General features: G+C 46.5%; 4 protein-coding genes across 4 annotated transcripts; all 4 read right to left on the bottom strand.

Annotated features, from left to right (window-relative positions):
• Positions 1-12,649: 12,649 nt before the first annotated feature.
• On the bottom strand, positions 12,650-14,707 carry LOC112637517. Its single transcript, XM_025407399.1, has 3 exons — positions 13,963-14,707; positions 13,506-13,848; positions 12,650-13,352 (listed from the first exon to the last, which is right to left on the bottom strand). Exons 1-3 carry the CDS (start codon positions 14,705-14,707, stop codon positions 12,650-12,652), a joined length of 1,791 nt encoding a protein of 596 aa, XP_025263184.1.
• Positions 14,708-15,642: 935 nt separating this feature from the next.
• Positions 15,643-16,716, bottom strand: LOC112637516. The gene has a single exon (XM_025407398.1). It carries the CDS (start codon positions 16,714-16,716, stop codon positions 15,643-15,645), a length of 1,074 nt encoding a protein of 357 aa, XP_025263183.1.
• A 23,332-nt stretch (positions 16,717-40,048) lies between these two features.
• LOC112637515 (matrix metalloproteinase-24-like) lies at positions 40,049-41,680 on the bottom strand. Its single transcript, XM_025407397.1, has 2 exons — positions 41,349-41,680; positions 40,049-41,192 (listed from the first exon to the last, which is right to left on the bottom strand). The coding sequence occupies exons 1-2, from the start codon at positions 41,678-41,680 to the stop codon at positions 40,049-40,051; spliced, it is 1,476 nt and encodes a 491-aa protein (XP_025263182.1).
• A 2,756-nt stretch (positions 41,681-44,436) lies between these two features.
• LOC112637514 lies at positions 44,437-45,399 on the bottom strand. Its single transcript, XM_025407396.1, has one exon. The coding sequence runs from the start codon at positions 45,397-45,399 to the stop codon at positions 44,437-44,439; it is 963 nt and encodes a 320-aa protein (XP_025263181.1).
• Between the last annotated feature and the right edge of the window lie 10,805 nt (positions 45,400-56,204).

Here is a 56,204-nt window from a genome sequence, read left to right as displayed (position 1 = left end):
CAAGATGACACAATAGGCGGTAGTATTCGCCGGTATATTTTCCCTGCACTCAAACTCTATTCTCACATCCACGGTAGCAGCACAGTATGTACAGTAACGCAACTCCCAGTCGGCACCTCTGAAGTTTGTGTAGCATAAAATGAAATGCGCATGCGCGAAGTCAGCGAGTATACCAGTACTCCCATTTGTACTTCCTTCTCGCTCTCTCCTTTGATTTTCGTTCTCTTTCTAACACATCATAATATGTAATATAAATTAAATTCAATGAAACTTGAATATACAGGGTGGCCCATTTTAATTTCCCCAGCCAAATATTTCGGAAAATAATGAAAAATCATAAAAATGTTTCAGACAAAAGTTGTATGGTTTCCAGGGGGACATAAGATGGTACCATTGGTTTGACCTTGAAGAGTTATTTGAAGGTCACATGAAGGTCACCTTCAATTTCTTAAATGGAACTTACATTTTCTCATTACATATTCTTGTAGCTTATCTCGAGAGCTTTCCAAAACACTATAATAAAATATTTCTTTATTGAGTACTTTTCGAGTTATGAGACTTGAAATCATTTCTTAATTTAACATAAACCGTAATATATCTAGTAAAATATTCATTTTTCGATTATCTTGCTTTAATACTTTTATATACAAAATAATGAGAGGAATCAATTGGTGTAAAGAAAACACATAGTTATTTTTAAGAAAAAATATGTAATTTGCAATTAACAATTACATATTTTTTCTTTAAAACAACTATGTGTTTTTTTTACACCAATTGATTTCTCTCATTATTTTGTACATAAAAGTATTAAAGCAAGATAATCGAAAAATGAATATTTTACTAGATATATTACGGTTTACGTTAAATTAAGAAATGATTTGAAGCTTCATAACTCGAAAAGTACTCAATAAAAAAATATTTTATTATAGTGTTTTTGAAAGCTCTCGAGATAAGCTACAAGAATATGTAATGAGAAAATGTAGGTTCCATTTAAGAAATTGAAGGTGACCTTCATGTGACCTTCAAATAACTCTTCAAGGTCAAACCAATGGTACCATCTTATGGCCCGCTCGAAACCATACAACTTTTGTCTGAAACGTTTTTTTGATTTTTCATTATTTTCCGAAATATTTGGCTGGGGAAATTAAAATGGGCCACCCTGTATACAGGGTGGGGAAAAAGTATGGAAGCAAACAATTATTTCCGAAACTATTCATTTTTCGACAAAATGTCTTAGACATAATTTTTATGGTATGAAAAGATGTATTATGTGGCATAGACGGCATGATCTTGAAATGACCCTTACGAGCTGCATACAAATAACGTAAAAAATTTCAAATGGAACTCGTCAGTTTTTGTTACAGATTCTTGTAGCTGATGTCGAAACGTTTACAAAACACTGCATATGAGCCCCATTCCCTTAAAAACACTCCCAGTTACGAAAAAAATTGTGATAATTCGTATTTCCTACTTTTGGCTTATCCTTTACGGAACCTGTTTCATTAAATCGTTGAATTGTCTTAGCAACGGTAGATCTTACTATGCTCGGTTGTCCGATTCGAAAAGTTTCATTAAACAAAACTGTAACTTCATCGTGAGTTCTTTCATTCTCACCCCAATCACGCATCATCAACAGCGATATTCGCTCTCGTTCTGTTAATCGGGCCATCGTGAAAATAACATTTGAAATTACAGAAATGAAAATCAGTAACAATTCCTATGATAGAAAACGACAAAAATAGCAAATTTTCAAAACACAATATCCGAAACTTGTATGCCAATTGACACTACTTTTTTAAGGATAAAATAAATGATAATAATAAATAAGGTAGCGATGATCAAGAAATCAAAAAAATTCTATGAATACTCATAGACAGTGTATCATATGACAACAGGTACAATTACATTATGTTATTAGTGGACGCAACTGAACGTCATGATGCGAAATCAGTAAGCAATGTCAATGTGCATACAAATTGTTTGTATCACAATTGTTTCGTAACTGGGAGTGTTTTTAAGGGAATGGGGCTCATATGCAGTGTTTTGTAAACGTTTCGACATCAGCTACAAGAATCTGTAACAAAAACTGACGAGTTCCATTTGAAATTTTTTACATTATTTGTATGCAGCTCGTAAGGGTCATTTCAAGGTCATGCCGTCTATGCCACATAATACATCTTTTCATACCATAAAAATGATGTCTAAGACATTTTGTCGAAAAATGAATAGTTTCGGAAATAATTGTTTGCTTCCATACTTTTTCCCCACCCTGTATCATAAAAAAATTTTGAAAAATATAATACAAAATATATAATGCAAATATATATAAAAAATAGTATATATGACATGATGTGAATATTAATTAACCATTTTATATATCATATATAACTGATAGCAGAAAATAATGAAAAGATATATACTCATAATACTCATATATAATTTATAATATACTTACATATTAATACTTACATATATAACTTTTAATATATTTATATATTAATTGTACATACATATATTGTATATAAGTAGTGAGACTAGGAGAGTTCTAACCCAGGACCTCTCAGGAGGGGTGAGGCGCGAGGGGAACCGCGGTGCGGGGGGGAGTGACGTCACGCGCGGGGAAGGAGGAACCGTGGCGCGCGGAGGGTGACGTCACCCGCGGGGAAAGGGGAACCGCGGCGCGAGCGATGGACGAGGGGGTCCGCGCAGTGAAGGGGGATCCACGGCGCGAGCCATGGACGAGGGGGTCCGCGCAGTGAAGGGGGATCCGCGGCGCGAGCGATGGGCGAGGGGGTCCGCGCGGTGAAGGGGGATGCGCGGCGCGACCAATGGACGGTGGTGTGAGAAGGACAGCGCTACGTATGGGAAAAGGACAGTGCAAAGTGTGAAGAGGACAGTGCTACGAGTGCGACAAGGATGGCGTTAACGTGGGACAAGGACGACGTATAGGTGGGAGAAGGACGACGCAAAGGTAAGTGAACAACGAGTATATATTCTAAGCGAAAGAGAGAGAACGATAATATCGAGAATAACAACGCTTGCGAGAGAGAAGGATAATACCGCGAGACTTACAATTAGCGCGCGCGAAAGAGAGAACGATAGCGCGAAGACTTACAACTAGCGCGTGCGAGAGAGAACGATAATGATTGAGATTAACGCATGAGAGATAACAATACTTATAACTACCGCGAAAGAGACATAGGGATGGGAACGCATGGAGAGGCGCGTAAATAATTAGTTTTTTTTTAAATTAAAATATATATAAAATTTATTTAAAAATGTGTGATTTTGTACATTTTGTGCGTGCGTGTGTGTGTGTGTGTATGTACTTAAAATTAAGATTATAATAATAAAATATAATAATAATAATAATATAAAAATAATAAAATATAAAATTAAAAATTAATAAAATATAAAATTAAAAATTAATAATATTGGGGGGGGGGATGCCAGGCTAAAGGGGAGGCCGCTTCTGAAACAGAAAAAAGATACACACTTCATTAGTTAATAATAATTTATTTAATATAAAAAATTATAAAACAGGGACACATACCTTAAAATCCTCGAGTCAAGGCATCCTGCCATTCCTCTTCTTCCTCCCAATCCCACTCATCGGTCATTTCCCAATTTTCTCTTTCCTCCTCGGCCATTTCCCAATTTTCTCTTTCCTCCAGCTCCTCTTCCTCATCCTCCCCGAAGAGCCGCCGCAGGTCAAAAATATCTTCGACCTGGCGACTCTCCTGTCACGCCATGTAGGAGAAGTGGCTCCTCCTTGCCCGGCGTATCGTCCGCACCCACGGCGGAGGCTTATATTTATAAAGCCGGGTATCCGAACTTCATCCTGGGACTATATAAAAATATTTATTATTACACATTCTTTTTTTCACAAATTTTTAACAATTTATCATGAAAATGATACTTACATTCCATAGAAAAATTATGTTTAATATAACATTGCATAATACGTCTATTAATTTTGTTCGCCATTCATTGATATAAAATACAATATGATCCATGTTTTATAACTATATGTGCACACACTATATGCTCACACACTGGTTAGAACTTTATAAAGCGGCAACGATGTCCCGGCACGAGGTTTTATAGTAGAGATGCCGCATTATCACCATGCCAAAAACGCATCGTAAGACAAAAGTACATCCGGTCCCATGCACATCAGTGCGGTATAATATAATATCAATATCATATCAATATCATATCATGACTTTGTGAGAAGACAAACTTCTCGATACGAAACTTTAGAATAGAGACGTATCATCATCGCTTTACCAAAAACGCATCGTAAGACAAAAGTATGCATCTTTCCCATGCAAATTAGCATGATATAATGTAATGCGTCAACTGATCAAACGGAAATGAACGATCATCGAACACCCGTTGAACGGTAATTGAACGGTCAGCAAACGGAAACAAACGGTAATTGAACGCTCTTCGAACGCTTTTCGAACGGTCATCGAACGGAAATGAACGACCGTCGAACGGTAATTGAACGCTCTTCGAACACTCTTCGAACGCTCGTCGAACAGTAATTGAACGGTCATCGAACGGAAATGAACGGTAATTGAACAGTTATCGAACGGAAACGAACGGTTGTCAAACGCCATCGAACGGAAATGAACGGTAATTGAACAGCCATCGAACGGAAACGAACACCCGTTGAATGGAAATCAAATTTAAAATTATATTCATTTATCGAACAAATATTTAAATGTATTACAATGTAGTATCCAAATACAATATATGTGGCAGCTGTGTCACATATGAAAACATGATACATACATAGATAGCGATGAGGAAAGAAAGGAGAGAATAAGAAAGACGATAAAAATATATCGCAACATCAATTTATTATAAGTATGGATTTGAAGAATCATCATCATGATGTTTCAACCACCAATTATAAATCTTAAATACATTTTGTAGAGCGCAATTTTTTACATGATTTTCACAACGCATAGTATTCTTAACATCTAACTTATTTAAAGAAGCTACATCCTCATAGTCCGCATCCAAAGTTTCGATAATGACATCGTTTCTCGCATCATCGTCCAGTATATCGGTCAGCCATTGCCGTTTTTCATGGCCTTTAACGTACACGAGAGGTGACGCATCATCCTCCTCCGTTGCACCCATCACCGCCGTCGTGATTAAACGTTTCGAATTCCAATATGAAACGTGTCCATCATTCCACGATAATCCATGGTGGTTTTTAATCAGCCATAAAACCTGACATCTCAGATTTTGTGAGCATGTACCATGGTACCGGACATGTAAAAATGTAATGAGAAAGTATGGATCCTTTTCTCAAAACCGCAGCTTCCTTCACGACAAAATTTTTCCCAACGATAAATCCTTGCAGATCCACAAACGTTAGCGCAGCCATGATGATAAGATCCGATCGCAGACTGATGTTGATCGTCAAACATCTCAATCTTTTATATTTTTCTTCATGTGCAATGGAGGGGATATTTGCTGACCTATGTAATTTTGCGGACTACATTAGTCAATGGATTATATTCGACAACCCGATCATGCAAGATGAGACAATAGGCGGTAGTATTCGCCGGTATATTTTCCCTGCACTCAAACTCTATTCTCACGTCCACGGTAGCAGTTTTGACAGACTCGTTTTGTCGCGAGCAATCAATGACTGCTAGAGGACCGCAATGTAGAAATTTTGGAATGGTTAATAGCGCGGCGCTATTATCGCATCCGTAATAAGATTTGCGAAAACGAGAGTACATGTCGAATAGGACGGCGAATCTATTTTTTTCAAAATCTAAATTTAAATCATCGTAGGGATAAAATTCCGAGTTTAAATAGAGTTTAACGTTGGTCAATTTGCAGTTATCGAACAATGTAACATCTTGTGACACCGAATTCTTTTTATCAGTTTGCAGTGCAAAGATCACGTATCGCGGTTTCTCTAGCTGGGAGGCAGCTTTCACGGTCCACGAATGTTTGGTCGTGCTATGTAACAGAGGAAATTCGTATAGATCCCAAGATCAGAAACTCATGTTCAAATATCGTCCGCTTTCCAACATTCGCAACATTGATAATTTATTAATCTCGTTCGATATTACATGAGACATACGCCACTGTATCTTGAGTAATTCAATCTCAGCTTCCGACGACGGATGTCCGAATAGACAATTATTATCGTTGCGCGAACGTATCAAAATCAATTCGTGACGAGCGTTAATCGCAACGCGTTTATAATCTTCGCAAAATCCCAGCAACATGTTGAGCGTCACGCAAAAGTTGAAATAATTTTTGTCACCGTTGTACGTCAAATCCCACGCAGCGTTCTTCAAGTTTATACTTTTCTGGTGCGTTAGAGAGACATAATTTTTGAGCGTCGATGTTATTCCAACATTTCTGTTGCGATCAATCTCTACTCCGTCGAGTTCGTATCGAAGCTCATCAAACATGAATGCGACGCAATTGTTTCCCAATACAATCTTCATTTCATCATTCGCTTTACGCACATTAAATCTTCTCTCGATGTAAAGAAAGCTTTCGCACGGTAACGTGTATAAATCCTGATGTTGTATAGGTATTCGTATCTCGTCGCTGTATCCAAGCGTCGTATTGGCGTACGGATTGTACGTATGAGTCTCAATGACGAGACGATGCGATCATCAAAGACTGGCTCACCTCCGATATTCAAAACATCAATCATTCTTTTCGTACGATGAATCCCAATGATTTCAAAAGTTCACGATTCAACGCGCTCAGCTTCTTTTTAACGACAATCTTATTATTGTCACCCGATACCGCTCGCCTTACTGCAATAGTATTGTCCCGCGTAAAAGTATTGTCTCTCGCGTGCTTCGTTTCGTTCAGTACAAGCATACTATGTTTGTCGCCGCCGTATATGCAATCTTATGGTAATTTCCTCTCCTCGAAAATCGAGCAATCGACCTCTTTGATCCACGTATCGTATACGTATCGTTAAATCCGTAATGCTCCGTACAACGATCGGCAGATAAATGATCTGTGTCGGCGTTTCCGATATCTTATATCCTGGCGGTACGCTCGGTGAAAATTCATGTATCGTGTGTACGCGCATACCGTTACTGTACGCACCAGTAGTCACGTTGCATTCTATAATAATATTTACGTTTATAATATTAACAGGTTCGTCCGATTCATACCACTTGCGAGGTTGCAATATACGATTCGACGAGAATCCAAGCAAGGATCCTACATTGTCGGGTTTAGTAAAGTTTATTCTGTAGGCGCATTTGATTTCGCTCTTTAGCGTACTGTGATTGGCGCGGAGCACTATTGTATTTATATACGATCTAAATTACACCAAGTATACACGATTCGCGAGACGAAAATTGCTCTGAGTCCGTACGACGACAAGCGGTATATCGTACCCGATACCACCGATACGCTACCGTGGGGACATTATCGGATACCGTTGTAAATGTTGTGACATGACGCTTTTTAAGCTCCGTCACGATTTTCCTGCCGAGGGAAAACAGCGTGCGCGGGGTCGTCTCTTGCGCCTGAGAGGAGACTATCGTTACTTATTATTCAATTGTTTAGACTTATTTTTAGCGAAATTTAAGACCTGCGATTCGAATACGGCTACTGTGCGTGCGTGCAAGATCGACAATTTGTAAAGGAAGCTACCGCAAGATACCGAAGATACCGCAAGAATAAGGTCAAGTAATAAGGTCCCGCGTCGCCGCTCTTAATAATGTAATTGGAGATTAAATCTGCATTATTTCAGATTGAAAAAGAAACGGCAGCGAATCCAGACGATGGTGCTGAAAGCAACTTTCCAGGCGGCCGACTGGAAAACGGAAATCTCGGAAGCAGACGCGGATACGGCCTGGCCAGCCGGTCACGTCCCCGAGAATCGGCATCATCACGAATTACCATCGCTTATGAATACTGGGCCCCTGCGTAAGGGCAACACCGTACAACATCGGCAACTTTCGAGGGGGCGGAGAATCAACCCCATTTTTCCCGAAATTGACAAAATGCGCGGACGATCGGCGCGGGATTCAAGGGCCTTGCGAGCACAGACGAAGATCGTCACTGTACGGTGAGCTAGTGTCCTGTGCACATCAGCAGAACCTTGGAAGAGACGACCCTGAGGGAGCCGCCACCTACACTAATTGTAAGCCATCGCACAGGTAGCCGATTAGTAATTTTCCTCCGGGATCAGCTGGTGTCATCGTGCCGAGATACCGTCGCAGGGCGGCTATCATACCGTAAAGATTACCGTAAAGTCTGATACTTGTACCGTAATTGTCGGACGCCAGCTGTCCCCGGGGTCGCGGATTTGTCCCTCTCAGGGGTGTTCGTGCCGACAGTCCGTATTATTGTGTATCGTTTCCGTACCGTTTAAAATTGTACTGCTCCTATTAACATTGCGTGTATCGATACTCCGAGCGTGACGCAGCAATTTTTGATCGAGTATATCGCATACCGGAAGGCGGGATTTGAGCGCGTAATTTCTTCGTGAGCGTGTGTTACCGAAATTAAGAGAACGGCTCTGCAAGAATATTACCCTACACGAAATCTCCGCCGAAAAGTATTACCGTATCACTTGTTTGAAATTTTCGTTACGCGAACGTCGAGCTATTGTTACCGAAACCAAAAGGTCGTGCGACGACCGTTACATCGGGTAAACAGTTTCCGTCTACACCTCCTTGACGATACCGTTAAATAAAGCTTTGTTTTTCATCAAAACTTTGTCGAAAGTCATCGTTAATTGCCGTAAGAAAAGGTTCGATTCGAGTTATATCGAACTTATATAAAATACGTATACCGTCTATTTTGGATTAGAATTCTGTTCATTTCTTAGTTGTCTATTGTTCTTTACCGTTAATTATTCTTGGTCGTAAACGTTACCGTCAAAATTGTATGAAGATTTAGGTTCGATTTATATCGATATTTAGCACGAGGCTCGCGCCTCCAGGAGTGTTCGTAAACCATCCGCGTATAATCGTCTGATCGTAAAACTCCTGTACTATCTGGTTACCGTTAATTACGTTGATTACCGCCATAAAACTAATTGATAATTATACCGAAATTTGTCAGCGAGACGAACGTCTCGACGTGCGAGCTGAAATCGGACGTAATTCGTTCCCAAGTTTTGTTAGATATTTCGCCGCTAATGTTCACTGCTTTCGGTTACCGTAATTATTGAGAGGCTAAAACTATTTCAATACCGTTTTTTTTATTGCCGACTCAGAGTCGATATTTCAAGTAGCATTTCTGAGATTATTGTATCTGACCTTCGCATCAGCCGTTATAACGTGGCTTTTGTTTCCGAAATTCATAATATAACCGTTATCTTTCGAAATTTATCTGCTTTCTGTTATTATTTTATTTGTGGTTTGCTTTCTTGTATAATTACCGATATATTTACCAATTTTATATCTATTATATTAAATTCGATTATACTGTTAATTGTGTGTGTATTTTAACTTTACAATATATGTAATTATTTGTGAACAAAATAACGAAGTATTAATCATTTCTCTCTCCTAAAGATTATCTAGCGCTCTCTCCCCCTTACTGTAAATAATTCACAAAGAACTCTGCCCCTCTGCCATAAACTGAGCTTACCGCTACCGTTTCGATATCGTGGCGCGGAAATACCGCGCCTGGCGCCCATATCCTATCTCCTTTTTTTTGGAGATCCTGATACCGTACGTTACGGCCATTTTGAGATACCGTTACCGCCATTTTAAGATCCCGATACCGTCAATTACTACACCTCGCCAAATTTGCACGCTACCTCCTCGGGAGCGGCGTTCCCGAGGCGGGCGACGGCGTAATATATAATATACATATATATATATATATATGCATTATTATAATTTATTCATTATTTATTTTATTTTTTAGAAAATAAACAAAACAAAAGAGGAGGCGGCCGGGCCCGAGCTCGTTGGTACGCACAATGGGGCAGAGGCAGCAGGAGCGGCTGGGGCGGCCGAAGAGACGGTCGCGGCCGAGGAGTCGGTCGAGCCCGCGGAGGCCGAAGAGGCGGATGCGGGGGCGACACGATTATCAAAAATTATTATTATTATTAAAAATTTTAAAAATTAATATTATTACTATTATTATTATTGCTATTATTAATAAGAAATAAAAAATATAATTAATAATTCGTAGAATATTTATTTATTTAATATTTTATCCTTTCCTTTTATCCTTTATTCCCAGATATTTTTTTCTCCTATATATGAATGTGGTATAATAGAGCTCCAGGCGAAGGTCCACATAAGAAAACCTAACGCGCCATTGGTGATACCTCGTGGGTGGTGTGGAAAATCGCCACACTCATTAAATTTTTTTATTTTATTATGTTCGCGAGTTAGCGCGGATTGCTGCGACAGCGCAAAGTTTTGAGAAAGCGGCAGACGGATGGCCACGAACAGAATATTTAACGCAACAAAAACTTAACACGACACGTAATTCTTTTTGGTTTTTTCAGTTTTTTTATTTTACACCACACAATTAATAAAGTTTACACAAATAAAAATGAACACCAATATTTCACGTACAGAAACCAGTTCCGAAGCCGAAATTGCGAAAGTCCGAGTGAGAAAAAAGCGGTCGTTGTAATAGTGGTTAGACAAAGCGGTTTTGCAAAGCGAAGCGGTTTTAAGAAATACTGCGAGCAGCGATAAGTGCGAGACTTAGCTGGTCCACGCGCGGTGCCCATTATAAAGCGAGCGGATTTTTGGGCCCACTTCGACGTGGACCAATTAATTCAATATATTAGCGGTGACATTATTGCGGCGTGTGTCATTGGTTATTGATGACGTCTCACGTCGGATATCATTTATTTTCCATGCGCGCAATCTTTTTAGATCAGCTGATTGGCGATCAGCTGATCATGACGCATGGGCGCGCATGCCCATAAGCGGCGTAAATTTCAACGGCGGTTGACAATAATATTGTCTGCGGTGATGATGAGCATTTTTTTCGGTGGCAAAAAAGCGAGATAACTCGAGCGTTCGAGTTTTTTCTAATAAATAGACATTTCGAGAAGATTCTCGACGCCCGTTAATTTTAAATTCTCGATTATTTATTAGCGAAAACATGCGAATTTCGCTATGCGATTTTTAAACTAGAATGATTATTTTAATTTTTGAACATCCCGCCCGCCTCGTCAGTACGTGACGAAATTTACGAGTGTGTGCGGTTACAAACAGGTGTCGCGAACTGTTCTATTGATGAGATGTGAAATGAGTGATGAATGGAATGTGAAGTGACGTAGTACGAGACACGTTGTTTAGATTAATCGAGTCCTTCGCGAGAATACGTAGTGCAGTGAAATGAGGCATATACTGGTGAATTGTGAATGATCTCGCGAATGTGGTGAAGCTCAAGTGCAAGTGTGTTAAACAATCGCAAGTGAAGTGCAGTGGTGAGTGAACGTGAATGCAGATTGTGACGCGAAGTTCGGAAAAAGTGAAAGAGAAGTTGAGTACGCGGTACGATTATCGGACAATGCACGGCTCCGGCCGAGATAAACATTTCAGTGAACGGACAAGTTAGTTATAAAAAAATAAATAAAATAAAATAAAACACGGTGCTCTTTTTCGCTCACGAGTCCGGGTGCATTGATGCTGCGGTGTCGGCTCCAGGCAGGAGGACGATTTTTGTGAGAGGCCGGATAAGCTCCGAAGATGCGGTGCGTATGGTGACCACGCGTGTCACGCCGTCGTCCCCAGGATGCAGCCGGGTGATCTGGGCGAGTGGCCATCGGGTCGGCGGTGTTGTGTCCGACTGCACGAGACACAGGGCGCCGACGGTAGGACTGGCTGAGTCCTTCAGCCATTTCGGTCGGGATGCCAAGGAGTTGACGTACTCTCGTGACCACCTCTCCCAAAAGTGGTCGCGCATCCGTTGGAGGAGTTTCCAGCGGGGCAGAAGACTGAAGCTGCCGTCCGCCAGTGAGGGCTCAGGCATTGCCAGCAGAGGAGCTCCGATCAGGAAGTGTCCTGGTGTGAGTGCCATTATGTCGTCGTGATCGTCCGATAGTGCTTGAAGAGGACGCGAGTTGAGGCACGCCTCCACTTGAGCGAGGAACGTCGACATCTCCTCGAAGGTGAGGGTCGTGTCTCCGAGGACCCTTCGCAGATGGTGTTTAGTCGACTTCACCGCCGCCTCCCAAAGCCCGCCGAAGTGAGGTGCTGCCGGTGGATTAAATCTCCACCGGATCCCGTCGGACGCTGCAATGTGAGCGATGCGTCGGCCGTCGGATGATGATGCCTGAAACAGGAGTCGCAGCTCTCGGTCCGCTCCGACGAAATTGGTGCCGCAGTCGGAGTAGACTTCTTTGCATAGGCCCCGACGAGAAGTGAAGCGCCGGAACGCAGCGAGGAATGCATCGGTGGAGTAGTCCGATGCGGCTTCCAGGTGAACGGCCTTGGTGGCGAAGCAGATGAAGACGACGATGAATCCCTCGTGCGACTTGTGACCTCTTCCCTTTCCGGTTCGGATGAGAATCGGCCCGGCATAATCAACACCGGTTCGCAGGAATGGACGTGCCGGTGCGACTCGTGCCGTCGGAAGGCTGCTCATCATGGGCTGTGGTACTGCGGCTTTCCATCTCACACATGTGACACATCGGTGGATGGTTCTTTTAACGATGGAGCGTCCTCGGGGAATCCAGTACCGCAGGCGAAGCAGTCCTAGGATGAGCTGAACCCCGCCGTGAAGCGTTCGTCTGTGGTGTGCCTTGACGAGGAGTTGCATCATCCACGACTCTGGAGGTAAGATGATCGGATGGCGTTCGTCTTCTGAGAGCACAGCGTGCTTCAGCCGGCCTCCGACTCCCATGGTCGTCGAGGAAGGGGGTTAATTTCGTTATTGGACCCTTGATTAACTTGTGATTTTGTTTCAGGGCAGTGATCTCCTTGGAGAAATGGAGAGCTTGCACCAAGCGGAGCCAGAGGAGCAAGGCTGCTTCTAGCTCATCAGGCGTGAGATTGAGGTGAGCCTTCGAACTCGGTGGGTTGCCTCGCCATCGGCAACACCAGGCGGTGACCCTCAGGAGGCGATGGAGATCGGAGAACCTGAGAAGCATCTCTGGTTCGGCTTTCTCCGTGGTCGTCAAGTGGGAGGCGATTGCTCTCGTCTCCGGCACCTCGACGTCGTGTGTGGCGTGGTCGTGCTGTGGCCAGAATGCTGGATCCTTGGCGAGCCATGGGGGTCCCGTCCACCAGAGGGAATGGTTGAGCAGGTCCCGGGGCTCAATCCCCCGAGAGGCGCAGTCAGCGGGGTTGTCTCGCCCTGGGACGTGTCGCCATCGTGCCTCTGGAAGTTTTGTCTGGATGTGGGACACCCTGTTGGCCACGAAAGTTTTCCACTTCGAGGCGTGTCCTTGTATCCATTGAAGCGTGACCCGGGAGTCCGATCATAGAGTAACTGGAGCTGAAATCAAGTCTAAGGCTTTGCGGAGATGAAAAGTCAGGTTAGTGACCAAGACTGCGGCGCACAATTCCAAGCGCGGTAGAGACACGGGCTTAATGGGCGCAACTTTGCTTTTTGCAGCAAGCAGGCTGGTCGTGGTTGAGGAGGAGCTCATCACGCGGAGGTAGACGACGGCTGCGTAACCTCGCTCCGACGCGTCAACAAACCCGTGGAGCTCGACGTGATTTGGTTGGTTATCGGCCCTCAGCCATCGTTCCAACCGGAGCTGTTCTAACAGCGGAAGATCTTCAAGCAGACGTCTCCACAACGTCTCATCTGATTGAGGCAGTGGGGAGTCCCAGTCTAAGTGCTTCATCCAAGCTGACTGGATGAGGATTTTGGCACGAGCGGTGACTGGAGCTAACCAGCCTAAGTCGAAGATTCGAGCCGTCTCCGACAGTGCCTGTCTTTTCGTCAGCGGGACGGTCGTGCGAGGCTAGAGGTGGAACGTAAAGGAGTCGCTGCGGGGGTGCCACCGTAGACCAAGCGTCGGATGCGCTTCGTCCTCCCAGTCGTGGTGTGGCTGCTGGAGTTGATGCTCCCTTGGTATCTCCTCGAGGATGCTCTGGTGATTTGAGGCCCACTTTCTCAAGGAAAACCCGCCCGCCGTGCAGAGTCGGCGTAACTGCCTCTGCGTTTCGACTGCCTCGGACAGGGTGCTGGCGCCTGTGACGACGTCGTCGACATAGCAATCGCGCCGCAAAGCGATTGCTCCCTTGGGATTTGCCGGTTCCTCATCGTAGGCTAATTGGCGGAGAGTCCTGATCGCCAGGAAAGGTGCACAGGCCAATCTGTATGTCACCATATTGAGTTGATATTCCTGGACGTCATCAGTGCGTTGTCGCCTCCAAAGGATCCGCTGCAGATCCCGATCGTCGGGATGTACTAGAATCTGCCGGTACATCTTCTCGATGTCAGCGATGAAGGCGAAGCGGTGCCAACGCCAACGAAGAAGGACGTCGGCGAGAGTTGGCAGAAGACTGGCTCCGACCAGTAAGGTGTTGTTGAGCGAGTCTCCGGCAGGCGTACATTGGGATCCGTTGAAGACAACTCTTAACTTGGTGGTCGTGCTGGAAGTCCGGAGCACACCGTGATGCGGTAAGTAGCACACGGAATTTTTGATAAGCGGTGTTTTGACCAAGATCATATATTTCAGGTCCGAGTACTCCTCCATGAAGTCGCAATAGAGCTGGTTGAAGATGGCGTCTCTGGAACGGCGTCGCTCCATTGCCGTGAGAAGTCGCTCGGCGGACTTTCACGTGTGATCTAGAGGTGGAAGAGGGCCAGCCAGCGGAAGACGCACCATGTATCTTCCGTCTGCGTGGCGCTCATGAGTGCGAGCGAAGATCTCCTCACATCGCTCTTCGTCCGGCGTAAGCACGACGGAAGCAGGCTGCTCCCGTTCTTGCTCCCAGAACCTCTGAACTAGAGCGTTCAAGTCATAGTCGATGGTGCACTGGAGGGAGCTGAGGGAGCCGTTGGCCGTTACGACTCCGCAATCTCCTGATAATATCCACCCGAACGTAGTCCTCTGCGCGATGGGTTGGTCCTTGCGACCCTTGCGGAGACCTTCGAGGAGAATCCCGGAGAAGGCATCGGCGCCGAGGAGAAGATGGATGGGGTCTCGCTGCAGATATTGCGGATCCGCCAGAGTGAGGCCGTGAATGTGCGGCCACGTGGTGGAGCCCTGAATTGCTGGCTCCTGGTAGGAAGACAGCCGTGGAAGGACAGCCGTAGGCGGCTACGGTGAGGGGGGCTCCAGTCACTCTTGACTTGAGAGTGAGCGTTACCCTTCCGCGTGTGGATCCTGAGCATGCTCCTCCGATTCCAATTATGGACATCGAGGAGCGGGTGCGTGCCAGACGGAGGCGCTGCGCCAAGTCCTCCGAGACGAGAGACACTTCGGATCCCTGGTCGAGCAGGACTCGTACATCCTGAGGTCGTCCCAGACGGTCGGTGAGTGTGACGCGCGCGGTGGCGAGAAGAGTCGCCCTTTTATCTTGTGAAGTGCGTGTCGTGGAGAAAGTGCTCGCTTCGTGTGATGTTGGTGTTGTGTACGCGTCGTGCAACAGCGTGTGGTGCCGCGACTTGCACGTGAAGCACGTTTTGATGGATTGACACTTTGCCATCATGTGGTTCCCGAGACAGTTAAAACAAAGTCCGCTAACCTCGACGAATGACTTTCTTTCGCTCGCGGACTTGGACTTGAACTCGGGGCACTGCATAAGTGTGTTTGCCCTTGCAAGCGGCGCATTTGAACGCGTCGGGCCCGTTTTTAGCGAAGTGAGACTTCGCAGTCCGAGAGGTTTCCCCAGCACTCTTCGTGGCGATCTTGGGTTTGGCGGCGTTCAAGGTAAAAATCCTTTTACTAATAAAATCAGTGAGTGCCTCGTGAGTCGGCGGATCGGGAGAATCGCTTGTGGAAGACTCCCACTCGAGGCGCGTTCGCGAGTCGAACAATTCGATCACCAAGTGATTGAGGAGATCCATCCCATGGGAATTGATGGGTTTTCCGATGCTTTCTTGCGCGTTGACGGTGGCCGTGACGGCGTGATGGACGCGGCTTAGTTCTTCGGCGGACTCGGACTTCATTTTCCCGACGGCAGTGAAGGTAGAGAAATTTGATCGCATGAGCTCTTTTTTATTCTCAAAGTGTTTTGCCAAGATCGCCCACGCGCGGTCGTAATTCTCGCTTGTAACCGTTAATGATCGGATTAATTTTTCCGCAGATCCCTTCACGCAGGAGCGAAGGTAATGGAACCGCTCAATGTTTGAGACCGACGGATTCTCTCCGACGAGGGATAAAAAGAGATCCCGGAAGGAAGGCCAGTCTTCGTAGGCGCCCGAGAACGGCGGCAATTTTATACGCGGCAACGCAGTTTTGGGAGAAGACTCCGACTTCGGTTCGATTCTGTGTGCGACAACTGACTCGGCCCTTAGCCTGTCAGCGTAGTCGCTCAACGTGCTCCGCTGAGAAACGTACGTACATTCCGCAGTATCGATGAAATCATTTTTGGCGTACTCACTCTCCAAGTATCTGTCTTTAAGCGTCGCTCGTATCAGCTCGTGTTGAGCCTCGAATTTCGCCCAGAGGTTGTCGAGGATGATGAGGCGAGCCTGGATGGCACCGGCGGTGATGTTAGTGACTCCCATCTTGCGGAGGTTATCCACGGAGCGAGACATTCGTCCGTGGATGTCGGTTTGAGCCTCTAACAAGGACTTCAGATCGGCACTCATTTTGATTTATCTGCTTGTCTGTCTGTTCAGGAGATTTGCAGCACTGCACAGCATTGAAAACGTCACTCACGAAATTGCGGATGCGGATATTATCCGGCTCGAAGGACCAGAAATGTTCGCGAGTTAGCGCGGATTGCTGCGACAGCGCAAAGTTTTGAGAAAGCCACGAACAGAATATGTAATTTGCAATTAACAATTCCATATTTTTTCTTAAAAACAACTGTATGTTTTCTTTACACCAATTGATTCCTCTCATTATTTTGTACATAAAAGTATGAAGGTAAGATAATCGAAAAATGAATGGTTTACTAGATATTTTATGGTTTATGTAAAATTAAGGAATTATTTTAAGCCTTATAACTCAAAAAGTACTTAATAAAAAGGTACTTAATTATAGTGTTTTGGAAAGCTCTCGAGATAAGCTACAAGAATATGCAATGAAAAATAGAAGGTTCCATTTAAGATTTCAAACTTGCCCCCCCTCGCCGCCCAGGGGGGGGGGCTGATTTTAATGTCATTGTACGTCCCCCTCGAAATGACGAAATTTTGATTTTAACCATTTTTTCATAGTGTGCTTATTTTTCGAGTTATTTGGCTGCCTAAGTTAAAATGGGTCACCCTGTATATAAGTAGTGAGACTAGGAGAGTTCTAACCCAGGACCTCTCAGGAGGAGTGAGGCGCGAGGGGAACCGCGGTGCGGGGGGGAGTGACATCACGCGTGGGAAAGGATGAACCGCGGCGCGCGGTGGGTGACGTCACCCGCGGGGAAAGGGGATCCGCGGCGCGAGCGATGGACGAGGGGGTCCGCGAGGTGAAGGGGGATCCGCGGAGCGAGCGATTGGCGAGGGGGTCCGCACAGTGAAGGGGGATCCGCGGCGCGAGCGATGGACGAGGGGGTCCGCGCAGTGAAGGGGGATCCGCGGCGCGAGCGATGGGCGAGGGGGTCCGCGCGGTGAAGAGGGATCCGCGGCGCGACCGATGGACGGTGGTGTGAGAAGAACAGTGCTACGTATGGGAAAAGGACAGTGCAAAGTGTGAGGATCTGAAGAGGACAGTGCTACGAGTGCGACAAGGATGGCGTTAACGTGGCACAAGGACGACGTAATAGGTGGGAGAAGGACGACGCAAAGGTAAGTGAACAACGAGTATATTCTAAGCGAAAGAGAGAGAACGATAATATCGAGAATAACAACGCGTGCGAGAGAGAACGATAATACCGCGAGACTTACAATTAGCGCGCGCGAAAGAGAGAACGATAGTGCGAAGACTTACAACTAGCGCGTGCGAGAAAGAACGATAATGATTGAGATTAATGCATGAGAGATAACAATACTTATAACTAGCGCGAAAGAGACATAGGGATGGGAACGCATGGAGAGGCGCGTAAATAATTAGTTTTTTTTAAATTAAAATATATATAAAATTTATTTAAAAATGTGTGATTTTGTACATTTTGTGCGTGCGTGTGTGTGTGTGTATGTACTTAAAATTAAGATTATAATAATAAAATATAATAATAATAATAATATAAAAATAATAAAATATAAAATTAAAAATTAATAAAATATAAAATTAAAAATTAATAATATTGGGGGGGGGGGGAATGCCAAGCTAAAGGGCAGGCCGCTTCTGAAACAGAAAAAAGATACACACTTCATTAGTTAATAATAATTTATTTAATATAAAAAATTATAAAACAGGGACACATACCTTAAAATCCTCGAGTCAAGGCATCCTGCCATTCCTCTTCTTCCTCCCAATCCCACTCATCGGTCATTTCCCAATTTTCTTTTTCCTCCTCGGCCATTTCCCAATTTTCTCTTTCCTCCAGCTCCTCTTCCTCATCCTCCCCGAAGAGCCGCCGCAGGTCAAAAATATCTTCGACCTGGCGACTCTCCGGAGTGTCACCCCATGTAGGAGAAGTGGCTCCTCCTTGCCCGGCGTATCGTCCGCACCCACGGCGGAGGCTTATATTTATAAAGCCGGGTATCCGAACTTCATCCTGGGACTATATAAAAATATTTATTATTACACATTCTTTTTTTCACAAATTTTTAACAATTTATCATGAAAATGATACTTACATTCCATAGAAAAATTATATTTAATGTAACATTGCATAATACGTCTATTAATTTTGTTCGCCATTCATTGATATAAAATACAATATGATCCATGTTTTATAACTATATGTGCACACACTATATGCTCACACACTGGTTAGAACTTTATGAAGCGGCAACGATGTCCCGGCACGAGGTTTTATAGTAGAGATGCCGCATTATCACCATGCCAAAAACGCATCGTAAGACAAAAGTACATCCGGTCCCATGCAACTCAGCGCGGTATAATATAATATCAATATCATATCATGACTTTGTGAGAAGACAAACTTCTCGATACGAAACTTTAGAATAGAGACGTATCATCATCGCTTTACCAAAAACGCATCGTAAGACAAAAGTATGCATCTTTCCCATGCAAATTAGCATGATATAATGTAATGCGTCAACTGATCAAACGGAAATGAACGATCATCGAACACCCGTAACGGTAATTGAACGGTCAGCAAACGGAAACGAACGGTAATTGAACGCTCTTCGAACGCTTTTCGAACGGTCATCGAACGGAAATGAACGATCGTTGAACGGTAATTGAACGCTCTTCGAACGCTCGTCGAACAGTAATTGAACGGTCATCGAACGGAAATGAACGGTAATTGAACAGTCATCGAACGGAAACGAACGGTTGTCAAACGCCGTCGAACGGAAATGAACGGTAATTGAACAGCCACCGAACGGAAACGAACACCCGTTGAATGGAAATCAAACTTAAAATTATATTCATTTATCAAACAAATATTTAAATGTATTACAATGTAGTATCGAAATACAATATATGTGGCAGCTGTGTCACATATGAAAACATGATACATACATAGATAGCGATGAGGAAAGAAAGGAGAGAATAAGAAAGACGATAAAAATATATCGCAACATCAATTTATTATAAGTATGGATTTGAAGAATCATCATCATGATGTTTCAACCACCAATTATAAATCTTAAATACATTTTGTAGAGCGCAATTTTTTACATGATTTTCACAACGCATAGTATTCTTAACATCTAACTTATTTAAAGAAGCTACATCCTCATAGTCTGCATCCAAAGTTTCGATAATGACATCGTTTCTTGCATCATCGTCCAGTATGTCGGTCAGCCATTGCCGTTTTTCATGGCCTTTAACGTACACGAGAGGTGACGCATCATCCTCCTCCGGTGCACCTATCACCGCCGTCATGATTAAACGTTTCGAATTCCAATATGAAACGTGTCCATCATTCCACGATAATCCATGGTGGTTTTTAATCAACCATAAAACCTGACATCTTTCAGATTTTGTGAGCATGTACCATGGTACCGGACATGTAAAAATGTAATGAGAAAGTATGGATCCTTTTCTCAAAACCACAGCTTCCATCACGACAAAATTTTTCCCAACGATAAATCCTTGCAGATCCACAAATTGGCGCAGCCATGATGATAAGATCCGATCGCAGACTGATGTTGATCGTCAAACATCTCAATCTTTTATATTTTTCTTCATGTGCAATGGAGGGGATATTTGCTGACCTATGTAATTTTGCGGACTACATTAGTCAATGGATTATATTCGACAACCCGATCATGCAAGATGAGACAATAGGCGGTAGTATTCGCCGGTATATTTTCCCTGCACTCAAACTCTATTCTCACGTCCACGGTAGCAGTTTTGACAGACTTGTTTTGTCGCGAGCAATCAATGACTGCTAGAGGACCGCAATGTAGAAATTTTGGAATGGTTAATAGCGCGGCGCTATTATCGCATCCGTAATAAGATTTGCGAAAACGAGAGTACATGTCGAATAGGACGGCGAATCTATTTTTTTCAAAATCTAAATTTAAATCATCGTAGGGATAAAATTCCGAGTTTAAATAGAGTTTAACGTTGGTCAATTTGCAGTTATCGAACAATGTAACATCTTGTGACACCGAATTCTTTTTATCAGTTTGCAGTGCAAAGATCACGTATCGCGGTTTCTCTAGCTGGGAGGCGGCTTTCACAGTCCACGAATGTTTGGTCGTGCTATGTAACAGAGGAAATTCGTATAGATCCCAAGATCGGAAACTCATGTTCAAATATCGTCCGCTTTCCAACATTCGCAACATTGATAATTTATTAATCTCGTTCAATATTACATGAGATATACGCCACTGTATCTTGAGTAATTCAATCTCAGCTTCCGACGACGGATGTCCGAATAGACAATTATTATCGTTGCGCGAACGTATCAAAATCAATTCGTGACGAGCGTTAATCACAACGCGTTTATAATCTTCGCAAAATCCCTGCAACATGTTGAGCGTCACGCAAAAGTTGAAATAATTTTTGTCACCGTTGTACGTCAAATCCCACGCAGCGTTCTTCAAGTTTATACTTTTCTGGTGCGTTAGAGAGACATAATTTTTGAGCGTCGATGTTATTCCAACATTTCTGTTGCGATCAATCTCTACTCCGTCGAGTTCGTATCGAAGCTCATCAAACATGAATGCGACGCAATTGTTTCCCAATACAATCTTCATTTCATCATTCGCTTTACGCACATTAAATCTTCCCTCGATGTAAAGAAAGCTTTCGCACGGTAACGTGTATAAATCCTGATGTTGTATAGGTATTCGTATCTCGTCGCTGTATCCAAGCGTCGTATTGGCGTACGGATTGTACGTATGAGTCTCAATCTTGACGATGCGATCATCAAAGACTGGCTCACCTCCGATATTCAAAACATCAATCATTCTTTTCGTACGATGAATCCCAATGATTTCAAAAATTCACGATTCAACGCGCTCAGCTTCTTTTTAACGGCAATCTCATTATTGTCACCCGATACCGCTCGCCTTACTGCAATAGTATTGTCCCGCGTAAAAGTATTGTCTCTCGCGTGCTCCGTTTCGTTCAGTACAAGCATACTATGTTTGTCGCCGCCGTATATGCAATCTTATGGTAATTTCCTCTCCTCGAAAATCGAGCAATCGACCTCTTTGATCCACGTATCGTATACGTATCGTTAAATCCGTAATGCTCCGTACAACGATCGGCAGATAAATGATCTGTGTCGGCGTTTCCGATATCTTATATCCTGGCGGTATGCTCGGTGAAAATTCGTGTATCGTGTGTACGCGCATGCCGTTACTGTACGCACCAGTAGTCACGTTGCATTCTATAATAATATTTACGTTTATAATATTAACAGGTTCGTCCGATTCATACCACTTGCGAGGTTGCAATATACGATTCGACGAGAATCCAAGCAAGGATCCTACATTGTCGGGTTTAGTAAAGTTTATTCTGTAGCTTCTCCGTTTCTTCTGTAGCTTCTTCTGCTCTTTCACCGAGAGTCGAATCCCTCGCGGTAATGCGTTCTCGCGCTCTTGCAGCTAGTATGCGATCAGCGATGTGGCTCGACGTTGGTCGAGGTCGTTGCTTCGCGCGCAATGTCGACACGCTGCGTCCAATGGATTGATACCTCAATCGCCTCTAGCCAATCGTTTCTCTAATCGAGTTCCCGGTTCGCAAAACTGATAACCGGGAATATGTAATTCGATGGGAAGCGCATTTATCGCACGATTTAAGAGACCGCTGCCTCTTACGATTCTCGCTGACATTCGTAGCAATCTTTTATCAACGGTGGTGGACCGTCACTGTGTGTTCGTTGCCACGGCTGGTTGTAATGTCGCATGCACGAACGATATTGTCGAACCTCCGAATCAGCCTTTATATATTCTGGAAGCTTGTCCCACAATCGTTCCACGTAATCACCGAAATTTTGCAGTAAAAGAATCTTTGGGATATACTGCAGTTGTTCGGTGGTAAGCCGGAGAATGTCTCTCTCATCCGACAGAAGGAGAAACATTTTTGATACTGAGCGGTTTCGAGTCGAGACACTTCTATAAATAGGTCTCCCCCTCGCGATCATTCGCAAAATTGATTCGAAAGAGAAAACATGCGGTTTGTGCGACAAGCGCGGGTAATCAAGTATCAAATTTCGACGATACACTAATATCGGAGAAAAAAGTACGCAAGCATGGAAACATGCTGCCGACTGCTATACGCGATATCATTTGCGGCCCTTCAAACTGTGGTAAGACAAACGTGTTGATTAGTTTGATAGAAAGTCCGCACGGTGTACGTTTCGAGAACGTGTACGTATACTCGAAATCGCTTCAACCAAAGCTGCCAGATCTCCGCCGCAAGCAACATGCAATACGGCGTGGAGCGGGTAATGAGGATGTATGCGTAAGCGTACGTGGAGCTCGGCGCTTCGACTAGCTTCGGATAATAGAAGAGGACAGAATACAGTCTTCTGTCTCCTTCCTACCGAAAGACGAGCAACACACGACGCATCACGCTCCTCGATATCTCGATATGCGCTCAATGTTTCTTTTACAGCATTTTTATTGTATAATGTGTTTAGAATATGTATCTGTATATATATATGTATACACATACATATTATAAACATATTATAAAGAATAATATTTAAATAATTATATTTGTATTATATATATATATAATATTTAATATATTTATAATATATATATATATGTATATATATATATATATATATATATAAATATATTTATAATGTATATAGATATATATATATATATATATGTATATATACAGGGTGGGGAAAAAGTATGGAAGCAAACAATTATTTCCGAAACTATTCTTCGACAAAATGTCTTAGACATAATTTTTATGGTATGAAAACATGTATTATGTGGCATAGACGGCATGACCTTGAAATGACCCTTACGAGCTGCATACAAATAACGTAAAAAATTTCAAATGGAACTCGTCAGTTTTTGTTACAGATTCTTGTAGCTGATGTCGAAACGTTTACAAAACATTGCATATGAGCCCCATTCCCTTAAAAACACTCCCAGTTACGAAACAATTGTGATAATTCGTATCGACGAAATTGAAAATAGACAGCGTACGTGTGATTACATGAATGTGTGTAACGCGAACGTCATTATGAGAGATCAGTACAACAGTAGCGATTACTGCAACAAATGGAGAATAACCCGCTTCGATCATTTCTGCCGATACGAAAGACACGCGAAGTTCGTAGAATTAGTTAAGGCGTACATCGAACCGCACTCAAGGAAAGAAATTGCGTGATTCATCCAACCAGTTAAGGTAAGATAAGTGCGATTCATCCAACCAGTTAAGGTAAGATAAGTGCGATTCATCCAACCAGTTAAGACAAGATAAGTGCGATTCATCCAACCAGTTAAGACAAGATAAGTGCGATTCATCCAACCAGTTAAGGCAAGATAAGTACGATTCATCCAACCAGTTAAGACAAGATAAGTGCGATTCATCCAACCAGTTACGTCATGATGCGAAATCAGTAAGCAATGTCAATGTGCATACAAATTGTTTGTATCACAATTGTTTCGTAACTGGGAGTGTTTTTAAGGGAATGGGGCTCATATGCAGTGTTTTGTAAACATTTCGACATCAGCTACAAGAATCTGTAACAAAAACTGACGAGTTCCATTTGAAATTTTTTACGTTATTTGTATGCAGCTCGTAAGGGTCATTTCAAGGTCATGCCGTCTATGCCACATAATACATGTTTTCATACCATAAAAATTATGTCTAAGACATTTTGTCGAAAAATGAATAGTTGCGGAAATAATTGTTTGCTTCCATACTTTTTTCCCACCCTGTATATATGTATATATATATATATATATATATATACAGGGTCTACCAAAAGTGTGGAAACCCCTAAATATCTCGGAAAATATACGTTTTACAGAAAAGTGTTTCCAACAAAAGTTGTAGGGTTTAAGAAGATCTATATACTGATTCTATCAGTTTGACCTTGGATGGCGTCGTCAAGGTCAGGTCAAGGTCACATTGACTTTTTTAAATGACACCCCCTACATTTGATTACATATTCTTATAGCTTAATTCAAGAGCTTTCCAAAACACTATAATAATGTTCATTTTTATTAAGTACTTTGCGAGTTATGAGGGTTGAATGATAGAGTAGCGCCGGTATTAACATTATCCAAGGTGTACTACATGGAGGTTACTCGCTCGGATTTGCATCTGTTGTGTGTGTGATCCAGCTAACTAAGGCAAGATCGGTCGTGGATCCAGTCAGCAAAAGCAAAGACCCAACCAAATTACAATCGAGCATTTAAAGACCTGGAAAGCAATCGACATAGTAAACAGTAAATAAATTTGTGGATGCTCATTTATCATAATAATTGTTCGAAATGTGTGCGTGTGCGTGCGTGCGGTGCGTGTATACAGAGATCAGGTTAGGTTGCACCAAACGATTGCAAATGTGTTTCAATGTGTTAAAGTAAATGCTGAAAGTGGCTGCCATTTACTTCCTGACAATATGCTAATCTTTGGTAGAATGTAGAAATGACTTTACGATTCGTTTCAAAAGGTATCAAAGCCATTTCATCCCTTATTCGCTGTATCAATTCGTGAATGGTTTTAGGTTTTGTTCTGTAAACCTTACTCTTCAGATATCCCCATAGATAATAATCAAGAGGAGTTAGATCTGGTGACCGAGGTGGCCAATCCTCTCCTCCCTCATTTCCGTTCCTTCTTCCTATCCACCGTAGCGGAAAAGTCTCATTTAAAATACGACGTGGTCCTGCACCAAAATGAGCAGGAGCTCCATCATGCTGAAACCATATTTCTTGGAAATTATTTGGAAAAGTATTCTGTATGGCTGGAATTATTTGATCAACAAGTAATCTCTCATACCTTTGAGCGTTCAAATATTCTTCAAAAAAAAACGGCCCTATTAAATAGCCATCTATTATTCCGCACCATACATTTATTTTTTGTGGATGTTGTGTGTGAGTTTCCCGCACCCAATTCGGATTCTCATCTGACCAGAAACGAAAATTTTGATTATTAACTTCTCCCGTTAAGGTAAAAGTTGCCTCGTCTGTGAAAACAATTTGATAAGGGAAGATGGGCCGGACATCTATTAGTGCCATCATTCTTTCACAGAAATGTATACGACGCTCCTCATCTCCGTTTTGCAATTCTTGAACGTATTGCAATTTATATGGATGGAACTTGTTCTTCTTTAAAATTCTCCAAACCATGTGCTCCAGACATGGGAGCAATATCGTGAGTTTGAGCGACTCTCTGAACACTAGAATTGGGATCTTCAATAAATGTCTGCAGAACATCAAGTTGTTTTTCTTCGTTGGTTGCAGACAATGGTCTTCCTGACTTAGAGCGATTTCTTACGCTACCAGTTTGTCTAAAACGTTCTATTGTTTTTAACACAGTGGACTTATTAATTCGACGGTTCGGATACGTGTCATTAAATAATCGAACGACATCAGAGAACGATCTTTCGTTATCACCCCATCCACGCATCATGAGGATAGTGATTCTTTCACGTTCCGACAAGTCGCCAGCCATTTTTAAAACGTTTAATTTTAATTAATCGTACGTTGTATTTGGACGATAACAATTAATTTCTGCTTGCTCAAAGCTGAAGTTAGAAGGTGCTCGTTCTTTGATAGCTTTATACATTCTTAGTTGAATTTTAAATGCGAGTTAGACTGCATGTAGTGCGTCACATAGCGGTAAATGAAGGAACTAACGAGACGTTTCATACACGTTTTATGGAGCAATTTTTTGGCAATTTGACTTCAGCGAAATATGAGGATATGTTGAGGAATCGATCTTGCCTTAGTTAGCTGGATCACACACACAACAGATGCAAATCCGAGCGAGTAACCTCCATGTAGTACACCTTGGATAATGTTAATACCGGCGCTACTCTATCATTCAACCCTCATAACTCGCAAAGTACTTAATAAAAATGAACATTATTATAGTGTTTTGGAAAGCTCTTGAATTAAGCTATAAGAATATGCAATCAAATGTAGGGGGTGTCATTTAAAAAAGTCAATGTGACCTTGACCTGACCTTGACGACGCCATCCAAGGTCAAACTGATAGAATCAGTATATAGATCTTCTTAAACCCTACAACTTTTGTTGGAAACACTTTTCTGTAAAACGTATATTTTCCGAGATATTTAGGGGTTTCCACACTTTTGGTAGACCCTGTATATATTTATTGTGACGTGACGCTTTTTGAGCTCCGTCACAGTGACCCTGCCGAGGGGAAGTCGCGTGCGCGGGGTCGTCCCTCGCACCTGAGAGGGGACCGAAATTTATTATAATCCGACTATTCAGGTTTTTTAGCGTAACTTATAAGATTCGTGTAGCGAGTGCGGCGGCCGGTGCTAGCGTAAGATACCATGTAATGAAGGAAGATATCGAAGAAACCGCCAGGAAGAGACGGAGAATGGACCCGAGATACCGTGGAGGAAAAAGAAGAAAAAAAAGGTCATGTATTGAGATCCCGCGTCACCGCTAGTCAAATATCGGAACATTATTAATTCTGCCAAAAATTTCAGAATGATACCGGTAGGAAATCGGAAGATCGATCATCCCGGGCTGCAGACTGGAAAGGATGATACACTCCAAACAAGACGGACAAGGACACGGCCTGGCCAGCCTGCCGAGTCCGAGCTGTGGAGTTAGTACCGATACGCTACCGCCAGCATCAAGCCAGAACTCCTGTGTAAGGGCAACGCCGTTCTACAACGGGGACTTCGAAGGGGGCGGAGAAACAATCCCCGTTTCCGAGAAATTCAGAAAGATGCGCGGAAATCGGCGCGGGAATCGAGGGCCTCGCGGACACAGTCAAAATTTGACACTGTTCGGTGAGCTTGTGACCAGTGCACATCTACCTGCGAACCCGGAGGAGACGACCCTGAAGGGAGTCGACACCAACAGATATTGTAAGCCGTCGCACTAGTAGATTAGTAATTTGCGTCCAGGATCAGCTGGCGTCGACCCTTTGAGAAAGATCGTCGCAGGGCGGCGATTTTATCGTAACCATTATCGCGTAAAGTAAAATACTTGTACCGTTAATTACCGGACGCCAACTGTCCCCGGGTGCCGCGAATTTGTCCCTCTCAGGGGGGGTCCGTGCCGACAGTTCCGTCTCGTAACGTAATTTCCATACCGTTTAATGTTGTACCGTTCCGTTTTATCGTTTTATTACCGTTGCGTCCGGGCTGAACTGCAAGTACCGGAAAAGCGGTATTTACGCGGATAATTTCTTTGCGAGCTCGAGCTACCGTAATTAAAAGAAAACGGCTCTGAAAGAATATTGTATAAAGCGAAATCTCCGTCGAAATACGTATATCCGTTATCGTTCCGTTTCAAGTGTGTTAGAGTCAAGTTGTTGTTGTTAAGGCACGACACCACTGTAACTGCCCATTTTTGACTGCTTTCTTTGATATTTTTTTTTTGAGAAAGGAATAAAATATATGGTCAAAAGAACTTTTAGGCTTTATTAGACATATATTGAAGTACTTAAAAAATTTTTTTATTTGTTAAAAAAATACAAAATGGCGGCGCACGAGTCGCGACATCACTACTGGTTTTCAGCCAACTCTCTCCGCGGCACGCAGTAGAACTGTCGTAAATTTGATCTTGGAACAAAAAGTGAAATATTTTCGTTAATTATATTAGTTTTAACACTCAAGTACGAAGGGAAATATAAAAAGATTAAAAAAAAAAGAATAAGGACGAGTTTGAATAAAAAGTTCGATTTTTCGACCATAATTTTCGTATAAAATGTGATATATTTTTTACAATTTTCAATTAATCGAAAAAAGCGCTCGTACTTGACTGTTAAATCGATCTAAGAAGCTACAGTTAAAATTTCAAGTCGATCAGATGAAAATTGTTTGAGTTCTGCTGCGTGCCGATTTCAAAAACATGGTTTTGAGAAAAACGCGTTTAAAGTTTTCGGTACCAATAAATTGTTTATAACTTAAGAAATTCTTTATGTACCTTTAATCAGCGATTCCAGCTCCGTACAGTTGCCTTTCCACGTTGAGATCAGCCTCGTTTTCTTCTCTCTGAGCTGCCAAATTAGCTCTTCGAACATCTTTTGCCTGATCCGACATCGATCGCTCTGCCTTGGCGATTCGGATTGCGTCACTTTCCATGCAGAAATTATAGCAGTTGAGCCCGATTTTCACGCCTATTACTTCCAAAACTTTGGCAAGAGACATAAGGCCATCGTTAAATGTCAATGTGGCTACATCAATTCCAACGTCGAGCAATAATTTTCCACCAGAAGAATTTTTCGGAGCGATCGTCCACACGACTTTATTGAAGCACTCGTTCGTATTTTGCGTATATCCGCCTAAGCAGCGCTGAAGAAGTTCGTCTCTGCTTAAATCATCATAAATAAGCTTGATTGCCTCGTATACTTCATTACACATAGCCGGATTATGATTGTATTTTGCTAAATCATTAGCAGTTTTAGCACGTTGCCAAGAGCACCATGACTCTGAGCCGGCTGGGCAGTCGCGTAATGTTTCTTAACCTTTACTTGGTCTACACAGTTTACCCATCGTAGACATTGTTCCAAAATATACAGAAAATACACACAAGAACTCGTAAACAAACAATAAGTAGAGAGAAATTGCCGCGCACCGAAAACACGTGAAAACAAACGGCGTCTAGTCAACGGTTTTATAGACGCTACAGCTGATGAAATTTTTTTTTTCGTAATGCAATGCCACTTATTGGTAAAAAATAAAACTTATTTCAGTCGGTCAACTTTTTTCCCAAAAATAATAAACTCACAAGAGTCGAGAACTGCGTCTATCTGCGTCGCATCGCCGAAAGCGCTTTTTAGCGCTCGGAGACGTTCTCCAAAAATAGCTCAAAAACCATTAAAAAAAATTTTTTTTCAGCTATAAACGAATATGCATCGCTTTTGAAGGTTTAAACAATTTTTTAAAAGTGTTTCCAAAAAATCGATTTTTTGAAAATTTTACAGTGGTGTCCTCCCTTAAAGATAAAAGGTCGCGAGACGACCGTTAAATAGAGTGACTCATATTAACATTATTCTCCTTGAGATTACCACACCGAGATTAATCACCGGTGAAAGTTACCGAAAATATCATTATCTCTTATTGTCGATTATTGTGAGAAAAGTTTAGATTCGATTTATATCGAAAGGTTTTAGGATACGATTACCGTTAAAATCTATCGCAATTATCCTTCGTTAGTCTACTTTATCTGTAATTAATCACGACCGGATACCGTTATTTTAAGCTACCGTCCAAAATCCAGGTAAAAGTTCATTCGATTTATATCGAAATTGTACTCGAGGTTCGCGCATCCAGGCGTGTTCCGAAATCGTACGCGCCCCTGTACTCTGATCGTAATTCGGCTCTCACCGTGGATTACCGCTGATTACCGCTAAATATTGAGTCGAATATCATTTCCGTTATACCGAACGCGTTCGGAAATCGAGCTTATTATTGTATCTTGCGTGTTAAAGATTATTGCGCTGTTAATTACTATTTGAGTTTCCGTAATACGCTCTGTGAGATATTATATTCACCTGCGTATCGTTTAAATCACTTTTACCGTTGCATTGTAATCGCCGTTATAAAGTTATTTTTATTTATATTAATTATTATTATTTCCGTTGTGACGAAACGTGACCTTCGCGTTATCGGTTAGGGATCTTAATCTCTTTGTCTTTCGAGCTCGTATGTTCGATTTCTTATATTATACATTTTATCTTTTTTGTCGTTATCCACCGGATTGTGTCTATTATATTAGTCTTATCTATGTTACATATTTATACTGTATTCTAACTGTTAAATATATTTACGTAATTTTAAGTAAAATAACTACAGGTCGATTATTTCTCGCTCCTGAATACTCTCTAGCGTTCTCTCTTTATACATTCCAATTCACAAAGAACTCTGCCCCTCTGCCATACACTGGGCTTAATCGTCGGACATTACCGTACCGATATCGTGGCGCGGAAATACTGCGCCTGACGCCCAATTCCGCTCTCCTTTTCGGAGATTTATAAGTTACCGCATTTTTAGAGGTACCGTCTTAACAACCGATACCGCCTGATACCGTAATCGCCAAACTTGCACGCTACCTCCTCGAAATTGGTTCTCGAGGTGGGCAACGGCGTCGCAATATATATAAGTATATATATATATATATATATATATATATAATATATATTATTAACAAATATATATTTCTTGTTTTTTTATTTATTTTGATCATAAATATATATATTTTATATAATAAAATTTAAGTGATTGTAGTCTTAATCTAAATGTTTTTTTTTCATTTTAAGTTTTTGAATATATATATAGAATATATGTATGTACAATTAATATATAAATATATTAAAAATTATATATGTAAGTATTAATATGTAAATATATTATAAATTATATATGAGTATTATGAGTATACATCTTTTCATTCTTTTCTACTATCAGTTATATGTGACATATAAAATGGTTAATTAATATTCACATCATGTCATATATATTATTTTTTATATATATTTGCATTATATATTTTATATTATATTTTTCACAATTTCTTTATGTACATATTCAAGTTTTATTGAATTTAATTTATATTACATATTATAATGTGTTAGAAAGAGAACGAAAACCAAAGGAGAGAGTGAGAAGGAAGTGCAGATGGCAGTACTGGTATACTCGCTGACTTCACGCATGCGCATTTCATTTTATGCTACAAAAAATCAGGAGAGTTGCGCTACTGTATATACTGTGGTAGCAGTTTTGACAGACTCGTTTTGTCGCGAGCAATCAATGACCGCGAGAGGACCACAATGTAAAAAATTTGGAATGGTTAATAGCGCGGTGCTATTATCGCATCCGTAATAAGATTTCCGAAAACGAGAGTACAAGTCGAATAGGATGGCGAATCTATTTTTTTCAAAATCTAAATTTAAATCATCGTAGGGATAACATTCCGAGTTTAAATAGAGTTTAACGTTGGTCAATTTGCAGTCATCGAACAATGTAACATCTTGTGACACTGAATTCTTTTTACCAGTTTGCAGTGCAAAGATCACATATCGCGGTTTCTCTAGCTGGGAGGCGGCTTTCACGGTCCACGAATGTTTGGTCGTGCTATGTAGCAGAGGAAATTCGTACAAATCCCAAGATCGGAAACTCATGTTCAAGTATCGTCCGCTTTCCAACATTCGCAACATTGATAATTTATTAATCTCGTTCAATATTACATGAGGCATACACCATTGTATCTTGAGTAATTCAATCTCAGCTTCCGACGACGGATGTCCGAACAGACAATTATTATCGTTGCGCGAATGTATCAAAATCAATTCGTGACGAGCGTTAATCACAACGCGTTTATAATCTTCGCAAAATCCCAGCAACATGCTGAGCGGCACGCAAAAGTTGAAATAATTTTTGTCACGTTCTACGTCAAATCCCACGCAGCGTTCTTCAAGTTTATACTTTTCTGGTGAGTTAGAGAGACATAATTTTTGAGCGTCGATGTTGTTCCAACATTTCTGTTGCCATCAATCTCCGTCGAGTTCGTATCGAAGCTCATCAAACATGATGAATGTGACGCAATTGTTTCCCAATACAACCTTCATTTCATCATTCACTTTACGCACATTAAACCTTCCCTTGATGTAAAGAAAGCTTTCACACGGTAACATGTACAAATCCTGATGTTGTATAGGTATTCGTATCTCATCGCTGTATCCAAGCGTCGTATTGGCGTACGGATTGTACGTATGAGTAGTCTCAATCTTGACGATGCGATCGTCAAAGACTGGCTCACCTTCGATATTCAAAATATCAATCATTCTTTTCGTACGATGAATCCCAATGATTTCAAAAATTCACGATTCAACGCGCTCAGCTTATTTTTAACGGCTATCTTATTATTGTCACCCGATATCGCTCGCCTTACTGCAGTAGTATTGTCTTTCGCGTGCTCCGTTTCGTTCAGCACGAGCATACTATCTTTGTCGCCGCCGTATATGCAATCTTATGGTAATTTCCTCTCCTCGAAAATCGAGCAATCGACCTCTTCGATCCACAATACGTATCGTTAAATCCGTAATGCTTCGTACGACGATCGGCAGATAAATGATCTGTGCCGGCGTTTCCGATATCTTATATCCTGGCGGTATGCTCGGTGAAAATTCATGTATCGTGTGTACACGCATGTCGTTGCTGTACGCACCAGTAGTCACGTTGCATTCTATACGAATAATATTTACGTTTATAATATTAACAGGTTCGTCCGATTCATACCACTTGCGAGGTTGCAATATACGATTCGACGAGAATCCAAGCGAGGATCCTACATTGTCGGGTTTGGGAAAGTTTATTCTGTAGGCGCATTTGATTTCGCTCTTTAGCGTACTGTGATTGGCGCGGAGCGCTATTGAATATTCCTCATCATAATTGTTTTCAACATCTGTGGAAAGGTGTTCATCCCGCAAAATTGCGCGTTTGAGATAGTCATTTATGGCGTGCAATTCGTACGATCCTTCGGGAATCGTAATTTCCTTGTCGTCATTGCCAAAATAAAATTTATTATTCGAAAAATTTACGTTTGGAATTGTATGATAAGTTTCAAAATCCGTTAATCCGAGCTCGTAATCGGCATCGGTCAAATCTATAGCGGGGAAATAGCTTACAGCGAGAACGCTGCTTCTGCCAGTCAATGTAAGTGTCAGTGACATGTCGAACGAATATTGAGTCGTGACGATGGATTGTCAGGCTTTAAATTGATCGTTTGAAGAAATTTTAAACACAACTGCTCCACAGATACTCTGATTATAATTTTGATAAAATGTATAATTGTAATTAGTTATAAAGGGCTTGTAGAGCAAGAAAACATGTATATTACAAAAGTTTAGTTATGTCAAGATGTACATCAAAATAAGTCTATGTCGACGGTGACATTACAATAATACCGAAACGAGCAAAACATAGGTACGTTATTAAAGGCGAACGTTTCGATCGATTTTCGATCCTCTTCAGCGCAATAATATAATGATAAATAAACAACGAGTGAAATAAACGGAAAAATGAGTTAAAATTATGGTCTAATGAAACGCATTGAATATGGTTGTCTGATAATAGTGCAATAAAACAATCGTCAATAAATAAAAATGAAAGCTAACAAAATTACAAGTAAAAAATTATGGTCCAATATACGCATTAATAAAAACAAAACGAAAACGGAAAAACTTTGTTATAATTAATTGCACACTGAAACCATGTGGGCCCCCTGCTAGTTTATTTGCCAGTGGGTGTGCTTCCATGATAGTAAGTGATCTCGTGTCAATTACAGCAATTTCTCCAGTTGGAAATAAATGTGAAAATATCTTGGATAATACGATACACATATAAAATATAAATGCGGCCCATGTATAATTGTATTCAATTTTCACTCCGAAATATCACACAAGTTCCTTGGGCGGTCGAAGATTTCCAAAACTATCGAAATATACGACACGATCACCCCTCTTTGCGTACGCTACCCAATGAGTACCGGGACCATCAACGTCATCCAAATTGACGATACCGCTCTCGTTTCGTCATACACCGCTTATCGGTAAATTATTGCGCATGAAAACACCTCTAAAGAAAGGTATGTGCATACGTTTCGCAAATTGTTCCAATTGCACGTTAATTGTCGCACCCGTAGGCATTTTTAATGTTTTTTCGACGTTTTTTTTTCTCTTAGACTTTGTTGAGAATCCTTGTCCACGCTTGTACGGAGCGAGATAAAGTCCGCGACCTTCCATAGCGCGATTGTGACGCTGCATCTCTTCCAGCTAACGTTGCGCCGCCTTGCTATCGTTTACCACCTTTGCAATTCCCGCCGCACCGCCAGCCAAAGAACCGACAACTCCCAATAACAGTAAAAGTGATAAAATACCACCGCGTTTCGCTACTGGAAGTATTCGTTTTTTCCTCCTCTTTGTCGTCGATGACTTTTTCATCCCCATGCCGAGTTTTGTCTTTGCCTTCATTGCCGCCCAAACAGTCGTAGCGGCTGCTCTTTTACCGAGAGTCGAATTTCTCGTGGTAATGCGTTCTCGCACTCTTGCAGCTAGTATGCGATCCGCGATGTGACGTTGGTCGAGGTCGTTGCTTCGCACGCAATGTCGACACGCTGCGTCCAATGGATTGATACCTCGATCGCCTCTAGCCAATCGTTTCTCTAATCGAGTTCCCGGCTCGCAAAACTGATAACCGGGAATATGTAATTCGATGGGAAGCGCATTTATCGCACGATTTAAGAGACCGCTGCCTCTTACGATTCTCGCTAACATTCGTAGCAATCTTTTATCAACGGTGGTGGACCGTCCATGTGTGTTCGTTGCCACGGCTGGTTGTAATGTCACATGCACGAACGATTGTCGAATCTCCGGATCAGCCTTTATATATTCTGGAAGCTTGTCCCATAATCGTTCCACGTAATCGCCAAAATTTTCAGTAATAAAATCTTTGGGATATACTGCAGTTATTCGGCGGTAAGCCGGAGAATGTCTCTCTCATCCGACAGAAGGAGAAATATGTTTGATACTGAGTGGTTTCGAGACACTTCTATAAATAGGTCTCCCCTCGTGATCATTCGCAAAATTGATTCGAAAGAGAAAACATGCGGTTCGTGCGACAAGTGCGGGTAATCAAAGTATCAAATTTCGACGATAGACTAATATCGGAGAAAAAAGTACGCAAGCATGGTGACATGCTGCCGACTACTATACGCGGTATTGTTTGCGGCCCTTCAAACTGTGGTAAGACGTGTTGATTAGTTTGATAGAAAGTCCGCACAGTGTACGTTTCGAGAACGTGTACGTATACTCGAAATCGCTTCAATAGTCGAAATACAAATACTTGGAAAATTTACTAGCACTTATAGACGAAATTGGTTATTTTACATTCTCTAATAACAGCGATGTCATTCCACCGAGATTGTCTGACTGGATATCGAGAGAGCCGAGAGCCGCAAGGAGTCATCAGTGAGACGAGCGTCGACCTCCTCAGGCCGTTTTATCGTTAGAGTATCAGGTAAAATTAGTCCGAACAGAGTCCGTGTCGAATTGCTGCCGTCACAAAATTCTTTGCTAGAAAGTAATTCGTGTTTCGATAATTGCGTAGTAGAGTGCGATGGCCGGCCGACATTCTTTGTTCGAGCTACGATAATATTGAGTGCCTTCTCTCCTGGTTAAGCGCCGACAGTCAAATGTATTGTCTTTTCTTTTGGCGATTATTGTTGTTTGAAAATTTTTATGTAAAGTAACTTGCGATACGACGAATTCACACAAAAAGGCGATCGCGATATTTGATATCCGGTAAATGCGTCGCGGCATCGACCCGCGTATCCCTGCGGTGTGAATCGTTCGACCTTTATTATAATTTATTGTTTACGTTTTTGAGATTATATTGTAACGGCTAGGCCGTTACTAGCGCACGACACAGCGCGGCGCCATTTTTGGCGCCAAGCGCCGCCGATTGAGCACCTCGACCGAGCCGCGGAATTGGGAGCCGCGGGCTGAGAGTCACGTCCTGCCCCACTACTACGCGCATGACCGCGTGGGGGTATCGAGTGGGGGTAGCTGGCCGGGTATATAAGGCGGCCGCTCCGGCAGACCGGTACCTATTCCTATCCCGACTCTCGGGACGCTAGAAGCCACAGGGCGCACCCTGGGCATTCGAAGCCTACCGAACTCCTCTTCCATCCTTGCTTCTGGTCCAGAGCACGGCCTTAGCCGTGCCCGGTCGGCTGCATCCGACGTCCAGAAGCCCTCCGTCAAGCCACGGACGATCCAGTCCAGGGTACGGGGCTCCCGTATTCGGTCGGTTGCAACCGACGTCTGGAATTGTCCGGCTTACTTCCGACCCACTCTCCGTCGAGCCACGGACGACCCGGTCCAGGGTACGGGGCTCCCGTACTCGGTCGGTCTCAACCGACGTCCGGACTTGTCCGGCTCGCATCCTGGCATCCGTACAGCCGTTTTCACGACTCCGGGAACAATTAGCCGTTTTCACGGCTCTTGGAACAACTAGCCGTTTTCACGGCTCCGGTAACAACGCCCCCCCCCCTTACGGCCTCGGGCTACATGGACGAGCACCGCACCTGGGGAACGACCGCCGCCATAGCTCCTGGAGGACAGCCGGATCCACGGTATCTGAGGAAACCACCGCAGCTCCTGGAGGACAGCCGTACCCACGTTTCCTGAACAACGACCGCCCCACCCGTTCTGCATATCTCACGGCCCTCCGCGGAATAAGATTGTTGTGAAATAAACCGTTCTTTCTTTTCCCTCCTACCAGATCCCCGACCGACCTTTCGTCACGGTCGCCCGTTAAACTGCTCGTCCGTCGTCCGCGTGTTATTCTGGGGGGAGGTCCTGTTTAATTACCCTGGTCTAGAGCCCGGTTGCTACCGGGCCCGGTCGGTTGTTACCGACGTCCAGTATCTCGACGTACCACGGGGCACCCGTGTACGTCACCCGGAGGATGGATTCTCCTGTCCTCAGCCGACCTCGGTTGGCAGACCCTGCTAGGCCCGAGTCCGTGCCCTCCGACACGAGACCACCCATTAGGACTTTCGCGTCGCGACATCACTCCTGGGGGGGTCCTGTTTAATTACCCTGGTCTAGAGCCCGGTTGCTACCGGGCCCGGTCGGTTGCTACCGACGTCCAGTATCCCGACGTACTACGGGGCACCCGTGTACGTCACCCGGGGGACGGGTTCTCCCGTCCTCAGCCGACCTCGGTTGGCAGGCCCTGTTAGGCCCGCGTCCGTGATATACCGCACGCGACCCCCTGGGTTTTCCTCCGCGATCCGCGTTCGAAAGGACCGTCCGCGCAATTGTAGCATAGGTTTTGTAAATATCTCGATTAGTATTAGGTCATACCCGTTAGCTCTTAGATTTAGTATAAGTGAAGCCGCATCCGCGGCTCCGTCACGGCGTCCTGTAAAGACCCAGCTTAGCATACTTGTACGGGTCTACCGCCCGAAACTCTCATCTGCCTGTTCTTTTATTAAATAAACATATTTTCGCCCAGAACTGTGTGGTGCTTTGCGAGCCTGAGCCTCCCCTTCTCCCGAACCCTGATTCCGGCGAGCCGATCCGCGGCGGGAAAGGTGCTCCGTTACAATATTACCGTTAATTTTTCGCGCTTATGTTCGATCGTCTATCTTGTATAATTATCTAGTCGTTCTATTCTTCCGTTATTAACGTAATTCTGTATATTTGTCTGATCGACTCACGTGAATAAGTAGGGAGAATATACGGGTTTTAACCCACTTTTTCCACGGGTGCGAGAGAGAGGTCTCGTAGAGCGAGAGAGATAGAACGATATCTGAGGGGCAGGGTAACGGCGGCGGGAGCGAGCAGGGGGGGTAGGTAGGGCGAGGGGAGCCGCTCGCCGTCGGGTGGGTAAACGGAGGGTCGTGACGTCATGCGGAGGGGGAGGACGAGGGTTCGGCGCGAGAGCGAGAGAGAGGGCGAGAGAGCTAGGGAGAGGGAGAGAGAGCGCGCGCGTCCCTGGTTACGGCGCGTCGGAGCGTCTCTGGACGCGGCGCGCTAGGCGCGCGCGATAAGCGGCGATCGCCCCGTCGGACGCGTCGCGCGACCGCGGGCGCCTCTGCCGGTTCGACGCGCGAGATAGAGATAAGGTCGACGTTAATAATAGAGCGGATGTATTCGACGTAAGCCTGAAAGAGATATAATATACGATTTATATAAAGTATGATTTATATAACGTACGATTTTATACAATGTATAATATACGATGTATATTAGATTTATTTCGAGGAGGAGGAAATTCGTCGCAAATCGAGGAGAGACGAGGGTGACGTAAATTGAGGAGAAAGAGAATAAATTACATGTAAAATTTTTTTATTATATCATGAAGTTACATACGTAGATACATACGTTGAGAATAATATCGGTACTCGCGATCGTTTCGTCTCATTCGAGCGCAATTATACGGGTAAGTGTACGGTTCGAGATCGCGATACATTTATTCGTTGCGCGTAGCGTTTTACAAATTGTGATAGAGTCCGAATAGCAGAGCGTGTAACTCGCAGTCGATCAGATCGTTCGCGTTGAAGTGCTCGTGTCGACGAATCGCGTCCGGAATATCGCCGAGGTGGTTGGTCTCCGTCGCGATATCTAGAAAACGCGATAACTTAGCGTCTACGGTCTCGAGTATGCCGGTCAACGACGCGATGATGCGATTGACGCATAGCTCGAGAACGAACAGCGCCTTCACGGTGGAGTGCGACAGAACGATGCGATTCTTCGGCGTCTCGAATCGCAGCGTCTTCAGATTGTTTATCTTGCCGAATCGAAGCATCACGGTTCCGACGATTATGGATGTCGGAAAGCGCGCCACAGCCTCGTCCAAGTCGTTCTCGAAATACGGCAGTATATCGTTGCGCAAAGCGAACAGATCCTTCTACATGTCGGGCGTCAGAGATATCTCCTTTCCATGGCAGTCTCCTAGGACGATGTCGACTTGAGATTCGCGCTTCACGGTTACGGCGATATCGATGTACTTGTACGCCGTCTTGGTCAGCGGATATCGTCTTCCTAATATTTGAATCGGATGTCTCGCGAAATTGATCTCGCGTTTGAACAGCCAGTTTCTATTCCATCTGTCGAGATCGGAGAGAAAAAAAGACGACGTTATTATACGAAATAGCCGATCGAGGCGGAAATCGAGAACGCTCGGGCGAGGTAACTCGCGAAGCGTCGCGCATACTCACTCGTCCTCGGTGTACAGTCGAGCTTTCTTGATCACGGGCGGAGTGTCGGAACGATCGCGGGTGGTATCCTCGTCCTTGGCGGAAACCGCGTAATCGTCTCGACGGTTAGGCGGGGCGACGAAAGGGCCCGTCATCGGCGGCGCCGACGGAGTCGCGGGCGTCGCGGACGAGTCCCCGAACACTCTGCGGTACTCCTGTCCGAGTCCGGCGAACATGATCGGTCTCGCGAACAGGGCTTCGATGTTCGTAGGAAAACACTGCGGTGGCGACGGCGTCGTTAACGTTGGTTATCGCGAGGAGAGAGAGAGATTCGTCGGAGACGTTCGCTTAGAATCGTACGCGCGTTAATCGCGAATATCATCGGAAATGTCGCGCAACGATCGAGACGTGCCTTATATACGACGCGATCTCGATCGTCATCTCGATATCTTTATTCTCGACGCGCGCGTTATGCGCGTTAATTAATGCAGCGGAAGCGGTTTAGAACAGCGGTTTAGAACAGCGTATTAAAACGTAATCTTAACGTTAGGTTTCAGGATTTTCTGATCTTAGTCGTCATCGTCGTCGTTGCGCGGTCTTTCGAAGGACGCGTATTCCAGACGATACAGCTTGGAGACGAGTTCGCTCAATCGATGCAGAATGCCATCGGCTGGGCATTCTATTCCCAGTATACTAAGATCGAAGGGATCGGCCGAGATTATCGCGTCGATGAACTCGCTGTACGCGTAATACTCGCGTTTCTTCAGAAAATAGGGATTACCGTCGACGTGGCGGAAGGCGACCGTTATCGCGGATGGTATCCCGGAAAACGTATCTCGCAGAGCGCCGTGCCTCGCGACGGTCATCGCGCAGTCGTTTATCTCGGCTATTTTATCGTCGTTGTATATGACGTAGCTGCGCCCGGCGTGCGTGTTTGTCGCGGCGTTTATCCTAGCGTCGCAGAGAAATCCGATGTATTCGACGGATCTAGGCCATCCCGCTTTAAGATGAAAATTCGAATCGGCGAGGTAGACGTAGTCGCCGGCGAATATCGCGATATCGCCCGAGGGTCTCTGATACATGGCCGATACGCGAGTGAGATTGCGGGGGAGGAACTTGAAGTAGTCGGCGAACGAGAAGGGTGCTCCGTAGCGTCTCTCCCCCATATCGACGGGCCACACGTTGCGTTTACGCGCGACGTACAGGCGACGATTCATGATTAGCGCTCCGTCTATGCGCTTCAAGGCGCATAGATCCGCGGTATCGGAGGGAGCGAGCGGCGGCTTGACCGTCCTCGCGGTCGTCGTCGTCATCGAGGCCGTTGTCGTCGTAGTCGTCGCCGCGGTCGTCGGAGTAGCGTCGACGATCGTAGGATTCGTCGTCTCTCTCGATCCGTAGAGATTTCGCAGGTTTATGACGTCCTCTATGCTCAGTCTGAGCGGATATCGCCTTTCCTCCGAAGGCACGTACGCGTACATGACCGAATCTTCCCTCATACTGTGAGTCAGACCCAGAGTGTGATCGATCTCGTGCGTCAGCGTTTGAAGGAGATACAGCCTGTCCGACGGGGGCCTAGTCAGCGTGATGTGCCACGGCTCCGTCTCGTCGACGTGCACTTCGGTCACTTGATTAGGCTCTCCCGTCGGAAAGAACGCGTGAGCGACGACCGATCCCAGTCCCGCGAACGGCGACGGGCACGAGCCCCCGTTGTCGCTGTTCTTGTACGCATGAGCGCCGGATTGATAGGATATCAGTATATCGGGGCGCAGCGGGTCGCGCGAGAACGTCAGAGAGGATTGCTCGGACCACAGAGCGAACGCGCTCTGCGTCGTGCGCAGAGTATCTCTGTTCGCTAGTTTGAAGTTTCACGTGAGATGCGTCCTCGGCCACTTTCTCGTCAACGGGCTGTAAGCGTGAATGTCCGCGATGCCGCATCGCGGCTTGCGCATGACGCGAATCGTTTCCACGGTCAGAACGCCGTTTCCCGGCAGGCCGTAGTATTCCTGAAACAATGATAGCGCTTCGCTCAGGGCGATCGCGTTGTCCAGTAGCGACGACTGCTGATGATTCTCCTCGTTTTCCAGAAAGCCGTAGGTTCGAAGATAAGGGGACGCCTCCGCGACGTCATCGTAGGTCAGCGCCGCCGCGACGGTCGCGAGCAGGGATATCGTCAGCGCGAGCGATAACGCGACGCGCGTCATGGTTCTCGCGAGGCGATAGCGCGCGGGGGTCGGGACGGTAGCGAACTATCGCGCGCGCGAGTCATTCGGCGATACATCGCTCTCGAGAACGCGAGGAAGCGTCGTACGAGGGGAGAAGGAGGAGGGGAGGGGAGATACGCTCGAACGCGCGAGAAGGGCGATCGAAGGAGCGAACGTTTGTTTTAAAAAATAATTTTTTATTCGTATAAAAGTTGTTCTCATCTTACGCGATGAGAAAGCGACCTATGCGTAGTAATTGCGACGATGTTACATATACAGGAAGCGAAATGATGACGTTCGTTATATGCTAAACCTATAAAACGATCTATGTATAGTGATTGCAGCGATGTTATATATGCGGAAAGTGAAATGATAACGTTCGTTATATGCTAAATCATACGAAAGTTACTGGACCTATAAACGATTTATAAAAACGATCTATAAAAAAATGATTTATAAACGACTTATGAGATACTAGATAGCGAACAGGATAAATTGAGAGTAATCAGGCTCTATCGCTTTCAGTAGCGGTCGACAAAATCTAAAGGAGCGTTTAGACAACGCTCGCAGGAACAATGCGAGTCGAGATCGGAGGGAAGGCGCAGTCCTTCGGCGTTGAAACCGGCGAGACGTCTGAAATATAGAAAGCGTAGTATTAATAGATCGTATCGAGATACGCGGAGCGAAAGGGTGACGCGTTAGACGAAGAGAGGTATGTACGTACCTCGATTGAAACTCATCGTCGCTCGTGTGGGCGGAGCTAATTTCGTCGATCGGACTAATATCTTCGTACCACATTTCTATGAAAGATTCGTTATCGAAGAGATGTTCGGTTTTGATCTTATTATCTGGAACGAGTAGCTCCATTCCGAACAATCTTCTTAAACGGAATATGTCGACGAAGATGTCAGGCGAGTGTTTCTCCCATAGCTTGTGAGATGGTTTGTCGCATCACAGTAAATCCATGTATATGCAGTGCGCCCGTCTTCTTCTCCGTATCCAACACCGGCGATATATATTCACGAATCCCCCGATCTCGACTTCTTCCTCGAACTGTAAAAAATGTCGCGCGATCGACGACCGTCGTATATTTCCTCGAAGGAGAGCGAAAGAATAAACGACGATGAAAGGATACTTACGTTCCACGTTATCGCTATATCGAGGATCGCGTTTATGAGTTTCCTGATATATCTTATTTTCCAGGCCGTCATCCACGCGAACATACTTCCTTGGAGCATTCTTTGTAACTTTGAAATTTCGTCGTCCATCGTTCGCACAAATAACACTTATAGCGCGATCGCGAAACTTGGTCTGAGGAAAAAGACGGTCTTTCGACGTTAATCTATACCTGCGATATTACTATCTCAGATTTGTTATAACGCCGTCGAATGCCCGCGCGATACTCTACAACGCGGTGTGAAAAATAACGCGGAAATATAACGAGGTAATGAGGCGCGATAAATTCTCGATTGCTTCGGAGGAAGTGTATGAAAATGCGTTTCACCGCGTACGCGCGATACGAGTTAACGTTTATTCGTTCATTAATATTTTTTAAATATTATTTTAATATTATTTTAATATTACTTCAATATTATGTTAATGATAATATTTTATTATTAATATTATTTTTTCTTAGTAATAATATTATTTTAATATTATTTTAATATTATTTCAATATTATGTTAATGATAATATTTTATTATTAATATTATTTTTTCTTAGTAATAATATTATTTTTCTTAGTATTAATTTTTTCTTAGTATTAATTTTTTTCTTAGTATTAATTTTTTCTTAGTATTAATTTTTTCTTAGTATTAATATTTTCTTATTATTAATATTATTTTTACTAAGTATTAATGATACTTTTCTAGGTAGACGATAAATCGGCGCGATAAAAATACTAGTCATTAATACGTCCACGAGAGTACGCGTAAAACTAATTTACGATGCGGGAAACGCGCGAGGCGCGATAAATTAACCGCTAATAAGTCGATAAGAGTACGCGCAAAACTAATCTACGATGCGGAAAATGCGCGAGGCGCGCGAATCATCGCGCGATGCGTCTCTGTTCGCATATCGCGCAATTGATAGCGTCTCTGTTTACATGTCGCGCAATTGATCGCGTCTTTCCAACCACCAGTTGTGCAGTTTGCACACGTTTTCCAAGGCGCAATTCTTCGAGTGATAGCCGCAGCGATAGACGCGAGTCGCGGCTAGCGTTCGAAGGGGTCCGATATCCTCGTAATCGGCGTCGATGATCTCGATCGTCAGGTCGAGCTGCTCCGCGTCCTCTCCCGCGATGTCGGCCAGCCACTTCTTCTTCTCGCGACCCTTGACGTAGATCGTCACCGCGGCGTTCGACACGAGATCCCTCGACGCGCGATATATCGCGTCGCGAACGATCCGCTTCGCGTGCCTATACTTCACGTGTCCGTCGGTCCAGTGAAATTCGTGGTGATTAAGAGTCAGCCAACAGGCCTGCGACTTCTCGCTCTTCGTCAGCAGATTCCACGACATCGGCGCGCGAAAGACGTGATGCGTCAGATCTCTGCCGTTCGCGAGTATCGCCATCTCCTTCGTCACGAATCGCTCGTTGACGACGAAGCCCTGCAGATCGACGAAGAGCGGCGGGGCGATATCGCCCGTGATCGTCGTCGCGATCATCATCGCGATTATCGTCGCGAGAGACTGACGTTTATTCGCGTCTTTCCCCGATATCTTCGCGATTTCGAGTTTCCTCTCTCCCCCCATTCGTCTTACAGGATCTTACGCACGACGTTCGTCAGCAGATTGTACTCCACCACGCGATCGTGAATGATTAGGCAGTACGCCGTGGCGTTAGAAGGAACGTTGTCCTTGCAGTCGAATTCTAGACGAACGTCCACAGTGGCGCTCTTAACCGCTTCGTTTTGGCGGGAACAATCTATCACCACGAGCGGGCCGCAGTGTAGAAATTTGTTCATAGTCAGGAGCGTCTCGTCGCTCGCCGATCCGTAATACGTTCGTCGAAATCTCACGTAGGCGTCGTACAGTACGGCGATCTTGTTCTTATCGAAGTCCAAATTCATATCGTCGTACGGATAGAAGTCGGAATTGAGATACAACTTTACATTGGTCAGATTGCATGCGTCGAATCTGGAAGCGTCCTGCGACAGGACGTTCTTCCTTCCGGTCTGCAACGCGAAGATGACGTAACGCGGTTTCTCGAGTTGCGTGGCCGCTTTTACGGCCCACGAGTCTTTGGTCGTGCTCTGCAGGAGCGAAAACTCGTAGAGATCCCACGAGCGAAAGGGCGCGCTCAGATATCTGCCGCTGTCCAACGTGCGCAACAGCGATAATTTGTTGACGTCATTCAGCACCACGTGCGGCACGCGCCACTGTATCTTCGCGAGCTCGACTCTCGGCTCGAATTCCTCGCGCGATATCAGACAATTGTTGTCGTTTCGCGCTCTTATCAGAATCAGCTTGTGACGCGCATTGATGACGACGCGCCTGTAATCCTCGCAGAAATCTAGCAGCGTGTCGAGAGGAACGCAGAAGTTGAAGTCGCCCGTCGACGCGACGCTCGGTCCAGTTGCGAGATCCCATCCGGCGTTCTTCAAGATCTTGCCTCGTTCGGCCGTCAGCGAGACGTAGTTCTTGATCGTGCTAGTTATTCCGACGTTGCGATTACGATCGATCTCCACGCCATCGAGCTCGTAACGTATCTCCTCGAACATAAAGGCGACGCAATTGTTCACGAGTCACGCCGGCGTCGAGGACACGGACAGCTCCTTAGAGACCGAGGCAGGCTTACCCGATTCGCCGCTCGACGGCGGATTATTCTTCGTATGCAGTCTACCTTCGACGTAGAGAAAACTCTCGCACGGCAGCGTGTATAGGTCCTGCTGTTGTATGGGTATTCGTATCTCGTCGCTGTATCCGAAAGTGGTGTTGGCGTACGGATTGTACGTGTGACTCTCGATCTTCACGATGCGATCGTGGAAGACGGGTTCCCCGTCGATGCTCAGAATGTCCCTCATGTCGTCGAACTATCGCGCGGCTCTCGGTATGACGAAACCCATGGATCGCAGAAAAGCGACGTTGACGGCGGACAATCCTCCGACGCTCCTCTCTCTCGAGCGCGCGACTCGAGTTCCCGCGACGCGATCGTGGTCGCCGCCGCTGCCGTCGCGATGCGACGTCGCGACGCTAGATTCGCGCACGATGAGCATCGCCCTGTTCCCTCCCCCGTCCTCGCCGCGCGCTCTCTATCGTCTGCGTCGCACGTGCAATCGAATCGAGATCTCCTCGCCGCGGAAATCGATCAATCGACCGTCCTGATCGACGACGCGCAGCGATACGTCGGTCACGAGTCGCGCGATGACCGGCAGATAAATGATCTGCCTCGGGATCTCCGACACTTTATATCCCGGCGGGACGTTCGGCGCGAATTCGTGTATCGCGTGGGCGGATCTCCCGTTCACGTACGCGCCCGTCGTTAGGTTGCACTCCACGCAAATCGTGTTAACCGCGATAATGCTCACGGGCTCGTCGGACGCGTACCATTTGTTCGGCCGCAATACGCGAGATTAGGAGAAACCTAATAACGATCCGATATTGTTCGGTTTGGTGAAATTAATTCGGTACGCGCATTTGATTTCGCTTCTCATGGTATTGTCGTTACCGCGTAGCGCGAGAACGCGATCGCCGCTCTCGTCCTCCGCGTCCTCGACGTCGTACAGATATTCGTCGTCGTCGCCGTCGCTGGCGCTATCGCCGCCGTCTTCTTCCGGTACTCGCGCTCGGCGGTCGTCGCCGTCTTCAAAGAATCGCGGCTCTCAGGTACGCGCTTATGTCGCGCAGCTCGTAGGATCCGATCGGGATCGTGATCGTTTCGTCGTTGTCATCGAAGTAAAATTTATTGTTCGGAATCGAGAGAATTCACGTTCGGAATCGTGTTGTAGGTCTCGAAATTGGTCAGGCCGAGCTCGTAATCGTCGTCGCTCAGATCGAGAGGCGGAAAGTAACTCGCCGTGAGAACGTTGTTTCTTCCGATCAGCGTGAGAATCAGCGACATGGCACGCGCTATCGCCGTTAGAGACCGAAGGGCTTCCTCCTTCCTCCTCCCCAATCGACTCGTCGAAGGAAGCGCAGGCACAATTGTCCGCAGACGCTTTGATCGTACGTCTGCTGAGAGTCGCGATTGTACGCGATGCGCGTGTTGCGTCCGAGATAACGCGCGAGTTCTCGAGGCGGCCGAAGATTGCCGAAAGCGTCGAAGTAGATAGCGTCTTTTCCCCTTTTAGCGTACGCCACCCAATGCCCGGCCCCGAGGCGTCGTCCAGGTTCACGATACCACTCTCGTCGCGACGAACTCGCGCCGCAACGCGTCGCGCATGAACACATCTCTGAAGTGACGCACGCGAGCGCGCCTGGCCGCGCTATTCAACTGTTCGTTCGTCGTGACGCCGATCGGAGCTACGATGTCGTCTAACGCGCGCGGGACTTTTTTTTTTCTTCCTCCTAACCGTTCGTCCGCTTCGTCTCGCGATGCTTCCGCCGCGCTTGTAAGGCGCGAGATACAAACCGCGGCCCTCCATCGCTTGATTGTGTCGCTGCAGCTCCTCTAATTAGCGCGCGGCCTTACCGTCGTTCACCATCTTCGCCACGCCGGCCGCTCCGCCGATCAGCGATCCTAAAGCTCCGAGCGCCGGCAACAACGGCAGGAAGCCGCCGCGGGAAGAACCCGTCCTCTCGTCGTCCTCCTCCTCCTCGTCGAGGTCGTTCTTCTCTTGCCGCCGCCGCCGCTCTTTCTCGCGCCTCTTCCCGCTCCAGCCATACCCATTCCTAGTTTCGTCTTCGTCTTCATAGCCGCCCATACGGCCGACGCCGCCACTCTCTCGCCGAGAGTCGAATCCCCGGCCCGGATACGCTCGTACGCTCTCGCTCCGAGCGCCCGATCCGCGACGTGCCGATCGGCGAGATCGTCGCTCCGCGAATCGGCGAGATCGTCGCTCCGCGAATAGGCTCGCGGCAAGCCAGCGGATTGACGCCTCGATCGCCTCGCGCGAGCCGCTTCGCGAGACGAGTACCGAGACCGCAGAACTGATATCCCGGTATATGTAGTTCGAACGGAAGAATGTTTATAGTTCTATTGAGCAAACCGCTACCGCCGACGACTGCCGTCGCGGCGTCCTCGGCGTTCTTCATACGCCTCGATCGCGCTCATAGTCACGCCATTTCGTTCTCCCGGCACATGCCGCAGTTTTTGATGCACGGTGGCGGACCGTCGATGTGCGTGTCTTGCCACGGCTGATTGTGATACTTGTGACAGAGGCGATAACGCTGCACGTCCGGATTGTCTTTCAGATGTATAGGCAATCTCTCCCACAATCGATCGACGAAATCGCCGTACTTGTCCAGTAGAAGCTTCTTCGGAATGTACTGCAACTGATCGACGCTGAGTCCGAGAATATCGGAATCGTTCACCAATACAATAAACATGACGAAGCGTCGCGCGCGCGCGTAACTTTATCGCGTCACCGTCGATCGGACACGCCTAACTGCGCGATCGTTTTTTTTTTCCCTCTATATACGTTCGCGAAAGCGAATCCCGCGCTCGTTGCTCGCACGCGCGCGAGTCTGCGCACTGAGACGCAGATTCGCTCGCGACAACGAGGAAGAATAGCGAGAGGAGAGAGAGAGAGAAAACGATGCGTTTCGTGCGTCAATCGATCGCGATAAAAGTGTCCAACGTCGACGGTAAGACGCGCTCGATGAACGAGGAACCGCGAAAACACGGTAATCTGTTACCGACCGCGATTCGCTTCGTAATCTGCGGTCCCTCTAATTGCGGTAAAACGAACGTGCTGATAAGCCTTCTGGAGAGTCCGCACGGCGTGCGATTCGAAAACGTGTTCGTTTACTTGAAATCGTTGCATCAGCCTAAATATCGATATCTGGAGAAATTGTTGAAACCTATGCGGGATATCGATTACTTCACGTATTCGAACAACGCCGACATCATTCCGCCTAGCGAGGCGTTGCCGAATTCGATATTCGTGTTCGACGACGTGGCCTGCGACAAACAGGACGTCGTCAGAGAGTACTTCGCCATGGGGCGTCACGCGAAGGTCGATTGCTTCTATCTGTGCCAATCGTACGCTAAGATACCCAAACATCTGATACGCGACAACGCGAATCTATTGATACTCTTTAAGCAGGATGGCACTAATCTGAAACACGTGCACAGCGATCACGTGAATACCGATATGTCGTACGAGGATTTTCACGCGCTGTGTCGCGCGTGTTGGAAATATCGATACGGTTTTTCTAGTGATCGACAAAGATAGCGCGCTGCGCAACGGTAGATACAGGCGAGGGTTCAACGATTACGCCGTGCCGTAGAGCGTCGTCGTCGTCGAAAGATGAGTCAGTCTTCCCGAGATGGCGGCGATCGTAAAGGGGAGAGAGATAAGAGAAGGCGAGACGCCGAGGAACGACGCGCGATGACGGACGTCGATAGACGCGAGAAAACCGCGATAGAGATAGCGAGAACGCGCGCGTCGATTTGCAGGAAGCATAGAGCGTTGAAGACCGGAAGGATGGAGAGCGATAGCGCTTTGGAGACGCGTTTCAAACTGATCGTCGAACCGCTGCGACGCATCGCCGAGCGCGTCGGAGACGATTCCGCGCGAGGCGCGAGCGCAAGAGAGAAGGAACCGGCGAAGAGCGAGATCGACGAGACGTTCGCGCGAAGCGAATACAACTGGGCGCTAAAAACTCCTGATAAGCAACAGTCGAAGAGAGGGTAGAAAAAAATAGAGACGGCGAGATGAGCGCCGCGAAACGGAGACTCGTGAACGAGCTGCACGTGCCAGCGAGAAAGAACTTCCCCCGTCGCCGCGTCGCGGTGCGCGGATACGACGATCTGTGGCAAGCAGACGTCGTCGAGATGCGTCCTTACGCCGGACAGAATATAGGCCACAATTACATACTCACTGTCATCGACGCTCTGAGCAAGTACGCGTGGGCTGTACCGCTCAAGAGAAAGAGCGGCGACGAGGTCGCTCGAGCCCTGACGAGCGTGACGCGCGCCTCCGGACGTCGCCCGAGGAATCTGCAGACCGACAAAGGAAAGGAGTTCTACAACGCCGAGGTGCGAAGATTCGTAGATAGACATGGAATCAATCACTACTCGACGTATTCAGTGCTGAAAGCGTCCATCGTCGAGCGTTTCAATCGCACGCTCAAGAACTCGATGTGGAAGTACTTCACGCTGAACGGAACGTACAAGTGGCTCGACGCGCTGCCGCGTCTAATATCCGAGTACAACGCTCGCAAGCATCGAACCATCGGGATGCGCCCGATCGACGTGACGCCCGCTCGAGCGTCGAGACTCCTGTCGACGGTGTACAGCCACCCGAAGATCGCCGCTCCGGGAAAATTTCGACCGAATGATCCCGTGCGCGTGAGCAAGTACAAGACGCTGTTCGAGAAGGGATACACGCCGAATTGGACCGCGGAGATCTTCCGCGTAGCCGAGGTGCGAAGGACGAATCCCGCGACGTATCTGCTGAAGGATTCGCGCGGCGAGCCGAAGCGGCGGATTCTACGAGCACGAGTTGCAGCGAGTCTCCGATCCCGACGTGTATCTCGTGGAGAGAGTGCTGCGCCGAAAGGGCGACGCGGTTCTCGTGAAGTGGCTGGGAATGGACAGGTCGCATAATTCGTGGATCGACAAAGCCGACATATTGTGACGAATATACGTATATTTTCGCGTGATATTACAGACGAAAAGATACATCGCGCGTATTGTAACGCGTCGCAACGAATATATATATTTGTAATATTAAAGATAACAAAATACATCGCGCGTATTGTAACGCGTCGCAACGAACATATATATTGTATAACATTAAAGATAATAAAATACATTACGCACATCTATAAAATACATCACGCATATCTATAAAAAATACGTCGCATCGCGCTTAGGATCTATCCGCGCCTCTCCTCACAGAGGTATCCTGTAGTGTCCCCACGGCAGAGTGTCGGTCGAATCCGGCATGACGTAGCGCTTATCGTCGTACGGACTGAGCGCGATCTTCGACTCGCGCACGGTGTACACCTCGTGTAACTTGGATCTCAGGCACGACTGCTCGCGGGTCATCTCGATATCGCGTCTCACACAGCGCTCGTAATCGTCGAACGTCAGCGTTCTCGCGACGACGCTGCTCCTCACGCCCTTGCTCTTCTTAGTGTCGCCCCTACTCTCGACTCGCAACATGTACATCTTCGCTCTGAGTCCGACGAACTCGAGCATGAGAGCGCCGTTGTTCTCGTCCTTCATCAGACCGAGAACCTTCTTATTGGCGCGCGGCACGCCGTAGGGATTGTCGACGGCGTAATCGCTCGTGTCGAATCTATCGATGTCGCGTTTCATTCGCTCGTACGCGTCCTCGCATTCTATGCTATAAATGAGACTGTCCGTGTCGGTGTACAATATTTTACACTTATCGCCGTAGAGCGGCGACATGTATTCGTAGTGAAACGCGTACAGATGAATCTTGGATATATCGAGAATGGACATGCCTACGTAGATCGGTTTGTCGATCTTCGCCTCCAATTTGCGCAATTCCACGGCCATGAGATTCTCCGAGAATACGCTTCTACTGTGAAAATTCGGCTTGGGATGAGCGCCTCGGCTCCGAATCGACCGTCCCATCGAGTCGCGAGTCGAATGTCCACGCGATTGCGCACGTTCTCCATGGTCTTGCCGAAGACGGCGTTGTTCATCAACTTGTACAGATTCTTCTCGAAATCGTTACTCGCGTTAGTGCGTAAGCGCGTGTTAAGTTCCACGTATCCGCGTAACCACGGCGACTGCGAGAAGCGCAGCGCGCGATGAATCCTGTCAGACGCCAGACCGTGACGAACGCACTGCTGCAGATTGCGATAGTGCGTGACGTATCGGCGCTTATCGTACAGCGTGGCTAGGAGTTTGCTCTGACACTTCCCCGGCGGCTTATCGCGCGTGGAACAAAACGGTAGATCGGCGTGGGCGTCGTGCGCATCGGCCGGATAGTCGAGATCGACCTCGAGAATGTAGCCGACGGTCGAGTCCTCCGTCACGGGACATCACGTCGAGACTCTCGAGATCGTCGACCCACTCGAATCGCTCGTACGGCAACGGCTGACACATCGACCCAACCATACAGATTGTTGATATCGAGATACATCAGATAGATTGACGGTCGCGACGGATCGTACGCGCTCATGTACTTGTTGTTAGCGCGAGCGTATCTGTTAGAGCACTGACTCAGACCGCCGCGTATTCCGCGTTCCACGAACATTATCATATCGATATCGGTGAGCAGCTCGAAACGGACCCCCGTGTACTTAAGCATCGCGTCCCACGTGTATCCCGGCAGCGGTGAAGTAGTACGCTGGATCTAAACCGTAACTCTCCAAACAAGCGGCGCGAAAAATTTTCGAACACGTCCGCGAGCAGAAGAACGTCGATCTTCAGATAGAGATCGCTGTACTCGTCCAGGTTTTCGGACGCTAAATCGCTTACAAACGCGCGTCGCGTGCGCGTAATCGCTCTCAGATACGGTATCGCCGATCAGAGAACTGTAGAAGGACTCGCGCGGCGGGAGACGCGTCTCCCGCAATCTCTCGACGCTGTCGACGTACTCGTACGGAAACACGCCCTTGCGCGTGAGAAGCCGAAAGTCGTCGTCCGAAGAGGTCGCGAAACTCGCCTCGCGCGATCGTCAGTTTGTTCTCGTCGAGATACGACGCCAGCTTATCGAGACCGGCGCCTAAAAACTTGAACGAGTCCACGAATCGTAATTTGACGTATCTAGAACGCGCGGCGTTTCCCCCGTCCCCTCCGCCACCGCGGTATCTCGAACGGTCTTCGAGAAAGCTATGTACGATTCCTTCGTCACCGGCAACAATTCGACGCTGCCGGGATACGCGTTAGCCACATCCTTGATAATGAAGTGCGCGTCGTAAATGGTAGATTGTGAAAGAATACGGGTATGACGTAGGGGTCCTTGTAATTCAAATTACACGCGGAATGCGCCGGACCTCTGAAGCGGCCAGTCAAGTGACAGTGATCGCGCACGCGAGCGTCGTCGGCCTCGAACGGTCTTTCGCACGCGTAACAGCGCAACGCGCTCGCGAATATCTCCCGCTCGTCCGGCGTCAGATCCGCCATCGGTACGACGGCGTCGAGGGCGACCTTCGCGCGAAGCGCCAGATCGCGCAGCTCGCGCACGAACCACGCGACGCAATCCTCGCCGCGATAAGATCCGTACGCCGACGCGGCGTCGTCGAAGGAGCAACGCGTGTAATAGGCCACGCTGTGAACTCTGTGATGCTGAACGATCCTCGTATTCTTGGTTCTCCCGCCCTCGTCCCCCTCCTTCCTCTCCAACGCGCACTCCAGATCGGCGTACACCGCGAACGGAATTCGCTCCTTTCTCGAATGATGATCGAACTCCAGTCACCTGTCGTCCTCGCCGGGAAGAACGATCGCGCAATCGTTCAGCTTGCCGCAATCCTCGTTGTGCGCCGACAGCTTCTCGCTCGTGCGAAAGTAATGCATGCATCTGAGAAAATACGGAATAAACGTTAGCTCGATATTTCGCTCTCGCTTGCCGAGATCGAACGCTCACCGATCGCACATGTGCGTCCTATGCTGTCGCTTGCTCAACTGCGAGCTGATCAGACGAGACAGATTTCGGATACAGGCGAAATGCCCGACCGCGTTACCCTCGCGTGTCGCATCGCTCAGATACAGCAGATTGACGTGTCTCTCCCTCTTTCGATCCGTCAGACGAAGAGGGACGATGCGAATTCCGCCGCCACCGTCCTTCCCGCGTCGTCTCTCTCCGACGGTGTACACGTTCACCGATATATCGTTCAGACGCTCGAACCGTCCGATTCCGTTCAGAGTCATAGGTAATGTCGAGCCCTCCAGATTCAACACCTCGGAGTAATGCGGATATCGCGAGCTTCTCTCGCAGTGCTTATCTACGGGATACAGAGCGGCGACCACCGACCACGCGAAACACGCCTCGTCGTCGGATCGCACGCTGACCACCGCTCTCTTCGTCTGAATCTCTCGCGGTACTCGCATGTGGCACCCCGCCCGCATGGGATTGTACACGTTCACGTTCACCGTTAGATCGAGTATGCGCGATAGGGCCCATCCGCTGTCGCGCTCTTGAAACTCCTCCAAAGACGCGACGGTATCGCCGACGACGCGAGTATCGCTCGCGCAGATCCGTCGTGGGTAGAAGGGGATGGTTTCTCGTGGCGATCGTCTTAACGGCAGTTTTATCGCCCGACACGAATTCTTCGTTGAACGTCGTGTTCACTTTAACGCTGCGATATTGGCCCATGACGTCGCGCACGCGGCGGAGCACGGTGTCCCTCGCGTCCTCGAGAAATCTTAGAGGTTCAATGTAATCGAGATTTATCACAGCGCCGGCCAACACGCGTCTCTTGAAAGCCGTCTCGACCTCGGACCACGAGAATTCCTCGCGCGACTCGACCCTCCTACCGCCGTCGTCCTCGCGTCTCGCGATACCCGCGCCCTCCGCTCGAAGCGTCGCCGTAGATCGTTCCTCGCGCCGATCACTCGCAGGATTCGGGCGACCAGAGAGGTCCTCGCCCCCGTGGAGATTCGGCGACTCGCGTCTAGGCACCTCTCGCAGCAGAGTCGCGAGACACTCCACGCACCGCTCGCGTCCCACGTGCCCGATAGTCTTCCGTCGCTGGCGACGCCGGCGCGCCGCTCTCGAGCACTCGGCGCTCTTCCTCCTGCCATGGTCGCGTCCTCCTTCTCTCCTACGGCAATTCGTCGTCCTCTCTCCTCTTCTCCTCCCCGCGGGGCTTATCCACAGCGTCTCGCCTCGCGAATTCCCGGCAGCGACAAACCCGCGTACGCATCCCCGCGTATCTCTCGGCATCGAAATCTCGCCGCTCTTCCGCTACACACCAGGACCGTCTCGATTAAACAGCTCTCGCCGCGCGTCCGAAGACCCGATCGCCGCCCTCGTCCGGAATAGGTCCGCGACGTTCCACGCGATCCTCTCTTTCAACACTGAAAGATAGCGATCGATCGCGCGGATCGACGCGCTTCCTCGCTCATGACAATTCGGCGCATATCAAATCAACGTCGCAAGAACATAATTTGGCGGAAGCGGGGTACTCGCGCCCGCTGTCCTCGCGATAAGGAGGTTATCGCAGAGTGTCCTACCGCGTTATCCTCGGGCGGGAGAATCCTGCAGCGCGCGACTGCCATAAAATCGTTCTTCCGGTTGGGGATAATCGAAGAGTTGGTATTTCCACTCGCCGGCCACACATATAACCCCGTTCGGAATCCTGATAACTATTCGGATACTTCGCTCTAACCACCTGTCTAGATCATAGTTGTAAGAATAGGCTCTGCGACTGTCGACGCAAGAGGCCGTCCCCGACACCCACAACTCTCTCGCGCCGACTGTGCGTTTTGAACGGCTCTTCTCAGATGATACGGTCGCGACGTTCCATCGAGCGCTCTCCTTCAATTCGACGCCTATCGCGTCAACTCCTCTCCTTATCCGCCGCCCTAGCCGTCGGACGGTAGAGAAACGACTCGGCGGAAACTCGCGCCGCTCGATACGCGTGCAACCTCGTCGTTCGCTGAACTTTCTTTTCCGAAAACGATCGGATAGACCGATCGCGACCATCCGAGGCATGTACGCGTCTCGAAACGACCGTCGCGTCCTTTAATACCCGCTCGTTTCGAGCGAACGACGACGAGTCCGCGCGAAGCGGGAAAAAATTTTCCGCGGTCGCGCGTTTTCGCCTTCGAACGACGAATCCGTCGAAATACCGCATTCGATCGGATTCGGCGCGCGTTATCGCGCCGCGTCTCTCGCCGCATGCGCGTCCGAAGAGGAAGGAAGACGACGGAAGCGTCGCCGCGAATATCCCTCCGCGCGCTGCGAGTAATCCTAACGGAATCCCGCTCCTCTCTCGTTAATCGCGCTTAAAAAAGGAGAGATAAGGGCGAGTCGCGCGCGCGACGAGGCCCTCGTCCGATCGACGCGCTCTCCGTCGCATTCTTCGATGAACGAAAAGGATCGACGACCTCGTCGACGAGAGAGCGCCTCTACTCGCGACGTGTTCTCCCGATACATCGTACGCTTCGTTTTACGAAACGAGCGCACATTCGGTTAAAGATTCCGAGCGGCGCGCTTGCGCACTGCGGCGAACGTCGCGTCCGACGTCTACGACAAGACGAGACAGACTGAGAATACAGCCCGCCGCCTCCGCGTGCTCTCCGCGATACTCGCGCGCCTTTTTACAAACGGAAAAAAAAATATCGAATTTACAATTCGAGCGACAGCGTAGACCGCGATGGAAACGCCGAGGCCGCTTGTCGCTCCCTCCTCGCCGCGTCGAAACGACGCGAGCCTGCGGAGGCGCATATCATATTATATAAATATTACATTAATATTATTTAAATAATTATTTAAAT

This window comes from Camponotus floridanus, unplaced genomic scaffold, assembly GCF_003227725.1.
Source record: "Camponotus floridanus strain SB8 unplaced genomic scaffold, Cflo_v7.5 scaffold172, whole genome shotgun sequence".
NCBI classification, from domain to species: domain Eukaryota; kingdom Metazoa; phylum Arthropoda; class Insecta; order Hymenoptera; family Formicidae; genus Camponotus; species Camponotus floridanus.
Note: the sequence above shows the minus strand (reverse complement) of the source record. Positions and strands in the feature narration are given on the sequence as shown.

Bases quoted from the DNA above. Each gene is read 5' to 3' on its own strand.
- LOC112637517 (XM_025407399.1), bottom strand. From the start codon at position 14,707: ATGGAGCGACGCCGTTCCAGAGACGCCATCTTCAACCAGCTCTATTGC. The intron at 13,849-13,962 runs GTCTACGGTGGC...TCTTCGACTTAG, and splicing joins CGAAGCGCATCCGACGCTTG to GCTGGTTAGCTCCAGTCACC. The intron at 13,353-13,505 runs GTGCGCCGCAGT...CGTGGCCAACAG, and splicing joins TCTCTACCGCGCTTGGAATT to GGTGTCCCACATCCAGACAA.
- LOC112637516 (XM_025407398.1), bottom strand. From the start codon at position 16,716: ATGAGTGCCGATCTGAAGTCCTTGTTAGAGGCTCAAACCGACATCCAC.
- LOC112637515 (XM_025407397.1), bottom strand. From the start codon at position 41,680: ATGACGCGCGTCGCGTTATCGCTCGCGCTGACGATATCCCTGCTCGCG. The intron at 41,193-41,348 runs GTGAAACTTCAA...GTACAAGAACAG, and splicing joins TGGCCGAGGACGCATCTCAC to CGACAACGGGGGCTCGTGCC.
- LOC112637514 (XM_025407396.1), bottom strand. From the start codon at position 45,399: ATGTTCGAGGAGATACGTTACGAGCTCGATGGCGTGGAGATCGATCGT.